Source organism: Mixophyes fleayi, chromosome 2, assembly GCF_038048845.1.
Source record: "Mixophyes fleayi isolate aMixFle1 chromosome 2, aMixFle1.hap1, whole genome shotgun sequence".
In the NCBI taxonomy this organism is placed as follows: Eukaryota; Metazoa; Chordata; class Amphibia; order Anura; family Limnodynastidae; genus Mixophyes; species Mixophyes fleayi.
Window position 1 is genome coordinate 314,873,362 of NC_134403.1, and position 72,089 is coordinate 314,945,450.

Genomic DNA, 72,089 nt, shown 5'->3' on the forward strand with positions numbered 1-72,089 from the left:
GGGAATCAAACTCATGAGGCAGAAGTGCTAACCACTAAGCCACTGTGCTGCCCATCACTCATGTTTAGCTCATACACTCTAAAGAAACCAGGAACAGTGCGATGGTGATTGAGGTTGGGTGATGGGTGCATGTTATTTGTGTGGATTAGCAACTGTTATACTATATATTGGATATTTGTTCCTACTTGTTCTCAATTTGTTACTCTGTAAATAATACAATGCAGTGTGTTTAACTATCAGAAGTTGCTCATTAAATAATTTTCTTTGATGATAATACCAAGAGACAAAGCTTTACATCTTTTTATTTGGCAGGCCATCACGTGCTTACATAGGGCTACATTCACTATACAGTGAGGAAACTCTAGATAAAGAGTGCGGATGTTCTCCTGGACAAACCATGTTGCTATGCAAGGGGTACAGATGCATGTATTTGCATGGAGGGAAAATATGACCTTATTTTGCATGTAGGACACAGATAAAGCTGCTTTAACACTGCGATTTTAAGTTGAACTAGGAAGGGCCCCCATTTCACCTTTAAATCTGTCCTCACATTGTAATTTAAATGAGCCCACCCCCACTCATGGCAGGGGAATATGTTTTTGTCAAGATGCCAAATGGCAGCTTCCAGCTGGATTTACTCCTAACTCTCTGTGAGACACAAAAGGTTTTGTATGAAGGTAATGAATATCTCCATTCATATCTGACAAAGTGACATTTCCGTCCCTTAAATATCATTTGTGCTAAATTAAAGATTTCTTCCCTGATAACCTTTTCTGTCCTAGTCTCCTACACATGGGGCTAGATTTACTAAACTGCGGGTTTGAAAAAGTGGTGATGTTGCCTATAGCAACCAATCAGATTCTAGTTGTCATTTTGTAGAATGTTCTAAATAAATGATAACTAGAATCTGATTGGTTGCTATAGGCAACATCTCCACTTTTTCAAAGCCGCAGTTTAGTTAATATAACCCATGGTCTAGGAGTAAAGAGCAAATTGGAGCATGCTGGGAATTGTAGTTTAAGAAATATAGGTGAGTCACACAATGCCTTACAGTCAGTTTATATAAAAGCAGAGGGGCAGGTAAGGGGTACAAGCAGGATCTAAATACCTATAAGAAAGTATTTGTAGAAATTAAATAACCTTGAGAACAGGATGTATGTAGGGACATTACACCAGTTTCAGTTTGGACCATGTTTTCTGTACTAGACTTATAATGCAAGAATATGTGGCCATCTTCGCTCCAGCTGCTGACTCCCAGCACGGCTGGTTTAATATCATGGGAGTTGTAGTTCATCAACCTCGCCAGGATAATAAAAAAAAAGTGCCTTTTCTTTTTTTTAATGTATCGGTTTAGGAATTGTGCAGGGAAGTTAAACAAATAATGAAAAAATAACCACTCAATATACAGTATACAACAGTGGCACTCAATGCATTACTGCCCCACCCCAATAATTAAAACACGAAAATGTTGGAAAAGTGCAGCACTCAAAATTTGCCACAACTATGAAGGACATCTATTTAGTGTTCCACTCCCATGGATCTCTTTAAAACCTAATAATGCAATCATTATTAGATCTGCCTCTCTCACCACTCCACATCTGCTGCACCACTTTGCAAATCCCTACACTGGCTCCCTGTGTCCTCCAGAATCACATCCAAATTACTCAGCCTTACCTACAAAGCCCTCAACAACACCCCTTCATACATCTCAAATCTCACATCAAAATACTCTCCCTCCCACCCTCTTAGATCTACCTCTGACCTGTGCCTTGTCTCGTCTCTGATAACCACCTCTCACTCCCGCCAACAAGACTTCTCCCGTGCTGCTCCCCACTATGGAATTCCCTACCATGCCCAATCAGACTTTACCACAACCTTCAAATCTTTAGATGCTCTTTGAAAACCCATCTCTTTTTTAGAGGTGACCTTATCCTCGTTAACACTATTCACACTAATGCACCCTCACAACTATCCCAATCTCCAATCTGAGTCACACTCGCTCCCCATGTTTCAGCTGTGCCCTCTTCCCCTTAGAATGTAAGCTCTCTAGTGAGCAGGGTCCTCCATACCCTTTGTTTTCATGTCTACATTCATTTTGTCTGCCTTGTCTGTTCTTGTTTTACATATGCCCTGTTTTATGTATGTCCTTGTCTTCCCTACTGTACGGCGCTGCAGAGCACTGTGATGCCTTACAAATCTACGATAATAATAATAATAATAATAATAATAATCATTCTGATAATAATAGCATGTTCTACAGAGCATCAACTAACAGACTTTGTATGCTGTAGGACTGTGATGGGTAACTTGATAAACTTTAATGGCCTTATGAGTGACCCTCTATTGTTCAAAAGAACTACACATTACACTTATCAGTAATAAGTTAAAACAATACATTTATTCAAAACACCCCATATAACCGATACAATGCCCACTCACCCAAAAGCATTTAGAACTCCATTGGCCCTTCAGAACCCGGTTTCCCCTAAAATGGCTCTAAGAGTTTCCTCTTTCTGTAAAATACCCGTCAGCCTCCCCACTCACTTACTTAATAAGAGCTGGGGCACAAGAAAAGGCTAGTGGGGCATAAAGTAATTTATGATAGCTGAAGCCAAAAGCAATGAAAAGGGCAGATGAGTCATAAAGCAGGAAGGAGCTGTGGGCCACAGGTGAAGGCTCCATCAGGCCGATGCGGGCAGGGCCGGTGCTAGCCTCCATGGCGCCCTAGGCATTTTTACAAAATCGGCGCCCCAGCCCCCCCCCCCCCCCGCAACAATCGGCGCCCTCCTCCCTCCTCCACCCTCACCCCGTCTTTCCTTACCTCACCACCGCCGCCTCTCTGCTCCGTCTCCTCCCCTCCACTCACTAGTGTCAGTGAGTGGAGGGGAGGAGACGGAGCAGAGAGGCGGCGGTGGTGAGCAATAGCCTCTTCCCCCCTCCCCCGTACATCTGAATGCTGTGCGGCGGCCGTGACAGGTATGGTCAGCGGTCGCCGCACAGTTTTAAAGTAATTTTCATTCTGGAGGGCGCCCTCCAGAGCCCAGCGCCCTAGGCAAGTGCCTAACCTTGCCTAATGGGAGCGCCGGGCCTGGATGCGGGCCTTCATGAGTGCTATGGGGTTAACACTGGGAAATTCCAGCAGGTGTACATACAATATAATGAAATAATTACTATCTTTGTAAACAATGTTTTTTGTTATTCAATTTTGCTGAGTTAAGCAAAACTAGATTTCACATCTATAGAAACTGCTCAGTAGTAACCACATGTTCATGACACATGTTAAAATAATGTCACAAGTTAAACCACAACCATACCTAATTTGCGTCATTTACAATTAAATATAGTCAGTGCATCTTCTCTATTCAATATATCCAATTATATCCTGACCCCAAACAAAGGGTAATAGCAATCAAATATTCTGCCATTTTCTGTGCGTGAGCCTCCATTAGTCCCTTTCATTTATGGCCTATTATGGGCCATGGGCTACTATTGGCTGTATGTATAAGTGATTGCTCATTACAGATAAACTCATGACTCATGTGTGAAAATCTCAGCAATGTTGTTTATCCTGATACACTCCTGCTAGTACACAAACATGTCGCTTTCAATGTCACGTAAGTCTTTTCCCTTGCCCATTAAACCAGCATTGTTTGCACATATAAGATAGAATTGATAAAAGTGGCATTATGTTTTTTTAACCGCTCTATGGACAATTTTGTCATTCTACACCTTTGTCAGAATCCACTATTTTATCGCACTGTTGTTGGAAGCAAGTTGTCAGTCACTGATAGACTTCGGTTCCAGCACCCTCCCCAATAACCTTTTTGATTTGGTAACTGGGAACCTGATCTTTAAAGCACAAAACTCGATCTGTGTTTTTCTAATGCAGAAGTAATACGCCCGCATTGGGGTTGTTGTGGAAGTCTGGTGATGTCGCAATGATATCATCTTGACTTCCTCTATAGGGGACTGACGTAATCAGGGAGGTAGTGATGTGATCTATGTAACAGGAGAAACTTTGCAACATTTTCCAGGGATAGTTTCAAGCCCTGAAGTGGGTATGTCCTTTCCAGTGTGCTAGGGGGAGTAGATACACTTGCACACATAACACAAGCATTACAGGCATGGGCAGCATTGTCCAAGGCTTGTCCCAGTGGGCCAATGCAACCAGCAAAAGGGGCAGTTGCCCAGGGTCCACCGGTATCTGGGGCCCACTCATGCCACAATTTGTGACAGATACAGACTCTGGCTAGGGACAGCATATGTAATATCAGTTGGAGGAAGTAATTCATGAATAATGAGCATTGCAGACAATCACGACAGTACCTGCCTTTGTTCAACTTCAAATGAATGATAGAAACCAATAGGAGCTTGTTAAATGTAAGTAAGCTCTGATTGGCTGCTGGAGTTCACTGAACTGAGAAAACAATCATGGAAATCACAATGTTTTTCTGCTTTCCCCTAGGTAAAATAAATAGAATTTTTTTCTAATTTGCAATCAAAAGAAAGGGAATAGTTAAATAAAACCCGTTTTCCTGTTTTGGTAGACTAAGAAATAAAAAATAGTTATTCCCATTTAAAATGGATTTCCCAAAAAGTGAAATGTGGTCTGGCCATGAAGAGGTGCAAACTCTTCAGTTATCAAGTGGTTATCAATGTTTCTTACAGAAGACTACATTTTATATTTAAAATCAGTCGCAAAGTGTTATTGAGGGAGAGGGAAAGCAAGTGCTCTGTGCAGAGTTCTGTGTATTTTGTATGTTTAATTGCCAAATACCAACAATAAGAGACAAAGCTTCCAAAACCATAGCTTTCCCCTTCTGCCTCTTAAAATAGATGCTATACCACCCTCTGCAGGTAAATGCTAGGAACAGCAACTCAAACTGTTGTGCTGATAATCAAAGTACATCTGTTGTTTCACCCATCATGTTTAATTAAGCTCTAGTTTTTAATTGCTGAACAGGAATTTCTTGAGTCATTGTTCTATATAATTCACCATTCCCACAGAAAGTTATCCGTCATTTTCCATGAAAAAGTTAATACAGAGATGCTTCCGTTTTTGTTTTTAGGATATATTCCTCTGAACTGGCTGATCCTGGTTAAGCTGTCATTTAATCATTATGTTCCATTAGATGATGTCTACCTCTCTTTGATCCTATTACAGTTATTTCCCCCAATATGGTGCACAGTAGATTCATTAACAAAATAATGAAAACAAATGTTTCAATATGGGCAACTAATATTTGTGCTTTTTTTCAACATTCAAATATTTGTTTTCACAAATATATATTAGAATTATTGACAAACATGAGGGAATAGAGGCAAGAAGAGAAAATCAGAGACGAACATGAGGCAAGAGGACAGATGAAATATGGGTGGAACAAAGGACCGTAGTCATGTGACAAGGATGCAGATATTGATTGGGGGAACTGGGGAGACATGGAGAGTCAAACATGACACACAGGGGTAGATATGAGTGAAGGGGATAAGGGGAGGCACACAATGCCAAGGGACAAGGTCTCCTCTTTTCAATGAAGGGTAACAAAGTCACCCCCATTCTGGTGGGAAAAAAAATCATCACTGGAGAAATGCCTGGCACAAAGTAGTCGAGCAAAGAGTTGCGCGGGTGTGGGAAGAGCTATGCCTTGGTGACAACATGTGAGGGCACAGATATATATTTATAGTGCCACCACAGCAATGCTAAAGGTAATGACAATGGAGGGTTGACAGTTGTAGAAGGTACAATCACTGCACTAGATAATAAACCTGATTCCACTGTAAAGAATGCCAGCAGCCAATTGGAGCTCATTAAAGGGGAAGTAGCCATAGTGCTTATATTATACGATAAGTTAATAAATTAACAGAATTGCTGATCTTGGTCTGTGGTGTTAATAGGTGACTGCATTAGCATCAATGAAAATGGCGCTCTAGGGATGTATGATCTGATGGACAATTGGGGGCTGCATTATATGATGGTTACTCAGGGTTGTCTGACATATACATGGCAATGGAGGAAGCTGCTTTACATATTTGGAACAATTGACAGAGCAGGGCCATAATATTTAATATGCAACCTATTCCAGAGTCGAGAACCTAGTGGTTATGGAGGTGGGCTGTAACTAGGGTGGAGTGACATGGAGCAAAACTGAGTGTGGTGATGACCAGTGGCGGATCCTGTGGATAGATCACCCCCCCATTCACTCTGCACTTAGAAAAAGAGTGCATTGCTCTGATATTTCTATCACTGCTGGGAAAATATAATCTACTGTAACCTGTCGCTGTGTGTGGTCCAGGGTATGCATAGGTGGTTAATGTACATCCTTACATGCGCACTTCTCTGCCATGGCTAGCTCTCGGGTGTGGGCATAAGTAATCAGAGGTCCACAGCACATATGGCTTTTACAGCAATGTCTGTGGACACAGGTGATGTTGTATTTTGGTACAGTGTCATATTTGTCACAGTTGGGCACCAGGCCATCTCTGTATTGCGAAATATAAACTCTTTATTTACAGTCCTTCATTTCAGCTCATTGTTTTTTATCGTCAATAGTTTTTATTAAAGTTTTTCAAATAAAGGGTTACAGAAAGCAAAAAAAGGAAAGGGAACAACAAAAGATAAAAAAGGGGAAGTACACAGTGGGGGAAGGACACAATAATACCCAAGATATAAAATAGAGAGGGTCAGTATAATAAATCATTTATGGCATAACAAGAATCAAATATATAGACCTAAGGTGAGGAGGGTCCTAGGAATGCCTGATAACAAAATAGTCCTGTACCATCAACCACAAACTCGTACTGGGATTTAGAGATTATCCTGTGTGAGGAAGGAAGTATAGACGCCTTCCAAGATTGGGCAATGGTGACTCAAGTGGCTATAAAAATATGTCCAATCACATATCTGTCATCAGAGGTGATTGGGTTGGGCGGAGAGGAGAGTTTGGTGAGTTACATCTGTAGCCAGGTAGATAACAATTATCCATAGAGATTGAGCCATCAGGCAGCTCCAATAGATGTGCAAGATGTCCCCAATCTCACCACAGTTACGCCAACAATTCTTGGAGTATGAAGGCCACATCCAATGGAGCTTTGACGATGTCAAGTATAGCATATGTAGAAATGTGATCAATATCTCGGTGTGGTTCAAACAATGAAACATATGGTGGGTGGATAGAAAAATGCTCTCCCATTGAGCTACAGCAAACTATTGACCTAGGTCCCTCTCACATTGTAGTTGAGATGGAGATTTTGGGGGTCATTCACTGCAGTCAGGAATTTGTGCCAAAAGTTAATAGCTGCTCTATTATAACCTTATGTTAGTTTGGCTAAAAGGAAGGGGGGCGGTTGGCCAATGTCTTTGTAAAAGTTGCAAGCCGATTGTTTTGGTCCCACATCTGGGTGAAAGACATTAGGTACTCCGCGGAATAAAGATGTTTGAGAGTTATTGCACCAAGAGGAGAGATTGAGATGAGATAAGTTTGGCCAGTGCTAACAGGAACCCACAAAATGGGAAGGAGGGATTGAGGGCCTTCTCCAAGTACTCTACTCATTCTTAAGTGGTTGTAGTAAAAATATATATACAGTTCACAAATACATCTCCTGTCTCCTTTTGTAGTTCTTTGATAATGGATACATTTACAACATTTCCTCAGCTCACATCCATTTTCTCTCAACAGTGTTTCACTCAACCCTCCTCTGCCTTCACTTGGTTTTGGCACTATGCTTGCTAGTGTTCTTTTAGCTCTTTTCACTCCTCTGTGGGGTTGACAAGCTATACTACCTCTCTGCCCCCAACCAGATGTCTCTTGGTCCAGTCACTGAGAAGCTGTGTCTCTCAGTCATACTGGTATAGTCTGCCGTATATTTCTAGCTTTCTTGTCTATCATACAGCCACAATCTGAGGTAATTTATCCATCAAATCTGTCCTATTGCACTCATATTCTCTCTGTCATGATATACTTTGGTCCTCATTGCAGCAGGACACAGACCCGCTGCCCAAATTGCACTCCATTCAAGCTCCTTGGCTGTTACTTTCTCACTAAACAGGTTCTGATCAGCTCATTCCAGCTTTATGTTGCTAAGCAACCATTTCTTGTGTGTCTCCTCTGGGTCGTAGTGCTGGGACCACACATTCAGTCCGCGGGAGGTGTGGACAACAATGCCAGAGGGGGCGTTACATTACGTTCCCAGCAGTTATAGAGATTTTGAGTGACTGGTGAGCTGGTCATGTGACTGGCTGAAATTGGATTCCCTGCGTTGCAGTAGTATCGGGTGCGATGAGTACAGGCACACTCCACCACAAGACACTTAACCTTCTGTCCGCTGCTCTGTTGTTATGAATGCCTCTGAGCAGCCAGGCGGTTAATTTGAAATGTGATTATGTCATACTTGCCAACTCTCCCTGAATGACAGGGAGACTCCCTTAAATGGGGTGATCTCCCTCACTCCCTGAAGAGTCTGGCATTCTCCCTGATGCTGAGCAAGTACAAGACGTGGTTGGCTTCGCCATATGTGGCATGATGATACAGTTCAGAAATTGTGCCCTATGTCCATTTATTGATGCCTATGGAGGTGGTCATTTTCATGGAGACCAAGATTTAATCAAAGACTGACAGGTAAGACAACATGACTTCAGAAATGGAGACAGAAATGTAAAAGACACTTCAGTCTGTAGAGATTCATTAGCTGCTTCTCTTTTATGCATAGTTGCCTACCCTCCCGGACTGTCCGGGAGACTCCTGCATTTCTGGGAGACCTCCTGGGCTCACAAGAGAGCATGGCAATCTCCACGTTCTTGCCCGCGCAATAGATAAGTGACGGGGGACGGGGACTTAATGACACAAATATCACGTCATCTTGGCCCTTGTGGAAATCGTTTAGGGCCGCTGGATCTCCCTGAAGCCAACGGTAAAAAAAAGTTGGAAAGTATGGATTATGTGATTGCATTACAACAGAATTCAGCAGCGGGGCTTGGCTCTAAAGGAGTGTTCTGATTGATTGACTGAACCTTTATAGTGCAGGCAACTTTAATTCCCACTGCTCACTATAGGTGCAGTGTACCTAATCCGTGTGGGTTTGTGTTTATGGCTGTTTTGATTCCAGCCTTCTGGTTGCCCTTATTTCTGCCTAGTCCAGCTCTATGTCTGTCAGGGGCTGGGAGTGTGTCACTTGGCTATGATCTCATAGCCAAGCACCACATTCCCACTCTGAGTAACAAGCAAGACTCGAGGGAGGAGAGCTAGCACTGTTTTGTCCTGAACTTTTATTGAGCAATGTTGCGATGTATGAAATAATGACACCTTGCGTACATGTTAATAACACCAGCTTGTGCCACAGTACCGCAAGAGAAGTAAAAAATAAATCCATCAATTAAAAAACAAAAAACAAAGATTGAAAACGAATACAGTTTTACTGTATGACAATCCCGAAGATGCAGGATTGGGGCAATTTCCTTCCTCACCCTGCGTTGACACCAGTCCTTGCTGTCACTGAAGTTTGCACCAGATGCAAAAATCACACGGAAAACAGAAAATGGATAAGGCACAAAGTCTTCTGAAGTAAATGTGAAGTCTTTATTACATACACATCAGACGTGGACACTTTTCTGTAGAGATTTATTAGCTGCTTTTCTTTAACGCATAGTTGCCTACTCTCCCGGAATGTCCGGGAGACTCCCGCATTTCTGGGAGATCTCCTGGGCTCCCAGGAGAGCAGGGCAATCTCCACATTCTTGCTCCTGCTATACATAAGTGAGAGAGAAGTGTGTCCTTGTGCAGACAAATACAAGCTTTTATACCTTTTAACATCTGTTACACAACACAATTATCTTTACTCTTATTTACAATTTCCTAATATGATAAAAAAGTTTCTATTTCACATTGGCTACCTTGAAATAAAGAAACAACACATATCAGCATTGTTTAGAGCATATGTGGTGGCATCGTAAATCTCATTTCACTTTTCTTAAATCTAAAGTTAAATGAGTTTGTCCTTCTGTCAACTAAAGTTGGGTACACACTACAGGTTTTTCACCCAATTATCGTGACAGTCACAGATAAACAACCTTTATGTTTGATATCGCATTAGTGTGTAAGGTCTAACAATCATGTTTTATTGTACCAAAGCACATCGTATTGTTTGATTTGATTTTATAACCGGATTAAAAATCTATATAAACAATGGAATTATATTGTGTCAAGTCTACAATGTGTACGTTAACATGGAAATAGTTCTTTTCATATCGAATCAATAATAAACGTTTTATATGCTCTATATGTCGTCTATGTGATCCTGTATGCAAGTGTATACATGAATTATTAACACATGTGAAAATACATACTGTCAATAAAGTCTCATTTATTCACTCTGGTGACGTGTCCATTCCTTCCATTCTGTATTATCTACCTGTACTTAATTTTCCTGCTATATATATATATATATATATATATTATTCTTGTACATCTTGTTGCCATTATCAACCACAACCACAAGTCCATAGGTCCTCCAGCATACAGTGGAGTTGGTTAATACTTGTATATTATACACCCAGGTTTTATATATAAATTTATATATTTTTGTGTTTGAGTTAGATTATTTTTAATTTTTAAGTATACATATTTTGTTTGTGTTGTTTTTAATGTTAAATTTCTATTTCAATAAAAAAAATATTTAAAAATCAGACTGTTTCTTTCACTAACGTTCATATATTGTCCCTGGAGAACTTGTATGATAGCCTCACAGGTCTCAGGTGCTGTACTTGAGATCAGCCAGTGTCCTTCCAGTGGAGAAAAAAAGGTAGTGTAGCAACCAGTCTCTGCTCTGCAAATATTGGTCTCCTTCTGGATGAGGAGGGTGACATGATTCATCTGCAGGAAATTCCTGGGAGTAAATGTATCAAGCGCCGAGTTTCCGGCGAGTTTGGAAAAAGTGGAGATGTTGCCTACAGCAACCAATCAGATTTTAGTTATCAATTATTTAGTACATTCTACCAAATAACACCTAGAATATGATTGGTTGCTATAAGCAACATCTTCACTTTTAAACCCGCCGTAAACTCGCAGCTTGATATATTTAGCCCCTGAAGTCATCAGTATTGTTGTCCCATATCTCCTGTAGTGTGTATATGTGAAAATGAGTCTCTCCTCTGGAAACACTTCTTGGTCCAACAATTCTGATTCTTTCTTCTTCTCCCCAAAGTTCATTGTTTACAGTATTCTTGCCAAGGCGAGAAACAGCAAAGCACAAGCTTTTCATTTATTTAAAGGGGTGATCATTATATTTTAATAAATCATAACAAGTGTACAGTTGTGAATGGAGTTGCTGAACATACACTATACACAAAGCTGAACAATGGAATTAAAGGCGATTATGGTATTTCCTGGTTCTGGATGTATGTTTGTGGGTGTTGTGTGCCCTGATGGTCAGTCCTTTATTTAAAATTAACTTAGCATATTGCTGCTAGGACAGCATATATATGTAAAGTGTACACAGAATCATGATCCTTTGAGCCGATGGTTACGACAGAAGATAATCAAAGATCGGACGATATAATGTGTAAAACTTGTAACTTTTAGTTGCTGGTAACAACGACATTGCATCAGGAGAAATTTTCTGTAGTGTGTACTAGCTTAACAATACATCTGTTCAGAACATGTCAACTTTTGACCTCTTCCAAGTGAATTCTGAAGAAAACAGAATTGGACACACTTATTTACCTCACTAAAATATAAGTACACTATATGGACAAAAGTATTCGGACGCTTGACCATTACACCAACAGGGACTGTAATGACATTGTATTCAAATACATATACTTTAATATGGAGTTGGTCCCCCTTTTGCAGTGATAACAGCTTCCAATCTTCTTGGAAGGTTTACCACAAGATGTTGGAGTGTTTCTGTGGGAATTTGTGCCCATTCATTCTGTAGAGCATTTTATTATTATTATTATTATTATCATTTATTTATATAGCGCCACCAATTCCGCAGCGCTGTACAGAGAACTCACTCACATCAGTCCCTGCCCCATTGGGGCTTACAGTCTAAATTCCCTAACACACACACACACACACAGACAGACAGAGAGAGACTAGGGTCAATTTTGATAGCAGCCAATTAACCTACCAGTATGTTTTTTGGAGTGTGGGAGGAAACCGGAGCACCCAGAGGAAACCCACGCAAAAACGGGGAGAACATACAAACTCCTCACAGATAAGGCCATGGTCGGGAATTGAACTCATGACCCCAGTGCTGTGAGGCAGAAGTGCTAACCACTAAACCACTGTGCTGCATTTATGAGGTCAGGCACTGATGTTGGACAAGAAGGCCTGGCTCGCAACCAAAGGTGTTCGATGGAGTTGAGGTCAGGGCTCTGTGCGGGCCAGTCAAATTCTTCCACACCAAACTATGTCTTTGTAGTCCTTGCTTTGTCCACTGGGGCAGGAGTCATGTTGGAATACAAAAGGGCCTTCCCCAAATTGTTGCCACAAAGTTAGAAGCATAGCAGTGTCCAAAATGACTTTGTATGCTGAAGCATTAAGATTGCCCTTCACTGAAGATAAGGGGCCTAGCCCAACCCCTGAAAAAAGCTGCATACCATTAACCCTTCTCCACCAAACTTCACAGTTGGCGTAATGCAGTCAGGCAGGTAACATTCTTGCGGTATCAGTCACACCTAGACTCACCCATCTGACTGCCAGAGAAGCATGATTCATCACTCCACAGAACACGTTTCCACTGCTCCACAGTCCAGTGTCGGTGTGCTGTACACCAGTGCTCCTCAACCAGTGTGCCATGGCACAGAGATGTTGCTAAGTATGTTGTGGCGCAATGCCTCTGTTACAATTCAGGATTACCTTAGTCAGTATTAGTGCCGGCCTTCCTAGGGCGCGGAGTCTAACGGCCCTCCCGGTCTTCTCCAAGAACCGCCGCAAGGCAGGATGGATTTTGCTGCCGGAGAACCGCAGGTCGCGGCCCCCAGTTTAGCCTACTGACGTAAGGAGAGAGCTCTATGAGATGGACAGACAGAGGCAAAATGGAACAACAAGGTGCTAGAGACAAAGCACACTAACCGTGATGTCCTGGAGAATGTAGCCAGAAACAACAGCCAGATCGGTACACAGGAGTAAGTCCAATTCGCAGTGCCAGGGATGAGACCAGAGAGTAGCCAGAAACAACAGCCGGGTCGGTACACAGGAGACAGTCCAATTCGCAGTGCCAGGGATGAGACCAGAGAGTAGCCAGGGAAAACAGCCAGATCGGTACACAGGAGTTCAGTAAAGCACAGGGGAAACACACAGGAGAAGGGAGCACAGGAGAGGAAGCCAGACGCTAGAAACAAGTTGCTCTTACACAGAGAGTGTGTCAGAGCAGCGCTGAAATAGAAGTTTGAATTCCCCGCCCATTAGTCACATGATCACTGCTGGGACCTACCAGGAAGTACGGCAGAACGGAGCTGGCGGGGTAAAAACTCTAACAGTACCCCCCCTTTAGGGATGGCCATCGGACAGCCTATAAGGTTTCGGTGAAGATTCCGCATAGACAGCCATACCTTGTCACCAAGAGAGAGTAAGGGAGATGGTCTCCTTCTCTTATCAAAAGCTTTTTCACTAGCGGCAGAGGTGTGAAGTAATCTGCGTCTAATTATATCCCACCTAGACGAGAAATCTAGCAAAAGGGAATCTACAGCAGGAACTCCGGATGTAGGTAAATCATTAAAAGGAGGAACTTTAGGATGAAATCCTTGGAGAGCAAAAAAGGGAGATACAGAGGTAGAATCATGAGAGTGATTATTGTGAGCAAACTCTGCCCAAGGTAACAAATCAACCCAGTCGTCATGTTTAGTCGAATGAAGCATCTGAGGAATTTTTTAAGCTCTTGATTAGTCCTCTCTGTGAGACCATTACTTTGGGGATGGTATGCAGAAGAAAAATTCAACTTAATTCCACAGACACGAGAAAAGGCTCTCCAAAATCTTGCGACGAACTGAGTTCCGCGATCTGAGACAATCTCATCCGGACAACCATGGAGGCGGAAGATCTCCTTTATGAACAGTTGCGCCAGGAAGGGAGCAGAAGGAAGACCCTTTAACGGCACAAAGTGAGCAGCCCGAGAAAAGCGGTCCGTGACTACCCATACCACGGAGAAACCTTTGGAAGGGGGTAGATCTGTAATAAAATCCATGGAGAGGCGACTCCATGGACGATCCGGGATAGGCAATGGCTGTAAAAATCCATAAGGAGCTTGTCGAGGGACCTTGTTCTGAGCACAAGTGGGACATACCGCAACAAAATCTCGAACGTCCGAGTGAATAGACAGCCACCAATAATTACGGGAAATGAATTCTAATGTTTTCTTGATACCAGCATGACCAGAGAATCGGGAGGCATGAGCCCACTTGAGAAGTTTGGAGCGTAGATGAGGAGAAACAAAGGTCTTCTCATGAGGAATCGCTAGATGAGCAGGAGTGGTGGCCAGAATACATTCTGGATCCAAGATAGGTCTAGGAACATCCTCTGCAGCATCCAAGGAGTCGATGGATCGAGAAAGAGCATCCGCCTTCTTATTCTTACAACCTGGTCTGAAGGTGATGATCATATCGAAGCGGGAGAAGAACAAGGACCATCTGGCCTGACGGGGATTTAGGCAAGATGCAGTTTGCAAATATATCAAGTTCTTGTGATCTGTAAAAATTGTAATTGGAAACCTGGCTCCTTCCAAATGATGTCTCCAAGCTTCTAAGGCTAATTTAATGGCAAGGAGTTCCCTATCCCCAATGCCATAATTCTTCTCGGCAGCAGACAGTTTTCGGGAAAAGAAGACACATGGAGAATACCTTCTGGATGAGTCTTTCTGTGATAAGATAGCCCCAACTCCAACAGAGGATGCATCGACCTTGAGGAAAAAAGGAAATGTAAGGTCCGGCAGATGAATAACAGGAGCCGAGGTGAAGGCTTTCTTTAGGGAAGAAAAGGCCCTCACAGCCTCAGGTGGCCAGGATTTCGCACTGGCGGATTTCTTGGCTAAGGCAGTAATGGGTGCAATCACTGAAGAGAAGCCTTTGATGAAGTGACGATAATAATTGGCGAACCCGATGAAATGCTGGATCGCTTTAAGTCCCATCGGCTGAGGCCATTCAGAAACCGCCTTTAACTTCTCAGGATCCATGCGTAACCCTGAACCAGAAATCACATGACCAAGAAAGGGAAGATGATCCTTCTCGAAGACACATTTAATCAAATTACAGAATAGATGATGTAAGCGCAGGCGTTCAAGCACCAAGGAAACATGATGATGATGCGAGATGATATCAGGGGAGAATATCATCCAGGTAAATGACCACGAATTGATATAGGAAATCCTGAAAAATTTTGTTGATTACATTTTGAAAAACTGCGGGGGCGTTGCAAAGTCCAAAGGGCATAACTAGATATTCAAAATGTCCATCGTGAGTATTAAAAGCAGTTTTCCATTCATCCCCCAGATTAAATTGTAGCTACCCCTAAGGTCTAGTTTGGAAAAGATAGAAGCTCCCTTAATTCTATCAAAGAGCTCCGAGATCAAAGGCAAGGGATACTTGTTTTTCACAGTAATGGCATTTAGCCCAGGATAATCTATACAGGGACGTAAACCACTGTCCTTCTTTTTAACGAAGAAGAAGCCGGCCCCTGCTGGAGAGGAGGATTTCCGAATAAAGCCCTGTTTTAGGTTTTCTTTAATATATTGGGACATGGAGTTGGAGTCAGGCAATGACAATGGAAAAATGTGTCCTCTAGGTGGTATATTGTCCGGCAACAGCTCAATAGTGCAATCCTAAGGTCTGTGAGGAGGTAACTTGGAAGCCTCTTTCTCATAGAATACATCTAAAAAAGAACGGTACTGAGAAGGCATGACAGAGGATGTGGGGAGAGAAGGAGGGCTAGTAGTAAGGGGCCTATTAATCTTGGGAACACAGCGAGAATGACAAGCCGAACCCCAAGCAAGTACCTCTGGCTTGTGCCAGTCTAAGGTGGGGGAATGAAGTCTGAGCCAAGGGAGACCGAGTATCAGAGGATTAATAACCTCAGGGATGACTAGCAGAGAAATATCCTCAGTATGCAGTGCTCCAATGCGAAGGTATAGCTTGGTGGTGCGCTTCTTAATAGATCCTCCTGTAATACGATTGCCATCGATAGCCGTGATGGCGATCGGGGGGTCCAAGGGAAGCGTAGGTAGAGATAACTTCTTAACCACATCAGCTCATATGAAATTCCCTGCTGCCCCAGAGTCGATGAGAGCTGAAAGAGAAAGCTGCTTGTCAATAAATAGTAGAAGAACCTGGACAGAGAAGCTAGAATCTACTGGAGAAGAAATAAATACACCTAACTTGGCCTCTCAACTGTGAGTTAGGCTTGGTCGTTTCCCAGTCGCTTAACACAATTGCTTAGCAGGTGTCCGGGTTCCCCGCAATAAAGTCACAGACGATTCTTAAATTGCCTCTTCCTCTCCTCCTGAGAGAGGCGCGCTCTACCTAATTGCATAGGCTTTTCCTCAGGTGCCACCGGACTCTGGAAACGGGGAGCCAGACGAAAAGCAGGACGACGAGAAGTCTCCTTCTCCTGGGAGCGTTCACGAAACCGAATGTCAATCTGGTAACACAGAGAGACTAATGCGTCCAGAGAAGTTGGGAGCTCTCGACCTGCTAGTTCATCCTTGATGCGGTCGGACAACCCTTGTCAAAAGATCGCCACAAGGGCCTCGTTATTCCAGTGAAGCTCAGCCGCCAGGGTACAAAATTGGAGAGCGTATTGGCCTAGGGTAAGGGAGCCTTGGAAGCAGCGTTGGAGACACGTCCTGGCTCGTCGAAAATACGTCTGAAGGTCTCCAGGAGGATGGTACAATTATGTAGTGTAGGGTCATTATGCTCCCATAGAGGAGATGCCCTGGCCAGAGCCTGACCGAATAGCAAGGAAATGATGTATGCCACTTTAGTTTTTTCCGTTGGGAAATACCCGGGCTGAAGTTCGAACTGTATGGCACACTGATTTAAAAACCCCCGGCATGCCTTGGGGTCCCCATCGAATTTGGGGGTTTAGGGATGCAGAGTTGAGAAATAGCAGAAATAGGAGCGGCATCGCTACTCTGGGAGGAAGTGGACTGCGGAGGAGAAGGTGGAAGAGCAGGTGCAGCCGCTTACGCCAAGACAGTATTTTGGAGTGTATCCAGACGAGCAGACATACTCTGAAGTAACTGTGCCTGGTTCTTTTCTTGCTCTTCCACCCGAACAGCTAAATGCTCCAGTAACTCCCGTGCGGAGGGATTCCCAGATCCGTCCATCTGATAGATGTGTGTGGTCAGAGCAAACTGTTACAATTCAGGATTACCTTAGTCATTATTAGTGCCGGCCTTCCTAGGGTGCGGAGTCTAACGGCCCTCCCGGTCTTCTCCAAGAACCGCCGCAAGGCAAGATGGTTTTTGCTGCCGGAGAACCGCAGGTCGCGGCCCCCAGGTTAGCCTACTGATGTAAGGAGAGAGCTCTATGAGATGGACAGACAGAGGCAAAACGGAACAACAATGTGCTAGAGACAAAGGCCACTAACCATGATGTCCTGGAGAATGTAGCCTGATACGGAAGCCGGGTCGGTACACGGGAGTCAATCTAATTCGCGGTGCCAGGGATGAGATTTAAGATTAGCCAGAAACAACAGCCGGATCGGTACACAGGAGTCAGTCCAATTCGCAGTGCCAGGGATGAGACTAGAGAGTAGCCAGAGACAACAGTCAGGTCGGTACACAGGAGTTCAGTAAAGCACAGGGGAAACACACAGGAAAAGGGAGCACAGGAGAGGAAGCCAGACGCTACAAACACGTTGCTCTGACACAGATAGTGTGTCAGAGCAGCGCTGAAATAGAAGTTTGAAATCCCCGCCCATTAGTCACATGATCGCCGCCGGGACCTACCCGGAAGTGCGGCGGAACAGAGCTGGCAGGCTAAGAACCCTAACAGCCTCCAACAGAAGAAAAAGCACAAGATTTATGGTGGTACATGCGTCATACTATGGTTAACTGATAGACCATGCCTTAAGAAAATAATTTCACCATTTGTTCCATGTTTTCTTTGTAAAATATTTTAGTGAAGTTCATTATTATTGTTATTATTATATAAGGGGGGTGACACTTATAAATGTATTGCGTATGTGCGATGTTCCTGCATGTGGTAATTCCTTCTTTTTTTTGTATATTTTTGCTATTAAAAGGTTGCGGAGGACTGCTTTACACCACTCCATCCAACGTCATGGTGATGTGAGGCTTGCATGCAGCTACTCAGCCATGGAAACCCATTCCATTAAGCTCCCGCCGCAGTTTTTGCGCTTACATTAATGCCAGTGGAAGTTCGGAACTCAACTATAGAATCAGCAGAGCGTTGGCGACTTTTACACACCATACACCTTAGCAATCGTTGACCCTGCTCTGTGATTTTATGTGGTCTTCAGCTTTGTGGCTGAGTTGCTGTTGCTCCTAAACACTTCCACTTTCTAATAATATCACTTACAGTTGACCGTGGAATATCCAGCAGGGATGAAATTGCACGAACCGTCTTATTGCAAAGATGGCATCCTATCACGGTACCAGGCTTGAAGTCACTGAGCTCTTCAGAACGACCCATTTTGTATCACAAATATTTGCAAATGGAGACTGCATGGTTATGTGTTTGATTTTATACACCTCTGTCAACGGGTCTGATTGAAACACCTCAATTCAATAATAAACAGGTGTGGCCCAATACTATTTTACATATAGTGTATATAGCATTGCTTAATTTATATATATAAAAATATTAACCATAAACAATCAATATTGTGTCAGTCAGGTTGGCTTCTGTATTATTATAGAAAAGAAGCCCTGTGCATGTGGGCATTGTGTTATGTTGCTTGTCAAGTACCTTTGGAGCACAGGTCCCCATGGAACATATTCAAGAGCTACAGAATTCAAGTATAATTGAAACCAAAATACTGCTCCAGTTACGCATGTCTCTGTACTGCCAGTACAGGCCGAAAATATATCATTATATGGACTAAGTGGTATGTTAGGTTGCTCCAGGTTGGTGGAGCAGAAAAGTGAGGGACCACCATCATTTTATTACAGAATGATTACCTGGTACGACAGAAGCATTTGCTTTAAAAAGGTTGTTAAACCTGCCCTTGGGTGACCCCATCAGCACACATTTGATGATCTTTCCCAGGTGAGAAATAAATATCAGATGTGTATTATCTTTAGAATGAGTGAGTCACTATTTAGTATACCTGTGCTTCGGATAAAAGGTCTGGAAAACATGCCCTTCTGAACCGGTACCTAAATAAAAGACTCACATTTCATTAAATACATATTGACAGAGCCGTAACTTAGAATTCTAATGCCCTGGGGCGAGAAAGACAAATGCCGCACCCCTAGCCCTCAATTTTAACCAAATTAGCCTAAAATATTCCTAAATTGCGCCCCCCTTCAGTGTTGCACCCTGGGCGGTCGCCCCTGTCGCACAGCCCTAGTTACGGCCCTGCATATTGATATATAATACAACTGCCATGACACCAGATCATCAAACTTTACACCTCCTCCTCCCACTCTTTGAGAGACCACAGAACGTCTGAAATATGACGCCCATGTTTTGTGTATATATGATGAATAGATTCATCAATGTGCATCAACAAATTCAATAATCTGTACAAATATTGTATTACATCTTTCAGGACACCCTGACTTGTATAGACCCCAGATCACTCTATCAGTCTAATTCAGCTGACACAGCATTCTTAGTCAGTGAAAGTTGGGCGTCTGTGCCTGTGGAACTACTGCTCCCAGCAGCAGAAGCTGGTATGTAATGGCTGTTACATTCTAAGTACTGGGCAGGACTGTGATGAGAGGAGAAAGCATTACCAACCTTGATAATTTGCAGAAGAAGGCGTTTAGGAATGTATTCCGTTTGCAACCATTACGATGTCTGTGCTGGTGGACTGTGTTTCTATATTCATTGAAATATAGATTCTGAATAATCCCTTAAACCAAGGAAACATTAATTCTTCTAGTTTTTATTTAGATGATATTGTGCCTTGAACAGTCACCTGTAATGCAGCAGGTGCATCAATGGATTGGCAACCTTACACTACATTCAATTGTATCCATAAGTGAAATCCAAAGACTTTAGATCACTGAACTCTCCTGTAAATTATTGTCACCTTATTTCAACAATGGGCCAGTGAGGAAATTGTTGGAATATCTGATGGGACAGTGCAATCTAGTGAGAACAGAACATTCCCTTCAGCTAATGAACTGATTAAATGTTTCTGTTTACACGTGACAGGGACTTCTAGCCTGAAACCAATGAACTTCCTGTCAATAGCAGATTACAATGTCTCTCCTAATATGACCCAGGCAATGATAACATGTGTGTCCTGGGAAAGTAAAAATGAGGAAACTTCCTCTTAGTTACATAGTTAAACAAATAAACCTCTGTACATCAGATAATGGGCAACCTGAAGCATTAACTAAATATGAAATAAGTACTGAATAATTCCTATTCCGCATGTGGCCATTGGTTTCTGTACATCACATATCAACCCCAAACCCCCACCACACATTTTCAACATATTTATCGAAATATCAGTTAGAGAAATATAGGAAGATTTGTGTATTGTTGATTAACTGACCTTTTTCAAAGGTCAAAAACACACTTTTTGCTGCCATTTAAGGATTGTGAGCCTGATGTGGATTACATGTATGTTGACATTTTTTGTATAGGGCCACCCAGTATACAGTGCGCTACAATATGCCAAAAAACACATTTTGGGAACAAGTGCAATGAATGCTCATGATACATTGAGAAATAAAGTAACCAGTGCTAAAGATTTTAATAACAGTTAACAAGTTTAGGATTTTAACGGCAGTGCTACCAGTTTTACTCTAAGTTCACTTGGGGGAGGGGAAACTGGAACCCCCTCCCCCCTAGTGTACACCTGGATACATATGTAACCATTGCAGGGTGAGTTGATTCTAAGGTGGGGGGGGGGGGGGGGAGAAGGAATATGACCCTGGTACAGTAAGAAGTTTATAAACATAGATGTAGAAATGAGAGTAGACTGCAGATGGGAGTATGAAAATCAGGCAAGCCAGCCAGCAGACTCCAGTAATCCAAGTGAGGTGTAATAAGGCCATGCAAAAAAGGCAATCTGCCGGATTCATCATTAAGCAAAGCAAATAAAAGGAGTAAATTTGCATTTTGGAAAAAGCATGTTGCATTAGAGGGGGAGGAGGTAATAAAAAATGTGGGGACAGATTTATAGTTGGGGTAGGGCATGTATTAGATCAACTTTAAATTTCAGTGTAAAACTAAGTATTTGTGTGCTACATGAAAAATTAGCCAGTATTTTCCTTACGTGTAAAATAATAAAGTAATTTGCACCCCTTGCATTGTAACATGGTTTGTCCAGGAGCAAAGTTACTCTTTTTTTTTTACTTTGCTCTCCTTAATGAATCAGGCCCAATGTGTGCAATCCTCAAGACTTTCGTTAGATCAATAATTTGTCATTTTAATTTCAGGTACTTGGTCACATTTAATTGCAAAAAAAAATGCTGTTTTAGATATAGGAGAGGGGATTGGCCCAACCATGTAGAAGCATGCAGAACATTTTGACTGGTTTTCTGCAGGGATCTTTGGTATAGACAGGTAAATTAGCGTATCATCTGGCCAAAATATATAATGATGTAGGGAATGAGTATGGAAGAAAAATAGACAGATACAAAGTCCAGTGTCTTCCCTACAGGTAGATAAAGAGGATATGTTAGACCAAGAGATCAGAAAAGGAGTCATTTGATTGGTAGGAAGATGAACATGCAGCCATATTATTGTTAATGGTATTAAGGAAGTGTGAACAATGAAAAGAACATTGAGAAATCAATAGCATCAAACATAACAGAACTTTCAAGCAGGATGAATATTGAGAAAATGACCTTCCAGGGGATTGAAAGGATCTTTAGTATGGTTGGTATGACCTGAGCTGGAATAGAATAACCAGAGAAAAATATATGGCTATAAAGGAGAAAGCTATTTTGTGGGCTGAAACAATAATTGAATGTATTTCTCATTAAACTTGGTTCACCACACAATATGGTTCTCACAACTTAGACTTTTAGAGAAACAGGTTAGCTAGCTGTAAAAACATTGTAATGTACTCACAGCTTTTAAAGCTATTGTTTCCCATAAATGTATTCCCCTAACATCATAAAACTCCTGCATGCAAGTTTTATATGCAACTTAATGAAAAAAAACGTAATGAAAGTATGTGTCATACCTAAGTGGTGCAATTATGAGATTGATAAGGTTTTATGAGAAAATGTGTTCTAGGTCAGAGTGACTGATACATACATATAAAGTACAACATCTGACACGCTATTTAATAACAAATGAATACAAATAACACATTGAATGTAATTCTTTAATAGTGTCTTCATGTAGACTAAATATTTTTGACAAAGCTGTATGGAATTTATCTTATAAAGCAATTAAAAAGTATTCTGTAACTGATCATTAGGCCCCATGTCCACTGGCATAAAAAAAACATGCTTTTCATACAGTTTTGGGTGGTTCCTATTGTAATGAGTAGTGGCCGTGCATCACTGTCTTTAGGATGCTGTCTGCTATATTTATTCATGTTCAATGGAAGTGAACACAAGAGAGTCAGAGAACTGCTCTGCACTGGTCCCACCTGACCACAAGTGGAAGCGCACTACCTATTACTTGGTAATCTATTAACAAAGTACAGCATAGATTTGGGTTTATTTTCTAACAGAGTGCAAAAGTGCAGCATCCAATCAGACATTTGCTTTCACTGGTGTAGCATGCACTAGACTGATCAAAGATAATTAAATGCAATGGGTAACGCACAATCTGCACCCACACTGCTAAATAAATTCTAGTTTAAAATGTTTCAAGTATAGAAAATTAATGTATATTATTTCAGAAGTCATCACATCCCATCCAACACAACAAGTATCCATACTGCCACATCTCCTCCTGTGTACAAAGCTTCAGTGAGAAGCTCTACTGAGGTCCTATTTCCTTCTGGACAGCAAAGGGTTCAAGTGATGCTTAGAGCCCAGGTTGGAGTACCTGCCCTTCTTCAGTTCTTACACAAGGAGGCAGTAGTGTGCAGCTGCTATGCTTCTGAACTTCCCTGATCGATTCCTGTAGCAGATACACCTTGAGCAATTACTACTGAGCCTTGAGCACAATAGGGGGTAGAAAAAGCTACTTATAGTTGATTCTTTATAATAAAAAATGGAACGCTCACCCACTGGCTGTGTAAATTGTTTACGTATGTGTTATAATCTTGATTACTGGCATCTGTTGTATTTGTTTTCTTCTTCTGAAAATATAGAGAAAGTTCTAAAAAAGAAAAACAAACTCCCCTAACTACTAGAACCACAAGTATGGAAGAAATTCACCCCTGAGTGTAAACTGCTGCTTATAAAGTTATAGATGCAGCTCCAGTCTCCATCTGCAGCTTTTTATTACATCAATTTATTATTGACAGAGTGTATTTAGGGAATACCAGATAAAAACACTATTTATCAGACAGAGAAACCAATGTTGTCTTTTCCTCTAGGAAAAGATGCAAAGTGGAGGTCTACAGTGTCATGGTGGGGAGATTGGGGGACACAATTCACTTCTTCAAAGTCCACCCAACATTGCGTGTTGATGTGAATCATGTAATAATGTGGGCTGTGGGTCTGTGATACGGGTTACTGCAGGCCTCCACAAATGTGTGATGATACTTTCCAGGAGAGTCACCATGTATGCTCTTAATTCAGCCATAAAAAAACAATCATTTTAATTTTTTTTTGCAGTTCACGGCACCCTTAGAGTCTCCATAATTTTTTTAAGGCACCCCTCCAAAATAATTACCGAGCAGTCCTATTTTAGAAGTAGTTGGGTCAAAAATTGTAATAAGTATTTAGGTCAGGACAGAAATGCTTATTTAGTTGTATGCAAAAATGCCCCCTCTGCATCCAGATACTCTGCCCTCTGTCACGCTGTCCCCCCTCCTCTGCCCTCTGTCACGCTGTCCCCCCTCTTCTGCCCTCTGTCACGCTGTCCCCCTCCACTGCCCCTCTCACGCTGTCCTCCTCCTCTGCCCTCTGTCATGCTGTCCCAGCTCATCTGCCACACTGTCCCCCTCCTCTGCCCTCTGTCACGCTGTCCCCATCCTCTGCCCTCTGTCACGCTGTCCCAGCTCCTCTGGCAAGCTGTCCCAGCTCCTCTGCCACGCTGTCCCAGCTCCTCTGCCACGCTGTCCCAGCTCATCTGCCACGCTGTCCCAGCTCATCTGCCCTCTGTCATGCTGTACCCCTCCTCTGCCCTCTGTCACGCTGTCCCAGCCCCTCTGCCCTCGGTCACGCTGTCCCAGCTCCTCTGCCACGCTGCCCCCCTCCTGTCACGCTGTCCCTCTCCTGTCACGCTGTCACTTTCCTCTGTCCCCCTCCTGTCACGTTGTCACTCTCCTGTCACTCTCTTCTGTCCCCCTCTTGTCACACTGTCACTCTCCTCTGTCCCCCTCCTGTCACGTTGTCACTCTCCTCTGTCCCTCTCCTGTCACTCTCCTCTGTCCCCCTCCTGTCACGTTGTCACTCTCCTGTCATGCTGTCACTCTCCTCTGTCCCTCTCCTGTCACTCTCCTCTGTCCCTCTCCTGCCCTCTCTCACTTTGCCCCCTCTGCCACGCACCAGCCATAAAAAAAACCAAAACAGAAACACTTACCAATCCGCGCGGCGCCGGGACCCAGCATCCTCCTCTCTCCCGCAGCAGCTGTCACTGATATGACAGGCTGCGTGAGAGAGGAGGATGCTGGGTCCTGGCGCCGCGCGGATTGGTAAGTGTTTCTGTTTGTTTTTTTTATGGCTGGCGCGTGGCACCCCTGGGAGCCGCGGCGCACAGTTTGGGAACCGCCGCAGTAGGGACATGTACATGTAAGTATAGCACGCCCCCTGGTGGCGTGACTTAATGAGACATGAACACATCTCCAGATACGTTTTAGTGGTGTATCTTGTGAGGGCACTCAAGGCCTAGTGTAAAGATACGTGGTGATGAGGCTAATGGTGATGATAATATCAGCAGCACTGTATTGCTGCTTCTGATTGGCTGCTTGTATTGACCCCAGCTGATAGTACTTCATTTATTAGCTTACGACTATAATATATCAAGCACTGACTGTCTATTTTGATGACTTATTTGACATTTCCGTGTAGACTACTGCAGGAACAAAGATTCCCATTAGGTTTATAAATTAGTAAAAGATGGATGTCATTAATGTTTTTATTTCATTATATTTCATAAGGACAGTGTGTCTCACATTTATTAATACAACCTTCAACACACTATTCCCACTTGTGTATATGACTCTTCATTACATTATATTGTGTATGAATAATCCAAAGGGTTCAGTTGGGGGATGCACATGAGATGATGATCTTTGGAAACATACAGACATGCTTTAAAACAAATTATAGGGCTTTATTCCAAACAATATGATTTAATTAAAATTTCACAGAGCCTTACCATTAAGTAGACTCCCATCAAATTATATAAAAATGTTTATTAATCAAACAATACAACAAATAAGTAATCCAGTAAAACATGCCACATCCTCAATGAACAGTGGAGGAAGATGCTGTTTTCCTATAAAGGTATATGATACCAGGGATATAATCAGATTCTTGTGTAACCTCATCTTCTGATGTGGCTTTCTCCCACTGCTCCACTTCCTGTACAGAGATTTGTTCCCAGAATCCTTTGTTCTGTAAGTCAGACATTGCTTTTTCTAACTCAGCCTTGTACTGTAGATTAGAAATGTTACCACGTGTGGTCAAACATATGAGGCCACCTAGGCATACATAGAAAATCAGGTTGTCAAGCGTGGATAACTTTACAGTCAATAAAAATATCAGTAATGATACACACATTAACCTAGACATTCTAAATTTACACTTCGATGACCACGTGTGTATATGTGTGTGTATATTTTCTACAGCTGCAGTACCACCTATATTTAACTAACCAGCTGACTTCCCAGCCATTAAGGGATAAAAACAGAACCGGCAAATCTATATGTATGCCACTTTTATGCCAAATTGTGGCTTCTGATTGCCTCTCCTGACCACACTTCCAGAGGAGGGCTGGCAAATTTTAGCCCGGGGGGCAAGACTCGACTCAGCAGCCTATTAGGAACATTTTAAAGAGAAAAAATGCAGGTGGCCCAGTGACCCAGCCCAAAATAGCCCACTATGGGACGGATTTACCCTGCACCCCAGGTCAGCCTGCCCCTGCACACTTCTTTCTGCAGCATCCCACAGCCCTACTTTATGTTTGGGTCTCTGAGAAGAATCGCAGAGCCCTAGGAATCATTTCCGCCCCCTTCACCCTGCAACGTCCCAGCTAGTTTGACATCCGGGCGCATGAGCTTTGTACATTAATTAACAGCCTGCTGAGACTGATTGTGAACACGGAGGTTGCTGTGCTCTGATTGGCCCATTTTAGTATACTATGTAGGGAGGGCTTAGCCTCCCTGCCGGTTATAGCATCCTGTGTGCCTCCCACTGATGACCAGCTCCAGTCCTGTGGATACTCTGCTTTTTACTTTTGATTCCTCTCTCTTTTATAAAAGTAGCCACTAGCCCAAACAGCATGGAGCAGCCACCGGGGCTCCTGATGGGGAAATCAACAGGTTTGTAAAATCTAGGCAGCCTAATTTGTTAAGTATATACAGGATATGGAGTCCCTGATCACTATTGATGGAGAAAGTATGTAATATTCCCCTTACACTAAAGTTATGATGACAACATTGCTAAAAACACCTTCAACGTTTGGACCTACTTCTGAGAGCAATATTCATCAATACACTGTCTATTTTGCAAAACCTTATTTTACAGCACCAAGTTTGCATGTTTTAACTCCCTAGTAAACGGAGGTGGTTACCCTATTGAAGACCAGAACAGTATTCCCAAATTTCAATTGCTCATTTGTTTTCAAATTTCTAGGATAAATAGGGTTGTTTTTGACATCAGTATCACAGAAGGCTATATGAATTGTTTTCCACATTTTCCTTTATTTTTTTTCAACAAAATGCAATGCTGATGCGTTAAGATTAAAATATGGTGGAGTTATCTCCTATTTCTAACAGTGTGACCTTTATATCATAGATCATTTGGCAGCTACTATTTAACCTTCTTTACACTGCATCTATTAATGCTGATGTACAGAGGAATCTCAAATATATTCTTTTTTATTTTTTAATCGAAGCCGAGGTACGCTGCTTCCAGTGTTGTGCAAAAAGCCAGTGCTGGGATTTGGGACTTTGGAAAGGGCCCTGTTCCTCCGGATCTCCTTGGTCCATGAGGCCCCATAGGGGGACAGGGGTCCTAAGACTCCCCTACACTGAGGCCAGGGTGAGCCCCTTGAGGTCCCCAACCAATGAGGTCATAGGGCCCCTTGGGGGGGGGGGTCTGGGGTCTTCAGAAATACCTCAGCCAAAAGGCTTGGGTGGGCCCCTTTCTTCCTGCAGAAAACTGATTCTTAAGCTCTCTGCAAGAGGAGTGAGCCCTTGATAACTAGGGGAGAGGGTCAATCATAAAGGTCTAAACCAAAAACATGCCAAACTTGTTTTTAAAGCATGGCACTGGCTTGTGCAAAGATAGTATTTCCAAGTACAGAAAATGTTTCACCTTTGTTAAGACTCATCAGTGCAGTATAGGATTTCTTGTTCAGGATGTGAACAGCTATAGCAACAGCCTCACTGCACCAATGATAAGAATGATGGAACGCTATACATTTCCCTTCTTAAGGGGAAAGGACTTCTGGGAATTTAAATTTACTTGGCATCACTTTGAGTTGGTACTTTAACCAGTCAAATATAACAGCATGAGTAGGCTTGTGTTAAGACAAACTTATTCTCCTGAAATGAAAATCATGTATTTTTTTACGTGTTTCTCAAGAGTTGAGCAATTTAAGTGAATGAAAAAGAAGTGCATATACACACTTCACACTTGTTGACAAGCATTTTAAAGACATAACAGTTTCACTCTGGAGTAACAGGCCTACAACTCAATATAAAAGCATTGGTTTGTCTCTCACCATGTTTGGTGACACGGAGCAGTTCAGGAACAACAGATACTGGGACTTGGCCATCACTCATAGCTCCTACTACAATAACTGCATCATATTTGTCTGGAAGACAAAAAGGGTGTCATTTAGGGGTAAAGTGCATCATCCAGTCACTAGAATATTGCACAAAACGTGATAGTGATGAGAGCCTATGCAGTCATTGCCTGGCAGGATTTACAGCTCATAGATTTTAATTGGACCAAGCAATCGTTTTTGGTCCATGAACAGTGGGAGGTAAGATATTTTGGGCTAAATGGCCTTAAAACAACCAACCTGATCTTAAATAATGTTGTATGTTGAGTAGAAGACGGTACATTCTATATTGGAAACTAACTCTCTGGTGAATAAAAGAGTTTGAATGAGTGAGGTGGGGATTCAGTAAATTAATGGGATTAACAGACAGTCATTTAATTATGTAGATTTATTCAAAACATTTGGAAGTAAGGTAATTTGCTATTCAGTCATTTTTTGTGTAGACTGGAGATGTGGGATGGGGTTAAAATAATGATATTCATAAACTAGAGAATTGCAAGTAATACGTGCAACTCAACATCTCAGGCTAGCCACAAACACATGGGGAGATCCAGTGCCGTAACTAGACATTTTAGTGCCCTGGGCGAGACAGGGCACCGGCGCCCCCATCTAAATGGGAGTGGCATTTGACAAGTGGGTGTGACCAACCTAATGTGGGGGTGTGGCTATCACTTTACTGAAAGAATTCTGTTACACATATTTGCAAATGCATGAGATAATATAAATGCCTAGTGGCGTGTGTTAGTCTGTGTGTGTGGAAAAAATAAAACCAAGCTGCAGCGCCACCTGCTGGGCGGAGTTATACACTGACCTACTAAATTCTTAGTGTGTGTGTGGGAAAAAAAACTCAGAAAGGGCTGAAATTTGGTATACTAAGATGTTTTTAATTTGTTAATTTAATTTGTTAATTGTTAAAAGTGTTTATAAAGACTTAAAAAAAAAAATATATATATTTCTTGAAGGAGAAGTGACAGTTGGGAGTGGTTGGAGGTTGCCGGGGGTGACAGTGGGGAGTGGTTGGTGGTTGCCGGGGGTGACAGAGCGAGAGGAGTGTGATACTCAGGACCGCTGAGAGAGATCCCTGTGTCTGGATAGACATCTGGATAGATGTGGCGATGAAAATGAAGGATGAGGTGATGGAGAAGAATGATGAGGTGGTGACATGTGGACAAAACCACGTTAAAAAAGGGCGCTTGCGTCGGGAAGTAATGCTCTTCCCCTGAGGAGGCCTGGGCTAGGGCCCAAATGCATGACAAGAACCTTTTTAACACCTTAAGTAGCTTGATTTGACTAGAATGCATGAGAATCATGCACGGGTTAACTTGTATGATAGATATATATACATATATATATATATATATATATATATATATCTATATCTCATATCATATATAAGTTATATATAACTTAAGGGATGAAGGTAGAGAGGCAGGTAGTGTGCGGCTGCTGCCCCCCCTTGGCCTTGCTCCCAAGCCGACGGCACCGCCCGCACATGCCTCGTTACGGCTCTGGGGAGATGCTGCACTTGGCCTAATTGACAATACAAATGGGCCTGTATCTTATTTGTCCAGAAAAACTTTGGCTACATTAAGGGCATCTGATTGTTCATGGGGTTCACCAAATTAGCACACCTCTGAGAATCCCATGTTACCCACTGCCAAATGACAGCACATATGAGCATTGTAAGTCAAGATTTTTACTTCTGATGGATAATGTCTGATAATGTATTGAACAATCATTTTAGGGGTTTAATCTGGCTACACATACTGTAATACTTGTGTGGCCAAAGCAAGTACAATGCCTGATGACAAACATAGAGATTGCAAGCCTGCGAGCAGGGCCACCCTACAACCCTTTCTGTAATACCCAGTCTCATTTTATTATCGTTTGTTATGTCGTATGTAAACTGCTACCAAATATGCTGGTGCTATATAAAAAAATGTTAATAATAATAATAATAATAATAATAATAATAATAATAATAAACAGCTTGTAACAATTTGACATTTTATTGACCTGTATATGAGATAATTTGTTAGTTTGAGCTGTGTGGCAGATCGGCCAGTGTATGGCACGCTTTACACACACCTAATTGTATTAAATTTGATAAGAAACCATCACAAAATCTGTGTGTGGATTACTTTATAAAGGAATTACAAGAAGAGGAATTCATGCAAAAACCCTGGCTGTGAAGTGGGAATAAGTTAAATCAGCAATGGATAGCTGTGAATGCTTTGCATAGTGAGAGGTTTTTGCAGTATTACTTTTTGAAATGCTTTGATCCGTCTTGATTTTCTTACATGTTTTTCCTGTTGCAATAATGGTTTTCATATTGTAAATCTCTATCTATTTTTAGAATGTTGTATCACATATGGAGTGTTTGCACTGTTTTTTTGTTCTTTATTGGGGATTGTTCTCTAGATTCAGGATGAGAGGACAACATGGAAAAAATGAAAACTTCCATTTTTTATTGCACTTCATTGGTTCCTATAGTACTGTATGTGGTGATTTAAACTTACCAAGATACAGTAAGTGGTGCTATATCTAATCTGAATATACATGTATTGGTCAGGTACCCTAAATTTCATCTACTTTACGGGATGTAATTAGACATGCCAGGACAACTAGACATAGGAAAAAAAGTCAACAGTAAGCTAGATTATGGACTACTGATGAAAATGAAAATGTACCTGGTTCTCAATATGCTTATTGTGCTGATTTGGTTGCAAGGAATGACAATAGAGGAACCTTGCAACATAACAAAGAGAAGCTGTGCATCTAACTATTTATCATCAAGGTAAGATCTCTTACCAGAGCCAGAAGGTAGTGGGTCTTGTCCCAGCATGCACTCCTTCAACTCTTGGTACAGTTGTTTATTCTTAGCAACTTCCAGCATCCCTGCACTGCCATCCCAGCCATGAAACAAGTTAAATCCACAGCGCTGCAACTGGAAACAAAAAGTAAAATAATGACAAACCTAAAAGCTTTAAAAATTTTAAAATGTTATTAAACCAATCCTGCTGTTTAAAACAGCTGCAATCCCATATGTCACAGATCACAAATGAAGTTCTGTCTATAACAGCCCACTTTATCCTCCATGATCTCACCGGTCTTTCATCTTTTGCTATGAAAACAGGGGAGATAAACAAATATAGCTGTAGACACAGGGGGTTAAACAGACCCAAGGGTCAAAATCAGTAAAAGTGTAATAATCAGACAGCAGGTAATAAAGAAAACAAAATTGAAGCCAGATACAGTTTGTACAAGTAATAAAATCAGATATAATGATGGCCAGGAAGGTAAGATCTAAGAAATGTTATCCCTGCACCTGCTTATCTGGCTGCGCCAGGCTTCTCCGGGAAGCCCTGTTGGGGGCCACAGGTCCTCCATTCTGTGTTGTCCTTCTTCCGATCTTCAGACAAGAGGGGGAGTTGAGTGGATCTGATGGAATCCTACATTGCTATATCAGTATAATGGCAGCTGCAAGGTTTCAGTAAACCCTGCACAGTCAGAGGGATTTTTGTATTTAAGATACTTAAGAGCATCAGCCCTTTATGAAGCAACATACATTAAACATGCTCCCAGCCAAGGAGTAAAAAGTAACATTTAATAGCACAATAACAACAAGTAAGACAAACTCATTTCCTTAGCTTTCACTGCGCCTCTAGCCAGACACTGTAAGAACAGAAGTCCGCAGAGTGATGCTTTTCACTGCCAGTCATGATTACAGGTTTCCACAGATGGGAGGAAAAGACTATTACATGGGCCATCGGCCATTATATTGCAGGATGGCATTGAGACAAGAAGTAGACACAAACAGCATTAATGTTAGGTTACATTCCATTTCATCAGGGCCCCATAACATGCCTGTGATCAGCCTCCGGATCCATGGTTCACCATTAATATTGCACTTACTTTAAATGACTTTACTATGCACTTCCCCTTAGTTAGTTTACTATCTTACTCTTGTATTGTCTACAAATTAATATTTTTGTAATACTTTATTTAATCAAAGCTTTTTAAATTCCTCTATAAATCAGTAACGTGCACAATGTACTAGTTCTTCCAAAAAAACACATGTAAAAGGTATACATAAGAATTGTTATTATTACACAAAAGCAGCATTGGACACATGCAAAGAAAGAAACACAATTAAATAATACACAATACTGTGCAAAAGTTTTAGGCAAGTGTGGAAAAAATGCTGCAAAGTAAGAATGCTTTCTAAAGTAGAAGTGTTAATAGTTTATTTTTTATCAATTATCAAAATGCAAAGTGAGTGTCTGCAGGCAACAGCGAATCATGGAGCAGGTTCCTTGTAAGTTTGGGGCTGCATTTCAGCAAATGGAGTTGGGGATTTGGTCAGGATTAATGCTTAGAAATACAGGCAGGTACCTAACCATCATACAATACCATCAGGGAGGTGTCTGATTGGCATCAAATTTATTCTGCAGTAGGACAATGACCACAAACATACAGCCAATGTCATTAAGTACTATCTTCAGTGTAAAGAAGAACAAGGAGTCCTGGAAGTGATGAGATCAGGGCTCTGTGGGGGCCATATCAACATCATCGAATCTGTCTAGGATTACATGAAGAGACAGAAGGATTTGAGCAAGCCTATATCCATAAAAGATTTGTAGTTAGTTCTTCAAGATGTTTGGAACAAGCTCCCTGCCGAGTTCCTTCAAAACCTGTGTGCAAGTGTACCTAGAAGAATTGATGCATTGATGTTTTGAAGGCAAAGGGTGCTCACACCAAATATTGATTTGATTTAGATTTATCTTCAATTCATTCACTTTGCATTTTGTTAATTGTTGAAAAATAAACTATTAACACTATTTTTGAAAGCATTCTTACTTTGCAGCATTTTTTCCACACCTGCATAAAACTTTTGCACAGTACTGTATATAAACACTGTCTCCACAATAAACAGTTACAAGTTTATACCTAATGACACAAAGGTTTTAGACATTTCCTTTCCAATGACAGAAAGAGGTCCGATCCTGCCTCAGGTCAGTAGCCTATCCCAGGAAACAATGTCATATTAGAAATCACTACAGTACTGAGCATTAAAACTCTTCATCCATCTAATAAACTTTACTCTCTCCTTAACATGAGCAATGACAGAGGGACAGGATCTGATCTACATATATCGCAAAGCAGAACTCCTCAAAATCCATCTGTTTTGGAAATGTCAGAGTGGAGAACCTGGATATACAAAAACTGTATAAACTAAGTCTCCTCCAGAGTGCCTGCAACAAACTGGAAACATCATCACAGAAGTTTGGATGATCTAATACAACAGTAGACTGGAGGGTAAGGACTGTAATTGAAACTTACATGAACATTGTTCCCATACAGTTAAGGTGAGCTTAACCACATTAAGAGTTTTTGGGGAGTCTCTGGGTGGGTCCAATATGCCACTAAAGCAGGTACAACAAGACACCCCCCTCCTGGTAAAGAGCAATCATTACTCTTTTATATATCCAAGCTTTTTAATGGGGCCTAATAAACTTAAGCAAATTTGTTTGGAAGGTCTTAAGATGGGTTCTAGGGATACTGACTTGCAAGGTTTAAAACAGCTTCGGCAGTTGTGGAAGTATATTAATTCCTACAGAATATATCTATTCTAATCAAGATAGTAGGGCAGGAGTTCCCCTTAAGGACGTCTGAGCAGATCTTTATAAAAAGAAGCACAAAATATTGTGAGTATAAAGTCAAGTACAGAGAGGTAAGCTGGATTCCCAAACACTGAGTAGCAACCAATAGTCTCGAAAATGACAAATTTGCTGTAAAACTGTCTACAACTTATTTTATTGTTAAAAATATAAAATTAAATTGGGGATATTACACAGTAATATTACATCATGTTTATTAGTTTGTATTACACAATAGGTTGGCATAGAATAATCATGGGGACCCACTGTCGTGCAGCGCATATTCCCATATTATTACAAAGACCAGTCTGTCATTATTACAGGCCAGAACATTTCTGATCACTTGGAGGTGACTGCAGGTGTAACACTGTATTATTACCTCTTCAGCTACAAGTCCAGTGCCACAAGCTACGTCCAGCACAAGCTTTGACTCCCGATTTAATGTACATACTGAGGCCAGTGAAGCTGCAGCCAAACGGGGGGCTTTGTATTCCAATGTTGAGACATCCTTCAACACAAAATAACATAAGTTACTGACATGCAGTGCCTTGAAAAAGCATTAAGACCCCAAAACACTTTTCCATTTTTGTCACATAATATAAATTTGTAATGCAAGCTCAAGTTTGCACAGATGCAGTACATTACTTCACAAGTCACCCAATTTAACTCCACAATAATTTGTTGCCTGTTTTTTTGTAAATATAAATACTCCTCTTTCTGTGAGGTTCTACAGCTGTGGTGCACCAGCATTTCATGCAGCGCACAGGAAACAGAACAGATATAGGGAGACTGGGGGCACAAATACTACTGCACTATTTCTGTCCTGGTATCCCAGGTCCATGCGTACATTTAGGGGGGGGGGGCTACTGGTTGCCCAGAAATCACCCTCAGAAGTACTTGGATTGTAGTTTCCTCCTAGACGGCTTGGAAGGGGAGGAGCCACATGTGTCAAATGAGCTACACGGCGTCCGGGCTGCACTGAGTTGAATGTCCAATCGGCACCTGCGTTTGGGGGCGGTTTTAGATATACTGGGGCCTTGGGCAGAAATCAAGGTGGTAAACTCTCATGAAGGGTGGAGAAGGATAAAAAAAATTCAAACAGTGGCAATTCTCACTCCCTTTAGTACAGCTACAGAGAGTGATTCACACTGTTAGTCTCAGTCTTGTTATTAGATAACATCTTACACTGCTTGTTATTTACAGTAAAACAATTTCACTTTAAAAAAAAGGCATATTATGGCAAGTTTTGACTTGCTTTATTCTGCAATCTGAAAGCCATCTTTAGAAATCCTGTATTTGCTCCTGGGGTCCCCATTGGAGATAGTGAGACCTGGTATTAGAGAGGTTAGTCTGGCTCTATCAGAATGAAAAGCTTCATGCAGCTTCATCGCCAGACTGTCCCTTTATAACTGGAGAGCTTAGTCTTGTGAGGGAGACTATGGAGAACAGGTAATAATTGTGTAGGGTTATGTCATACTCTTCCGGAATTTCCGTGAGGCTCAGATTTTCTGTGAGCCCTCCCGGGAGAGCAGGCATCCTCCCGGACGTGATGGAGACAGGGCTTAATGACGTAATCTTGCATTGTTGAACCCCGCCCCGTTATTAAATGCTGTGAATTTTAATATTTACTAGCGGATGGTGGGGCTAAGGTGACGCAATAGCATCACCATGCCCCCTCCTACCCCCTGTCACATTACCTCTCCTCCGGAAGAGAGGTCTGGAAAGTTGGCATATATAGGTTATGTGTTGCTATGGGAAAGATACTGGGGGAAACGGGCAAATGCAGGATTTGTAGAGGGGGGTTTCTACACCACACCACCAGTGGGCGTGACCATCATGCATGGGGGCGTGGCTATAATATTAGACAGTGCTTGGCTGCTCTCCAACTCTTCCTATGCCTATAATATATGGGCAATGCTGCATGCACTACTGTTAGGCATAGTTGCCTAGGACTCCCGAATTTTTGTGAGTTCTCCTGGGCTCCCGAGAGAGCAGGCAAAAACCCCGGATCCCGAAGTCGCCGCTGTTGAAGATAGCGGGGGGCGGGGCTAAACGCGGCATTGTGGCCCCGCCCCCTGCTGCGATTAGCTGAAATGGGCTAAGATTGACAGGGGGCAGAGCCTAATGGCGCAACACGCGAGGCCAGGCCCCCTCGACGGACCCCCTCCCGGACAGCTGCCTCTTAAAGTTGGTAAGTATGCTGTTAGGTGCATGCAGCTCTCCCTTTTCAAGCAGAGCCGTGTGAAGTGGGGGCAGGGTCCAGCCACCTCAATTATACAGTGCCCCAGGCTTGGAGGGGGGTTTCCAGATATTAGGAAACCCCCCCCTCTATTTGCCTATGGGAAAAGGGGTGAATGCATGGTGGAGAGGGAGATGTGTTACTAAAGAGGAGAGGGGGTGGGCCTTACAACAGAGGTGATGGGGTGGGTGTTTACTACAGAGCTGAGCGGGATGTATTACTGCTGTGACAAAAGGGGAGAATACAAACTACATAGGTGATGAGGATACGTTATTAAAGAGGGGAGGAATGTGTACTACAGAGGTGAGGGGGATGTGTACTACAAACGTAAAGGGGTGGATATCAGTGTGGTACTACAGAGGTTATATATTACTACTATGGCGAGAGAGGGGAATGTGTTACAACAGAGGTGATGAAAGATGAGGATATCAGTGTGGTACTACAGAGGTTATATATTACTACTATGGCGAGAGGGGGGAATGTGTTACAACAGAGGTGATGAAAGATGTGGATAGCAGTGTGGTACTACAGAGGTTATATATTATTAATATGGAGAGAAGGGGGGAATGTGTTACTACAGAAGTGGGGGAGGGGTAATGTGCCATTACAGATGTGAGTGGTGTGGGAAGGACAAAATAGGTTACGCAGGGCACTGCCACTAATGTTGAGAGGTATGGCATACCAGCAAAGAGGTTCCTCTTTTTCTGTAGTAAATTCTACATATTTTACATGTTAAAGCATGGTACGCATTATTGCGGCACCTTCAAATGAGGTTGTGCAACGCATGTCTTACAGCACGATAGAGACTTTCCATTAACCAGATGAAAAACAGAGACAAAAGGGCATCTTAAGACATATTGGCGCTATATAAATAAATGATGATGATACATATGATTATAGAGGCATAGATCTGGTGAAGGGCACAAGACTATTGCAAATGCATTAAACATCCCTCTGAGTTCAAAAATTGTCCCTATCTCCATGTCGAAGGTTAATACAGATCTATTCAAAAAGACTACAGGCTGTAATAGCTGCCAGAGGTGGTTCAAACAAGTATTGACCAAGGGAGATAATTACTTATTTAAATGATGTTATATTAGTTATGTTTTATTTGTTTATGGCTTTCTTTGTTGTATTGGAGGACTCCGGAAATGTGCGACTCATATATAGAAATTCCCATTCTAAAAAATACAGATCCCAAGTTGTGATATTCTCAAGTGTGGACAAAAAGATGGGGGCTGAATACTTTTTTAATGCCACTGTGTAGACACATTATTCTAATTAAAATGCAGGCATACTTCCCAACTGCAGGGTCATGTTTCAAACTGTGTCATCAGGCCTTGTCCACCAAACATGATGGATGATGACGTCATGACACACCAGCCACTCAAGGTGTACTGAGGAAGGGCTTGATAACTAAATTATCCTACCAACTTTTCACTGTGAACCAAATATTCAAGCCCTGTCTATCTAGTCTTTTCCTACCTTGCTTCCCAGAGAGCCAGAAAAGTAGCCAAGTTTTCATACAGTGCAATTACAGTTTGTAAAATACATCACATTCTAGAAATATACAATAACACACTGGTCTTAGTGAGAATATTGCAGTCCCTCTCCACAGACTAAAAATAAATACAAAATTATATAAGGATACGAAAAAATATAAATTCCCCTGCATTTTGAAAGCTGCGGTTTATTTTGACTGCATATTTGGGGACGTGGACAGCTCCATTTGGGTTTTGAGCCCTACAGTGTATTTTGATTCTATGGCCTATGTGATAATGTATATATGAGTCTCCATATAATTTCATGGGGGCCTGAAGGACCAAAACCTAAAACAGAAGCTGCACCATATAAAAGGTTTAGTAATAAACATAAAAGACTCTGGACTTCAGCACCAGGTTTCATAACTAAAGGGATGAGACTCCAGTACACAGGTAATATAACACATAGACTATTACCTCTTCATATTGGTTAGCCCATTCGTCGTAGAACTGTAGTTTTTCAGAGGGAGAGCAGTCTTTGTGAGCCGATGCAATGATATCCCTGACTTCTTGTAGCCTCTTGCTACAGGCCGCCATATTTTCTTACAGGTTACAACAAAACCTATTCTTGCACCCTCGTAGTCTTCTATCTAGACATGACATTTAATATCAGAAGAAGACAAGGTTTTACAGCTACATAAAAGTTAATTCCCATTGTATACATACACCAAAAAATATATTTTAACATATTAAATCGACTCAGGTTAATTCTGCAACAGAGAGGCCCAAATGTACACGTTTGCTGTTCCACTAATCTCTAACCACAGAGATTCAGGACTTCAACTACCACCATGGGGTAAATGTATTAAGCTCCGATTTTGAAAATCCAGCGATTTTCTCGCGGGTGTTCATCTCGCAGATGTATTAAAGTGAGATTTGGGGGTAAATGTATGAACCTCCGGATTCTTCAACTCCGGCGAGTTCAGCGTCTTCAGCGCTTAAATTTAAAGCGGCGCTGCCTTGTAAAGGGAGACTTCCCTTTACAAGGCAGCGCCGCTTTAAAGAATCCGGAGGTTCATACATTTACCCCTTGCTGTTAAATCGCCAGAGATGTGTTTCTGTCAAAATCACCATTTACAAAATTGATAGAGATCAAAGTCCCGGCTGTTTGACACTCCAGCTATACAAGACTCAAATGTATGAAGCTGCGATTAAGCAAACTCTCCTGAGTTTGCTTGGAAAATCGCCAGATACAACACGCTGCATCCTAGTAGCGCGATTAGTAAACACATCACTGTTACACTCTCTGCCTATATAGCCGCAGGTCCCTGCGACTGTGAAAAGTTTAAAAACAGATAAAAGTTTTTTTAAAAAATGTGTGGGGTCCCTCCCCGGCCACTATTAACCCTAGTGCTGCCAGCCTACTGCTAGTTGTGTGAAAATCAGGGAAAAATTTGAGTGAGGTCCCCCCGATTTTCATGCAACCTGCACTAGGCAAATCAGCCCAGGGTGAGTGGCACAATAGCAGGGGGACACGCGGCAGGGGTCCCCCTGCCATAATGACAACCAACCCCAGGCTGTTCAGCACTGGGCTGGATTCCATAGGGAGTGGGGTCCGCCAAAAAAAACGAGCAGGCTCCCCTCTAGGAATAAACCCCAAAATACTCACCAATTTGATGTTATCATCTGTTGTCAGCAGCTTCTAATCCAAAAATGACCGGGCAGGGTGACCCCACCCCTTCTTTTTTTAAAACTTTTACCTGTTTTTAAATTTTTCACATCCGTGGGGACCTGCAGATATATAGTCAGACAGTGTAACAGTGATGTGTTTACCAGTCTCGCAGCTAGGAAACACAGGAGAGTTAGCTAAACACGGAAGAGTTAGTTAGGATTGTTTGACATTGCAGCAAATCGCCAGAGATGACCAGCGATTTTTAAGATCAGAGTAAAAATCTCAGTTTAATACATCTGGCAACTTGGGGACTAAAATCGCGGGTTATCACCCGCGATTTGGCGCAATTTTATATAATATCAAAGACAAAAAAGTCCTGTTCATTTTAACAATGTAATTGTCTGCAATGATTTTTAGAAGCTAAGACTAACTGCAGAGCTAGCAGTCACTTTAAATCACTTTATGTGGGTCTACTATCTTCAACTTGCACACATACACCATGCATAACCCATATAATAATGTCAATAGTTCCATGATGGAGCTATCCATCAGTTTAAGAGATGTAAAGCTATAAGAAATAGGCGTACATTAGCATGTAAAGCCATACAAAACAGCATTAGGTAAATTCTTAATAAAATTATTAGGTAAAAAGTTCACTTACAACGATTTTTGGTTATTTGTGAACAGTGTTCTTGTCACTTCGCTGTTTGTCTCTCACTCTAATTACAGTGTTGCTAGAAAGTTTGTGAACTCTTTAGAATTTTCTGAATTTCTACATAAGTGACTATGGTGTATATTTAGTAAACTGCGGGTTTGAAAAAGTGGAGATGCTGCCTATAGCAACCAATCAGATTCTAATTATCATTTATTTCGTACATTAAACAAAATGACAGCTAGAATCCTGTAGTTTAGTAAATATACTCCCAGATTTTCATCTAAGCCATAAAAATAGATAGAGAACCCAATAACACACAAAAAGAATATACTTTTTCATTAATCAAAATGATTCAACATTACATTTCTTTGTTGGAAAAAGTATGTGAACCTCTAGGATTATCAGTTCCATTAAAGAGATAACTAGAGGAGTCAGGAGTGTAAATCCCTTGGATTTAAGAAACATAGACCTAAGTCTTAACAACTAAGCGCTGGTCTTCACCACACAAGTTTATCAACACACGCCATGCCTTGATCAAAGATGATTTCTGAGATCCTCAGAAAAATATTTGTTGATTCTTATCATGCCGGAAAAGTTTCTAAAACGATGTGTAAAGACTTTGGCCTTCATCAATCCACTATCAGAGAGAAAATTCAACACTATTATTACCCTTCCCAGGAGTGATCGTCCAATAGAAATCACTCCAAGAGCAAGACATATATCGCCAAGAACCCCTGGGTAACATCAAAGGATCTGCAGGCCTCTCTTGCACTGGCTAAAGTCAGTGTTCATCAGGCAAACACTTATAAAGAATAGTGTGCATGGGAGGATAGCAAGGAGGAAGCCACTAATCTCCAAGAAGAAAATGGCTGCCTGTTTAAAGTTTGCTAAAAAACCACCTGGATAAGCCAGAAGACTACTGGAAGAATGTTCTGTGGACGGATGAGTCTAAAATAGAACTTTTTGGCTTAATCGAGAAATCTTATGTTTAGAGAAAACTAAACCCTGCATTCCAATATAAGAACCTCATCCCAATCCTGAAACACAGTGTTGGAAGAATCATGAATTTTGGCTGTTTTGCTGCCATGGGATCAGGACGGCTTGCCATTATTGATAGAACTATGAATTCTGGATTGTACCAGCAAATTCTACAGGAGAATATCAGGGTTTATGTTCGTGAACTGGTTCAACAGTAGATAGGTCTTGCAGAAAGACAACTACCCTAAACACACAAGTCAGTCTACACAATAATGGTTGAAGCATTATACATTTTACGTTTTTGTAGTGGCCGAATCAAAGCCCAGACCTTAATTCAATTGAAATATTGTGGCAGAACCTGAAGCAAGGTGCTCAGACAAGAAAGCCCACCAACACTCATGAGTTGAAGCTTTGCTGTAAGGCAGAATGGGACAAAATTGCTCCAAGCCAATGAGTGGGACCGGTCAATCGTAAACGTTTGAAGTTACTGAAAGCATAGGCTCACATACTTTTTCTGACAAAGACATTTCCTTTTGTATTGTATTCTTCTATTTTTATGACTTAGATTAAGATCAGAACGCACTTAAGTCACATGTATATAGAAATGCAGAAAATTGAAATCACAAACTTTCTAGTACCACCGAATGCTGCTGGAAGACACCACTAGCAGCCAATCAAACATGTATTTTGTATGCCATAAGAATGTTTGTAAAGTTTTCTTTTTTACTAACGCCCCTCTCCGTTCCAGATGAAAACTAAAGTATTTGATTAGAAAGACCAATCTCTTTTTTGAGAGGACGGTTAGCCATACACCTACAAAACCTAAATTCTGTTTTCTATTTTTAGCTGAACACTTACTCATATAGTACACTAAAAAGCCACAGCTAATGCTAATAGTTCAGAGGTTTAACATAGAATACAAAATCACCTAATGTAATGAAGTGTATTACAGTTTCACAGTATTTGGGACATTTACCAAGCATTATAGTGTCAGTTATGTGTACACAGCCTAACCATGTAGTACTCTTTTTATTCAAATGTCTATTAGGAGGTACCTTAGATAACCTCTTGTAAGTGTGCCTAAATAAAACCAAGATCCTGCCTCCGCCTTCAATACCACTCTTTCTGTATTGACTATGTGTATATTAAGATAAGCTCATTAACTGCTCAGCTCACATCACATTCCCCCATTTACAATCTATGCCTTGGCCACATAACTAGGATTAATATCTATTTCTTTCCAGTGATGGATCTTTAAACTGGACATGGGTTTATAACATTCATATTTTCCTGAAAACATTATTATATTAAAACAATGTCTATGAATAACTCGCCTGTTCCAGCATAACGTTCTCATTATTTCAAATGGAATTTGGGCATTTTCACTACAACAAAAGATGTAAAATGCCTTCAAAATGACTGTTGGTGGCTGCAGTATAGTACTGGCTAGGATGCTACATTTGCATATTTGCCAAAGGTGCGGTCTTTTGAACAAAAAAAAAAAGAATATAAAAATATGACTTTCTGTAAAAATGTTCTCCCAAAATCTCTTTAGAAATGACTAAATAATCATTCAATCACTCACAGCTCATGTATAGTAAATGACAAAAATAAATTGACAGAGTAATCCGCTTATTAAATAATTTTATGGCTGCACTGTAATATTTAACACCACCAGCTGTTATGCCTGCAGGGTCCACATACTCCCTCTGGTGGAGAACAGGTGCAGCAGCCAACATTGCTATATACTGAAGACAGCATTACATTGTCAGGATTCTCTTTTCACAGAAATTAGGCTTTGCATGCACACTAAGTCATTAAGGAGAGCAAAGCATAAAAAAGGAGTAACTTTGAATCTGGACAAAACCATGTTGCATTTGAGGGGGAGGTAAATTTAAAATGTAGGCATAGATTTATAGTTGGGGTAGGGCATGTCCTAGATCAACTTTAAATTTCAGTGTAAAAATAAAGCTATGAAGTATTTGTGTGCTAGATGAAAAATAAGCCAGTATTTAACTTTTGTTCAAAATAATAAATTAATTTCCACCCCTTCCTTTGTAACATGGTTTGACCCGGAGAACATTTACTCCTTTTTCTTGCCTTACTTTCCTTAATGACTCAGGCCCTAACAGTACATTTCTAACTTACGTAATAGAGCCAGAACATGTGTACAAGGAGAGGAAGTAGGGAGGGCAGAATATATCTGTATTTTTGGTGTTAAAATAGAATAAATATTTGAAGTAAAGAATTAAGAATAATAAAAAGGTGCCAAGGTGTGTTAAAATGATTGTTATTTCTAACAGTTGTTGTTTTTACAGGCTTGTTCTCTCCTATGCCAAAATGTTATCACCAAAAATGATAACTATGCCATCCTTAATGCTATCTGAAAACAAAGGGCACGACGAAGAGACAGAGATTAGATAAGGGCGAGAGCAAAGCAGGGAACACACTTATGCAATTTTTGTAAATTTTTCTTTAATATGTTAATCTTAGTTTATATTTTAATAAAAGAAAATTGTTCTTTCACATATTATCCCTGGAGAACTTGTATGATGGCTTCACAGGTTTCAGGAATGATGAGACTAAGAGCTTGCGGTGAAATAGCTGTGCTGTACTTGAGATCAGCCAGTGTCCTTCCAATAGCCAAAAATCTCAGGGTAGTAACCAGTCTCTGCTCTACAGATATGGGTCTCCATAAATATGCTGGGGGCTGCAGTTGAAGGTTCGGAGGGCAGCATGTGACCCTAGATCCGCCTGCTGCCCAACACTGGTCTAGTATCACATATCTGGATGGTTTGTATCGCTTCTCAGCCTTTTGGCTAAGATCAAGTGTAGTTGTTGCAGATTTGAGAAGTAGCGACCTGGGGGTGCCATAAATCACGGGTCAGGAGACCTTAATACACATATAACGCGATTATGTTGGCACCCACGCACCTTTCATACATTCCATTGAGCGAACAACACTGTATCTTTAAACTCGATCCATACCGACCACAGCACGTAGAATGCTCTATTTTTATCCTCTGCCGAATAAATGACTTCATCCATAGCCATATAGAAGTCTATTCGTGTAAACCATTCTTTTATAGTGGGGACTAACGGTGATCTCCAGTGGACCGGTATCACAGCCTTTGCAGCGCTATTGAGAAATTTTACAGAGGACTTTTTATATTGGGAGACTGGCATACTAGTGTCATTGAGTAGCCAAAATCTCGGGCAGTTTGGTAAATCGATTCTCACAATCGTTTTGGAGATGAGAATGACCGCATCCCAGAAGGGTCTGATTGCCGGACAATCCCACCAAATATGTAATGGAGTGCCCGAAGTTCCTCGACACCTCCAGCAGAGATCAGAGACCCCAGGAACCATTTTTTCCAGACGACTGGGACACTGGTACCACCTAGTTAATATTTTATAATGTGTTTCAACCACTCTTACACTAACTGAACTAGCGTGAGTGCGCTGAAATATGTTCCCCCATTCTGATTCAGGTATGTCTATATTTAACTCCCGCTCCCAGTCCCTAGTAAATTTAGGTAGCGCTTTGAATGACTGTACAATCAAAATCTTGTATATAGATGATAGGGTGTGCCTAGGGCGTTGGGCTGCAGTACAAAGAGCCTCAAACTGTGTGCGAGTCCTGTCTGTCTCTTCACGGATTCCACTGGAACAAGCAAAGTGTCTCAGTTGGATATGTCTCCAAATTTCCACATTGAGTAGACCCCATTTTGCCTGTATCTCAGCAAAGGGTATGACTCCAGACGTGTCCACCAGCCGGCTGACACGGGTTATCCCTGCTTGGATTCAATGTTTAAAAGACTGTCTTGATAGACCGGGGGGGAAGTCTGGGTTGTCAAAAAGTGCGTCAAGGGTGAGTGCTTTGTGGAAATGTTTGGAACAGAGCGCAGCTTTGACCATCTGGCCAGGGTAGGACAGATAGTCGGGTGTTTAACAGTGGGAAGGGAAGACTGCCATGGAACAAGATCAATAGCTTTATCTAGTACATAATCTTTAATCCAAACCCACTGCCTGTCCCCTCCTCCTCGTGTCCAGTCAAGGACCCTATTCAGCATAACAGCATCATAATATGTTGAAAAATGTGGCAACTGTAGACCACCATCACACTTGCGTTTATATAGTATGTCATGCTTGAAACGAGGTCTCCTACCCCTCCAAACAAAATGTCTAATGGCCTTATGTAACTCATTGAACCATGAAGTGGGGACATGGATTGGGAGTGTGTGTGGGAGGTATAGAACTCTCGGGAGTAAATTAATTTTGACAACATTAACTCTACCTATCAGGGAAAAGTCCTTCTGAAGCCAGTCCCTTAAATTGGAGCGTATAGTAATATAGGCAATAGGTAGAAAGTTATCTGTATAGATCTTTGAATTATCTTTGTTTATGATCACCCCCAAATACTTAAGATGCGTGGGGTGCCAGACAAAGGGGAAAGCCGACTTCATATTGAGGGCCAGTGACTTTGAGTAATTCATTTTAAAATGAGATAATTCTCCAAACACACGGAATTCCGACACAAGGTTTGGAATGGAGACAGTCGGGTTCATGAGGATGGCAAGAAGATCATCCGCGAAAAGAGCCAATTTAAATTCTCTCACATCCGAACCCCAGAAATATCCAGATTTGCTCTAATAGACCGCGCGAGTGCCTCCATACATAAGATGAAAATCATGGGAGAGAGGGGGCAGGGTTGCCTCGTTCCGTTAACTATATTAATGGGTTCTGATAAATCCCCATTAACCCTAACACTGGCCGTTTGATGTGTGTATAATGTTTGAATTCTTGCCAACCCCACCGGCCCCAAGCCCAAATGGCTAAGTGTAATATGACATTTTTATTGCTATTTATATGGTACCACAAAATTCTACAGCGCTGTTTGGGGAAGTAAAGCATAGTTCCGAATTTCTTAATGATCCAGCCTACTCGATCCAGTTCCCAGCTCCTCCGCTCTGTCTCACCTAGTGCTGCTTGCACCTTGTTCACTTCTTTAACCTTTTCCTCACTAGTATCTTATCCTTCAAATATGCTATTATCGTGCATATTCTCAAGACACCCTCCCTTAACCATTACTTTTGACCCTTTGCTTCCAAAATTCTTGTTTTCAACTTTCTCTCCTCCCTCTCTCTTGCCGACCCTCTTTAATATACCTCTCAAAATTTAGAATCATGAAATCAGGACAAAACCACGCCCACAAATGGACACAGTGTAAAACCCCACCCAGTTTTTTGTTAAGCCCTGTCCCTTCTGCAGTTGGCGAATTGGGATGTCCGACTAAAAATTGGGACAGTTGGGACTTATGTGTTTGGTGAGGGCAGTTTTAGTGGAATGAAGAGGGCGAAGCCACACTAAAGTGACCAATGACGCACTATTAGCGTTGTCAAATGGCCTCTACCATTCCCCACATTAATAGCTAATGGGACATGGCTGTGGGGGCATTGTGCATATTGATGATACAGATATGCTGCAAGTGGTTAAGGCTACTATGGGATAATATCTGCAAGTGGATAATGGCTGCAATATGGATAATGGTACAAGCTGCAATGGATTAATGGTTAATGCCTGCAATATGAATAATGCTTATTGGTTGCAATCTGGACAATATTAATGACTGAAAAGGGTTAATATGTAATGGCTGCAACGATTGCTAGGTATGAAATATGGAGGACAGCGTTTTTTTACAGTGTGTTGTAAATTGGAGGACAGCATGTTTTACAGCATGTTGTAATTGGAGGACAGCATGTTTTACAGGGTGTTGTAATATGGAGAACAGCGTGTTTTACAGGGTGTTGTAATGTTGTGGATAGTGTGTGTTACAGCATATGGTTATATACAGGAACAGCATGATATGTGGCTATATACAGGAATAACGCAATATGTGGCTACATAGAGGAACAGAATGAAATGTGGCTATGTACAGGAACAGCGTGATAAGTGGCTATGTACAGGAACAGCGTGATAAGTGGCTATGTACAGGAACAGCGTGATAAGTGGCTATGTACAGGAACAGCGTGATAAGTGGCTATGTACAGGAACAGTGTGATAAGTGGCTATGTACAGGAACAACTCAAGATGTGGCTATGTACAGGTACAGCACGATATGTGGCTATGTACAGGTACAGCATGATATGTGGCTATGTACAGGTACAGCACGATATGTGGCTATGTACAGGTACAGCATGATATGTGGCTATGTACAGGTACAGCATGATATGTGGCTATGTACAGGTACAGCACGATATGTGGCTATGTACAGGTACAGCACGATATGTGGCTATGTACAGGTACAGCACGATATGTGGCTATGTACAGGAACAGCAAGATATGTGGTTATGCTTGAAGTATTGAAGATAATTACACCGATCAGCCACAACATTAAAACCACCGACAAGTGAAGTGAATAAGATTGAATATCTTGTTACAATGGCACCTGGCAAGGGGCGGGATATAGTAGACAGTAAGTGAACAATCAGTTCTTTAAGTTGATGTATTGGAAAAAGAAGAATTGGGAAGCGTAAGGATCTGAGCGACTCTGGGCCAAATTGTGATTGCTAGACAACTGGGTCAGAGCATCCTCAACACAGCAAATCTTGTAGGGTGTTCCTGGTATGCAGTGGTTAGCACCTACCAAAACTGGTCCAAGGAAGGACAACCGATGAACTGACGACAGGGTCATGAGCGCCCAAAGCTCATTGGTGCGCATGGGGAGCAAAAGCTAGCCTGTCTGGGCCAATCCCACAGAAGAACTATTGTAACACAAATTGCTGAAAAAGTTAATGCTGATCCGCAGACAGGTCAGAGTACCCATGCTGACCCCTGTCCAGAACTGGACCATGGAGCTATAGAAGAAGATGGCCTGGACTGATGAATCACGTTTTCTTTTACATCATGTGTAGGGCCAGGTGTGTATTTACCAGTGGGAGCAGATGGTACCAGGATGCACTATGGGAAGAAGGCAAGACCGCTGAGGGCAATGTGCTGCTGGGAAACCTTGGGTCCTGGCTTTCATGTGGATGCTACTTTGACACACGCCACCAACCTATACATTGTTGCAGACCAAGTACACCACTTCATGGCAATCGTATTCCCTTTAAGCACTGGCCTCTTTCAGCAGAATAATGCGCCCTGCCACACTGTCAAAATTGTTGGGAATAGTTTGAGGAACATGACAGAGAGCTCAAGGTGTTGACTTGGCCTCCAAATTTCCCAGATCTCAATCCGATTGAGCATTTGTAAGTGCTGGAAAAATGAGTGCGAGCCATGGAGGCCCCACGTCGCAGCTTACAGAACTTAAAGGCTCTGCTGCTAACGTCCTGGTGCCAGATACCACAGGACACCTTCAGAGGTGTTTTGGATTCCATGCCTCGACGGGTCAGAGCTGTTTTGTCAGCACGAGGGAGACCTACACAATATTAGGCAGGTGGTTTTAATGTTGTGGCTGATAAGCGTGACATGAAAAGTGAAACATGAAAAGTGAGTGATTTTGGCAGAGGCATGCGGTTGCTTTATTATCCAATAGTCAAAACATGATATTTGTTATACATGTTTGGCCAAATTACATTTTTCAAGGCTGTACAATATCGATTTATATAATAAAAAACAGACAAGAAATGTGCGTCTTGGCGTAAACGGAGACGTCTAGGCCAGAATAGACACATAGATTGTGCCTGTTTTCATATATCATAAAACTATGGAGCAAGTGAAAAACAGACAAAGTATTTAGGCTAGAGAACCCTCTTGGACAACATACAGCATTGGCTCACAACATACATCTTTGCCAATCTTTCGACTATGTTTCTGGCATTCTAAAAAAATGTTTAAAAAATATGTCCCATTTTGTAGCCAAAAAAGCCTGTTTACGAGTTTCATACTGTAAAAAGCTAATCCAATTTTCATTACACATATTTTTTTTTAAAAAAAAAATGAACCAAGATCATCGGAAAAGATTTATACAACTGTTGAAAGACATGTCTAATTTAATATATCTGTAATGTGGACTGACAGCTGTTGATCTTTCTTAAAAAAACAAAAAAAACCCGATATATATGACAGCATCTTGCAAACAGAATTTATGCATATACTGGAGGGAGTCCCAAAGAGTGCAGGTAAGTTGTTATGACTGAAATAAAAGTGTGGACTCACCCAAGTACAGTGTGTTTCTGCACAATACCTTAGCAGCAAGTCGTCAGTCTTGTACACAATGTGCAAATGTGGACTACATCTCCCAGAATGCACTGTAATCTAGGACGTCCTGCACCGCACTGCATGCTGGGTCAGGCTGGTGAGCTGCTCAGATGGGATTCAGATAGTAAATTGTATTCATCATTGAGCAAGCAATTGTTTTTCAAAGTATATCATGCATCTTTTTGTGTTGGAAGAAGTGTGTAGTTAAGGAGAACAGGAAAACATTCCAATGTATCCTGCCAGAGATTTCACTCATTTGATATCTTGGCAAATTGCAAATCATATTCATGTTCAGCTGTTGATTTTCCCAAAACACTTGTTGGTGTTTTGGACTCAAATATATAATAGACTAAATGTAATTTATACAGTGGGATTGTTAAAGTGGGCTTGTAATGCTCATATACAAGCACACTGGTGTCTTTAAACATCACTAAATGATTAAACAATTGGTCATATGTGAGAAAAAAATATTTGTTGTAATCACTGTTTTTAATATGTTTCAACAGTGGGAGTGGGAGTGTTTTGTCAGATATGCATACTTGTAGGAACAGGTTATTATATGGACAAATTTCTCTATCCTATCTAACCATCTTTTGAGTGTGATGCAGACAGATCACTCATTACACAGTCTTTGCTCCAGCTTAGTACCCAATGGGCGCTGCTGAGGGGCCATATTGCTATAACCCTTTTATTTATGTGTTCTTTTTTGACAAACGGGGGTTTGGCAAATCAGTATGTTAACTAGGCCCCAACAAAGTCTTAATTAGGCTGTGATATAAAGTATAAACCTCTATAGATAAATTCCCAGATATTTCCACTGCCTCTGTAAATTAAAAATTATAGCATCCACCACCTCTATTGTAGTGGTTGATAATATTTTGAGGTGTTTGTATATGTGTGTAATAAGCTGTGTTTTATATTGACTTGCATCCCAAAAATGTGAAAATGAAAAAGTGGGACATTTATATTAGAGATGAGCGCACTCGGATTTCCTGAATCCGAGCCCACCCGAACGTTGCCGATCCGAGTCGGATCCGAGACAGATCCGGGTATTGGCGTCAAATGAAAACTTGAAACCGAGGCTCGGAGTCATAATCCCGCTGTCGGATCTCGCGATACTCGGAACCTATAAATTCCCTGCCAGTCGCCGCCATCTTCACTCGGGCATTGATCAGGGTAGAGGGAGGGTGTGTTAGGTGGTCCTCTGTCCTGGTAGATCTCGTGCTGTGCTGTTTAGTTCTGTGCTGTGCTGTTTAGTTCTGTGCTGTGCTGTGTTCTGCAGTATCAGTCCAGTGGTGCTGTGTGCTGTGCTCTGTCAATTTTGAGTTCAGTGGTGCTGCTGGGTCCTGTGCTGTGTCCTGTTCAGTCCAGTGGTCCTGTGTCCTGTGCTCTGTGCTTCTAAGGGCATAGTTCTTATTTCCCCAATATTCCCAAGTGTTTAAAAAATTAAAAAAAAGTTATAAAAAAAAATACAAAAAACTAATTAAAAACTTTTTTAATTACAACAAAATTTTCAAAACCAATCCTGCAGTATAAGCCCATTGGTACTGCAATATTACCAAGTTCACACATTCAGCAGTAAAAGTCGAGTGGTACTGCAATATTACAAAGTTCACACATTCAGCAGTATCAGTCCAGTGGTGTTGGGTGCTGTGCTCTGTCAATTTTGAGTTCAGTGTTGCTGCTGGGTCCTGTGCTGTGTCCTGTTCAGTCCAGTGATCCTGTATCCTGTGCTCTGTGCTTCTAAGGGCATAGTTCTTATTTCCCCATTATTCCCAAGTGTTTAAAAAATTAAAAAAAAGTTATAAAAAAAAATACCAAAAAATAATTTAAAATAAAATTAATTACAACAAAATTTGCAAAACCAATCCTGCAGTATAAGCCCATTCGTACTGCAATATTACCAAGTTCACTGATTCAGCAGTATAAGTCCAGTGGTACTGCTATTACAAAGTTCACTGATTCAGCAGTATAAGTCCAGTGGTACTGATATATTACAAAGTTCACTGATTCAGCAGTATAAGTCCAGTGGTACTGATATATTACAAAGTTCACTGATTCAGCAGTATAAGTCCAGTGGTACTGATATATTACAAAGTTCACTGATTCAGCAGTATAAGTATAGTGGTACTGATATATTACAAAGTTCACTGATTCAGCAGTATAAGTCCAGTGGTACTGCTATTACAGAGTTCACTGATTCAGCAGTATAAGTCCAGTGGTACTGATATATTACAAAGTTCACTGATTCAGCAGTATAAGTCCAGTGGTACTGATATATTACAAAGTTCACTGATTCAGCAGTATAAGTCCAGTGGTACTGCTATTACAAAGTTCACTGATTCAGCAGTATAAGTCCAGTGGTACTGATATATTACAAAGTTCACTGATTCAGCAGTATAAGTCCAGTGTTACTCTCCTGTGCCGCATATAATTTTTAAAGGCTTTGCCGAGTGTATGTGGCTTAGGGGTACGCTCTCTTGTGCTACATATAATGGAAAACCAAAATTTGGAGTATAAAGTAGGGAAAGATCAAGACCCACTTCCTCCTAATGCTCAAGCTGCTGCCACTAGTCATGACATAGACGATGAAATGCCATCAACGTCGTCTGGCAAGCCCGATGCCCAATCTCCTAGTACAGGGCATGTAAAATCCAAAAAGCCCAAGTTCTCAAAAAATAGCAAAAAGAGAAACTTAAAATCATCTGAGGAGAAATGAAAAGTTGGCAATATGCCATTTACGACACGTAGTGGCAAGGAACGGCTTAGGCCCTGGCCCGTGTTCATGACTAGTGGTCCAGCTTCACCCAAGGATCTAAGCCCTCCTCCTCCCCCCCCTACAAAAAATTTAAGAGAGTTATGCTGTCAGCAACAACAACAAAACAGCAAAGAACTCTGCCTTCTAAATAGATGACATCACAAATCCCCATGGCGAGTCCAAGGGTGTTGGTGGTTGTGAAGCCTGACCTTCCCATCACTGTACGGGAAGAGGTGACTCCATCCAGCATTTGCAGCACGCCCTCTGCATATGCTGGAAGGATCACAAACAGTCCAGTTACAGATTTGGCTAATGAAGGTGTGAATGTTGTACACCGGGAGGAGGATGTTGATGATTATGATGCAGACAGATACCAAATTGCCTTTCTCAATTTCTATTTATATTCTAGATTATATAACGGCTGAATAGTTTTCTATTTTACTCCTAGTGGAGAGGGGATCTGATGCAGACAGATACCAAGCAGCCTTTTTCCATTTCTTTGTATATTTGAATTTCTAGTTCTACAGTCTATGCAGGCTGCTTTTTTTATATTCAACTGTGTAGGGTGGGGGGGATAGATAGCCACCAAAGTAACATGGTCCATTTAATTTCACTTTCTAGCTCCACAGTCTGTGCAGCCTGCTTTTTTTTATCTTCAAAGTATTTACAAGTCTGCAATCTAAATTAACTAGAGGTAGTGACGTGCTAGAACTCCATTCAAGCCTACACAGCCACCTACGACATAGGAAAAGGAGTGGGGATGCGCCTGAGTCAAGCACACTGGAGAATGATTTCCGTGTTGTGCAAGGTTCTGCAGCCATTTGAACTTGCCACACGAGAAGTCAGTTCCGACACTGCCAGCTTGAGTCAGGTGATTCCCCTGATCAGGCTTTTGCAGAAGCAGCTGGAGAAAGTGAGGGAGGAGCTGGTAAACCATTGCGATTCCACCAAGCATGTAGCTCTTGTGGATGAAGCCCTTCATACGCTTTGCCAGGATCCGAGGGTGGTCAGTCTTTTAAAGTCAGAGGAATACATTCTGCCCACCGTTCTCGATCCTCGGTTTAAAGCGTATGTTGTGTCTCTGTTTCCGGCGGACACAAGTCTACAGCGGTGCAAAGACCTGCTGGTCAGGAGATTGTCCTCTGAAGAGGACCGTGACATGCCACCAGCTCCACCTTCATTTTCATCACTGTTTGTGCAGTTCCAAAAAAGAGGAACTGCCATTTCTATTGCTACCTTCTTTCTTTCTCTATTTAAAAAATAAATAAATATAACTGCCATTTCTAGTACTACCTTCTTTCTTTCTCTATTTATAAGAAACTAAAGAACTGCCATTTCTAGTACTACCTTCTTTCTTTCTCTATTTAAAACAAAAACAAAAACTGTCATTTCTATTACTACGTTAATTGTTTGTGCAGTCACAAAAAAGAGGAACTGCCCCCTTAACTGCTATGTTGGTTTTAGACGTCCATCCGGTGTCCGCCATCTGTTCCCTGGAATTCTGACCAGTTGTGGGTGTATTTATTATATTGTGGTCCCGGTATCAAATTGAGTACCGGGGCCACCCCACTACGCAGAATTTTTTTGGGGGGAATTCAGACCCGTGGAGGGTTTTTTATTAATTATATTGTGGTGACCGCTCCTCTACGCAGTCCAGAGACATTTATTGGTGCGAATCATACAAGTTCAGGGTTTTTAAATTATATTGTGGTGACCACTCCTCTACGCAGTCCAGAGACATTTATTGGTGCGAATCATACAAGTTCAGGGTTTTTAAATTATATTGTGGTGACCACTCCTCTACGCAGTCCAGGTACATTTTTTGGTGCTATTCATACCAGTTGATGGTTTTCTTATTATATTGTGGTGACCACTCCTCTACGCAGTCCAGATACATTTATTGGTGCGAATCATACAAGTTCAGGGTTTTTAAATTATATTGTGGTGACCACTCCTCTACGCAGTCCAGGTACATTTTTTGGTGCGATTCATACAAGTTCAGGGTTTTTAAATTATATTGTGGTGACCACTCCTCTACGCAGTCCAGATACATTTATTGGTGCGAATCATACAAGTTCAAGGGTTTTTAAATTATATTGTGGTGACCACTCCTCTACGCAGTCCAGATACATTTTTTGGTGCGATTAAGACCAGTTGATGGTTTTCTTATTATATTGTGGGGACCACTCCACTACGCAGTGCAGAAAGATACCTCGTTGCAATGTTTTGGACTAATAACAATATTGTGAGGTGTTCAGAATACACTGTAAATTAGTGGAAATGATTGTTATTGAATGTTATTGAGGTTAATAATAGCGTAGGAGTGAATATAAGCCCAAAAACTTGATTTTTGAACTTTTTATGCTTTCTTCAAAAAAAATGCGAATCCAAAACCTTAAATCCGAACCAAAACCTTTCGGCAGGTGTTTTGCGAAACAAATCCGAACCTAAAACATCGAGAAAATCCGAATCCAAAACAGGAGACACCAAAAGTCGCCGGTGCACATCCCTAATTTATATGGCTTGAAAATTGATCAAACCATACAATCCACTCGATACTTTCTTTTAGGACCCAAATAAGATAAAACATTTATAAAGAACTTATCCCTAATATTTGCCCATTAGGAGTCTGAATTATGGAAAATGAAGCATTATATATTGAGAAAAAAGGGGCTATTGAGATAACCGAAACACATGGGACCCTTTCCTTAAATTAAATCCAAGGATTGTAAAAGTGAATAAATAATTGCAAAGGTAAGCATTCCTGTAACAAATGAAAATTCACAGTGTTTTTATTAAACACAAAATGAAAGCATTACTTCATGGTGATGGGTACAGTATAAACAGGACAGTGATTTCTGTTTTCTGAAATTTCAAACATACTTGGACCCTCAAGTCGCGTTGAAACAAAGGTTTTGTCAGAATTTGCTCATGACCTATTCCAGACTGAAATCAGAATGATTGATGCTGGTGTCGGCACACCTCTGCTGATCATACAAGTCAAAGTATAAACCACAGATCAGAGCACAATTTCCCAGCAATTCAGACTGACCTAATGTTAATATACAATCAGTATAGAATGTGTCATGAGCAAAATTTGAATAAATGTTTGTCTGAAAGTTCCCTAACGGTTAAAAGATGTCTGAAATTTCGGAAAATTTACATATGCTCGTGTGAACAGCAGGTTGCATTTCGTCTGGAACGTGGCATGAGCAAATTCTGATTGAAACATTCATCTGGCCGAATCTCTAGAGTGTAAATCTCGTGACACATGTTTAAAAAATGTGGCTAGAAATGTCAAACAATTGAGTACCAAGGGGCTGGCTTCAATCATTTGTTCGATTCACCTGCACCAAAGTGATGCAATCCAATCTGATAACCATGATTACTTTCTCCCCTTCCTCCAAAATAAATTATATTGTAATAATAAGTAATTGGGAACTTTACACATTTATCCCCTAAACTTTGAAAAGGTTTGAACCATGCCTTCTGTTACCTCTTACTTAGTACTTACTTAGAAATCTAATGGAGTCATGGTTCACAGGGCTTTGTAAATTGTCTCAAAATCCCAGACCAAAATCCAACTCTGTGTCATACTCTGGAGGTGGGTGTGACCACGTGCTCACACCCACAAGCATAAAAAGCTACAAGCATGAAGATTGAAAGATTTATTTTAGTCCTCCCACTCTCACCCATCTCGGTGTCCATTTTTAAGTGGTGAACTAGAAACATTTACACCACAGAAATGGAGGAGTCTTGGGAAAACTATTTCAGTATACTGTTCCTTGCGCTGATTACGGTGATTTACAGTGCTTTAATTACCTTGTGACTAATACAGATCTGGCGCAGATAGACTAACTATATACTACTAACTATATTTTTTTCATTTTCATGTTGCAATTGTCAAATATAAATATTAAAGCATCAATCACATTAAAAAAAAGTTTTTTTTTTACATAGATCACAGTGGCGCGCTACAAGAAAAAGTTTGATATTTTTTCTTGGTTTGTTTCTTAAGGCTGCTTTTAATGATTTTACAAATCCTGCAACCACAACTACATGGCACCTGATTTTGTGAACAGAGAGGCTTTGGTACACGCCTTAGAGTTCTGTCTGCACTGTAAAATCTTCCCTCTCCTTCGCCCTCCAATGCCATGACACACTGAGAGCTGTGATTGTGTGTGCGTGTGTGACTTGCAGCTATACTAGTCTCCCCTCCAGAGGCATTTTGAAAGGAGATAATGAAGACAGATAAGAAAAATGAATATCAGATGCATGCCTAAAGGATAGCTAGCTTGCTATAGCAAGAAAAAAATAAGTGAAAAACGTATTAATTGCAGCTTTATGAGATGAATATATAATAATTTTCCTTTTGCAGAAACTAGAAAATACATACAAAAAGTTTGTTTAACTGAGCCTTAAATATTGGAGATTCATCATTTTTCTAAACTACGACAATAAATATTAACGTAAAAGGATAACTTCACCGAAAATTAAATATGTACATTGAAGAAGCATTAATGGAAGATGTATTAAGCATGATACAGTACATAAGCCATAATAGTTGACGCAGTGTTCGAAGTGGCGGTATGGAAAATGTAATGGGAATGTAAGTAAATGGAATTTGATAGTTTTACAATGAAGGCAGTACTAGAAGTAGCGGTATGGCCTACCACCATATACACCCCCACTTTGACTACTAAGTTGACATTTATAACAAACAAATGTTATTTTTTGATTGAAAAGGTATATTTATTTTGTATAACGGTATAAAAAAACATACACTACATTACATTCAAATGTACACCACAGTGCAGTTGTATGCACAATACACCGTCCAACATAATGAGGCATACTTTTTAGTACAATACAAGACATACGGTACAAGATATTACATCCTACACAGTACTGCACTAACCATGCATCACTTAATAGAAACACCAGTTTCAAACAAGCAATGGTTGTGAAGGGAAGGTAGGTGAGAGGGGTAGATGGGGGGGAGAGGGGTAGATGGGGGGGGGGAGGGGGGGAAGTCACAGGCCCCAAGCTTTATTGAGGACAGACACATATAAGAGGTGGATGCATAAATTAAGGTAAGACATTGATCATCATCATCAACATTTATTTATATAGTGGCAGCAAATTCCATAGAGCTTTACAATTGGGAACAAACACAGTAATGAATAACCTGGGTAAAACAGACAAAGAGGTGAAAAGGCCCTGCTCGGAAAGCTTACAATCTATAGGACAATGGATACATGAGGTTAAGTCTACAAATTGCATTTTGGTCCAGCCAGATTGTAAAGGTAAAAAAAAAAAGCAAAAAACCCCAAAAGGGATTAGTATTCTACATGATCCAGTCACATAGCAATGTTTGTCAGAGGGTTGTTGTCTTGTGTGAATTGTGTATCGGGTGGTAACCTAGTGAGGTTAAGAAGTTGATTGAGGAATATTATAAGCTTACCTGAAGAGGTGAATTTTTCAGAGAACGCTTGAAGGTTTGTAGACCAGAAGAAAGTCTTATTGTGCTAGGGAGGGAATTCCATAGAGTGATGCAGCTCGAAAGAAGTCCTGTAAACGGGAATGGAGGGGATGTAATGAGAGTGGATGAGAAACGCACATCTTATGCAGACTGGAGCTGGCGATTTGGGAGATATTTTGAGACAAGTGAGGAGATGTATATTGGTGCTGCTTTGTTGATGGCCATGTAGGTTAGTAAAAGTATTTTATATTGGATCTGGTAAAAAAAAACAGGCAACCAGTGTAGAGACAAAGTAATTCAGCAGAGAAATAATGATTTGCAAGGAAAATCAATCTGGTTGCTGCATGCAAAATAGATTGTGAGGGGTGAGTCTGTTTAGGGGAAGACCATTAAGGAGGGAATTGAATTAGTCAATTTCAGGAGATGATGACAGCATGAATTAAGCTTTTGTGTAAGATACAGTATGTGCGCATTCTGGAAATGTTTTTTAGATGTATGTAGCATGATTTAGATATAAAGTCGATGTGGGGAACAAAGGATAATTCTGCGTAAAGGATCACACCTAGGCAGCGAGCTTGAGGGGTGGGGTTCATGGTCATGTTGTCAACAGAAATAAAACTGTCAGGTATGGTTCTGATGGTTGGTGGAAATATTATTAACTTTGTTTTAGAAAGGTTGAATTTGAGTTGATGAGAGGACATCCAAAATGTCAGAAAGACAGTCAGTAACACAGGACAATATGGATGTCGAGAGATCAGGAGAGGATAGATACATTTTGGTATCATCTGCATAGAGATGATACTGAAATCCAAAGGGGCCTATTAGTTTTCCAAGAGAAGTGGTATAGATAGAGAACAGCAGAGGATCGAGCACTGAGCCTTGTGGTACTCCAACTTATAAAGGAATCGGAGCAAAGGAAATTAACACTGAAAGAGCAATTGAAAGGTAGGATGAGAAACCAGGATAGGGCAGTGTCTTGAAGACCTAGACATTCGAGCAAAAATTTAAACAGTGATGAGGGGAATGGGATGAAGAGGGTAAGAGGGGGAGTCACAAGCCCAAAACTTTATTGAAAAACATACACATGGGGGAGATGGGAAAGAGGGAGACAAAATCAATCATATTTCTCCTCAGGACTGTCAATGGTCTTATAGTCTCTTGGCAGGTTGTGGATCAGCCTGCGACAGTCCTGGAGGGTTATCTTCTCCCTTTTCAAAACGAGGAAATTCCTGGCAAGCCAAATAGCGTCCTCAAAACCGTTCATAAGACACAATACCTCCTGGATTGCCCCAATAGTGTGGGACCCAGAAAATAATCCATAAAATACAGAATGGTATGAAAGACAAATCCTGGGTACATTGACCAAAAGTTCGGGTTCCAAGTCATGCAACAGTGCTTGTGCATTGGGACAGTCCTAAAAATATGCTGTGATGTTTCCCTTCTGGTTATGCAAAAGAAGCAGTGAACATATCTGCATAGGTTGCGGGAGTGCATGAATGTTCAGAGAGGCAAACCTCCCTGAATAGCCATCCATGCAATGTCAATTAGTCAGCCTCTTAGATGCCACATTCTCCCACACATGTTTTGCAGTTGTTGCAGGGAGGCCTGGAACATACCCCATAACGTCTTTAACTCTAATGAGCTTGTGCATAGTTTTGGGCAAGTCTGGTTTAAGTCCCTCTAGATTGTGCTTCCTTACAAATTGTCTAACATCCAGGTACAACCACTGTGTAGTCCAGTTTTAAGGAAAGGAGCTGTCCCACTTGTCCCAGCTAAGAACCCTCCAAAGAGGCAGCATGAAAAAGTGAGACATGGACTTTCCAGGAGAGCAAATGTTCTTTTCAATCAAAGTCTTGTAGATACAGTTACAAAAAAAGAAGACTCACAGCATGGTGGGGATATCAGTTATCCCTTTCCTGCCTTTGAGGGGCTCTTTGTACATAACCAAGTGCTATACGTGCAAGAGGCATGATACTAGGAGGAACAGGTGGAAAAGTTTGAAGCAGACAGGAGAAGAGATGACTTTGCATATGAGTGCTAACAATCTGATGGGGAGGGAAAAGGCTAAGACAAGAGTGTCACGAACGCCCAGCCTGTCCCAGATACAGCAATCTGAACAGCTGGCCGTGACTGGCGTCACCTTAGTCACTTGCCAATGAATACACCTTTTCTGCCACCACAATGGATTTATTATGGTGTCCTTACATTCACCAGAACCACTTATTAATGTTTCACACTTAAATCTCATACACATGTAGCATGAGCTTCCCTGGTCTTCGTAAATTCACAAAGAATCACTGAGAATACACTAGATTAAATTGATTTAATCTGGAAAATGTTTCCAAGACTTATTTATAAAAATTCATAACAAGACATACAATATGTTACATGATTGAAATTCAGAAAATAAAATGGCTTACTAGTTAAGACCTTGTGTGTGAGAGAACACAATTGAGGAAAATGTGACATTTCAGTCTTGATAGACTCCTCATAAAAAGGCACACTCTGGTGTCTAAAGCAGAAGATTTTAAACCTTTTTTCCACATAGCCCTCACCACCCACCTGGAGTTTAGCTGTCAATAAAGATAGATTGATCTCCCAAATGTCACAGGGCTTTCGAAGTAAGCTAGGGATGTCCTGAGTTCGGAATATTAACAGAGTCTTGAGTTCTCATCTCTGCTCCTTCTGCTTGGCTAGATGGTTTACAACTTTGGGCTTTAAACTCCTCCAAGACCCTTATCTATCCTGGGCCAGGCTAGTTTCAAAAGATTAATGACACTTGCATAAGTTCAAACTCATGTCATGTAGCAAAGCACATGTTGAGATTACTTTACAAGGTTACATTTTTTGACATTCACATGGTCATATATTAATTCATCAGAAAATAACAATCACTCATTAGATATACAACATAATGTCACAAAGAGGGAGGGGTGACAGAGAGTGAGAATATGGGCAGATTCAGGCTGGGCCAGCGAAAGTGGAGTTAGATGGATGACTGACAGACTTTGGTAGATTTTGATGAACAGGTGGGTTTTTGTGGGACGGTTAAAATTTAGAGGCTGCTCAGATTGGGTGTGAAAGTGTAGGCATGTTGGGAGGTATCTTCCATTCACAGCTGCTCTGCATATCACTAGGTAGCCCTCTGGGGGAGTGGCAACATCTCCCATTTGTGATATGGCCTCAAACCCTGGCTCTGTGCTGGGTACTGAAATGTTGGCAGGGTTGCATACCAGTGTGTTTTGTTGCTAAGTGCTGGAAGCAGTACTGTGTGTATGAGTCTAGCGGCGGGCGAAATTCCCAACCCCACAATGTCTGATAGTGGCAAGAGTGAGGATCAAAATGCCAAACCACTGGAGCCTTGAGGGAGGGACCCGTCTTCCTGGTGTAAAGCTAGACCTAATGTAAGGGAACATTTGTACTTTCTCTTACCCATGCCACATAGACCAAATTACGTACAGAAGAATACACCTGCATTGAGAAATGTAAATATAATATAATGATGTTTTGGCGTGGCAGAGAGAACACATAACTAGGTAAAATAAAGGTTTGGGGAGGGGAGCTAATATGCAAGTTAAGATGCAATGTGAAGGTAAAAGATTCAGAGTTGAGGAATTCTAGAGTTCAGCATAAGACAATCTCCTGTCAGTCAGAAAGCACATCATAAAAGTAATCCATACTGGAAGGTTTCACATAACACCAGAAAAATAGCACTAGCAAATAATGTGATCCAGAAATCAGTTACGTCAAAGAGGATGAATGAGGAAAACAGACTGAAGTCAGTGTTTTTACCCATGGATGCAACAATATGACGAGTGTCTGAAATGTGCACTGGTAAAGCAAAGTAAGTAGTTTTTATGTCGAAAATGAAACACTTTGTGCCTACAGGTGCTTATTCACTGAATAAAAAAGTTTAGCTAGACTTTCAATAATGATAGTGACATTATATGCAAAGCAAAGATGGATCCGACAGGCATTCTATTAGTTTGAAAAAACGTAATGTCCTCAGATGCTACAGATTTCTGAAGGGAAATGTAAAAGTGATTTCTAAAATTCCTTTCCATTTTAAGGTATGAAAACATATATAACTATACTAGCCTGTGACTACATTCTTTTGCAGCTGGAGCAGCCCTGAAGACATTGGACTTTTTGCTGATGTAACAATATCTCTTTCCCAATATTTAATGACATTGGACTTTAAAATCTAATGGTATTGGCATAATGAAGCAGTCACATGATGTGTATGGGGCTGGCCAGACAGTCCTCTCTGCTGGAGCCTTTATGGCTCCCCTCAGACCTAGAGAATGTGAGTTCCATGGGAGGGACCCCACCATACAGATTGTAATGGTGCAAACTGTGGCAGCTGTCTCAGGCAGCAGACTTTTAGGACAGCCAAGAGTAGGACAATATTTTTAGAGAAAAAGATGCTAATTTATTTATGCAAAATTTATTTTGTGGTCTCTAACTTGTTATGTAACTTGGTAGAATAAGGAATAACGGGTGAAATAATGTTTTTATTTTGCATCATAAAATGTTCTTGCACGTAAGATTATGGGTGTTTGTGATGAGAGTGCAATTTTAGTTGTTGGAACAGAATGACTAGGCACAACCCTGCTTTTAAAGACACCTGTTTTATTTTATTATTTAACTACAAGTCTACTTCAAAGTTAGTGAGACAATATGCCTCATTGATAGCATGTGGACTGGAGTCTCAATTATCTGTTGCAGAATTTCCACAAACTTTGTTCAAGACGAGATACACCTTCCTCCTATTATATGCTCATACAGGGAGGAGGAAGTAACACATGATATTCATTCCCTGATATTTAGCTGTACATTACACCCGGATATACATTATGAATAAAATAACAAGCCAAGAAAAATTGTGTACAGTCCAGAACAAATATCCTTGAAAAACATGGACAAACACTAATAAAAATATTTCTGGGAAAAAAAGCTGAATTAGACATGGACGTTTAATAAATTTAGAAGTTGGAAACGAAAACAGTTTTCGCATCGTGGCCATTTGGTTTTGGTCAGTTAAAAGTCAGCACGCAATAACTTTCTTGTACAATTTTTTTTAACATCTCTCACCATCTGAAGGAAAATTGTTTAAAGACCACATGCTGAAATTAACATTTATTTGCTATCATGGCTTTCCGTTGATTAAAGGTAATATTGTGTTGCTGTGGATACAACTTTTTTTTATAGAGTTTTTCTTACTTAAATCAAACCTAATAGTGATTGCGGCTTTTGCTATTAAGACAATGTTGTAAAAGTTTTCTTGTGCTTATGATCTGGTTTGGTCTTTTTTATGCATATGCATCCAGGTAAACATCAGTCCTATTGTGCATGGTCAGCTTAAGGCCATTGTTAGTGATTGTCATGCTTCCTGCTGTCAGTTACAGAAATGTTTGGTATCTATTTTTAGTTAGCTATGAAATAGACCATAAGTAAATAAGCTGAAAACAGTTGATAATCACTATTCATCATCATCCCCATTTATTTATATAGCGCCACTAATTTTGCAGCGCTGTACAGAGAACTCACTCATATCAGTCCCTGCCCCATTGGAGCTTACAGTCTAAATTCCCTAACATACACACAGACTAGGGTCAGTTTGATAAGAGCCAATTAACCTATTAGTATGTTTTTGGAGTGTGGGATGAAAACGGAGCACCCGGAGGAAATCCACACAGAGAGAACATACAAACTCCACACAGTTATGGCCATGGTCGGGAGAGAACAAAAACACAAAACTAGCTACGCTGCACCTTCCATAATGTTTATTCTTCTAGCCACCATTCTTTCTTTTTTTTGTGAGAAATTAGTGTCCTTTAAGTAGGCAGAACCAGAATGTACCAGCATAACCATGGGACCTCATCAACTAAGGGCCAATCAATCACACCCTGGGTTCAAGTGGGGGACAACCAATCACAACCCGAGTGCACATATCTACCTTAGCGGGGCCCTGCATCCCGGGCACTACAGAAACCGTAACCCTTCTAGGCTAAGCGGAATGCAACCACAGGCCGACCCACAGGGGCGGTACCTGTACTGAGACTATAGCCGATTCAGTCGAAGAGAGGCGGGTTAAGCGTGTCCACTACCGTAATGTGTGCCTCAACCATTGGCCGTCTACTGCACTGCGTTTTCCGGCAACTCGCCATCCAGGAACTCCACCAGCCTTTACAGCATACCCTAACTGAGCATCCTCAGGATAATCAACCAGCACTTCCTAGGTGGCATTAAGCCCAGCCAACCATGGACGGTGGGTGGGCAACGTCCATATTCCAGAGACTGTTTTACTCTCTGTCCATCTAGCTTATAGACCCTTTCTACTCCTCCCCTATGCCATCAGATGGGCGTCTCTTTAGTTAACCCCAGAGAATAAATCCAATTTAAACAGCCTAAGCAATTACATTTCCTTCAAGCTTATTTCATCCCTCAGTTCTTATTCTTTATGGAATGTGGGATATCTACAGTGATATGCTGCATTATGCACAGACCCTTACAATAGAGACTTAAGATATTTTACCTTGAGTAGAAAGGAGGTTATGCTTATTTGACAATGCTTCTCATGTTTCAGAAACCTGCATAGCACTTTAAATACATAAATAGACGACAAATGTACATGATCATGGAAGTAATGTAAATCACTACTTATTAGTTCTTTCAGTAGGAAGTTTTTTTGCAATTTCTTGGCACAATTAGTGAAACCACCTCATTACTTTGAGCATGTAAACTGTACATGCATAGATATAAAGGTAGCTGTTCCAATGTTCTTTTACTTTTTGAAAAGGTAAATGAAGGTTAAACAAGCAGTACTGAACACTGGGAGAATGATAAAGGAAAAACTTAAATAATGCTGGGGGGGGGGGGGCAATTCTTTGTGCCAATTTTACATTTTTGTAAATGACATGCATGTGAGACATACTAAAAATAATTACTATCTTTCCGTAGTATGCCTAATACACACAAATCAGCAAAAAGATTACTTATGTAGCTTTATTGTTTTTTTTTATATTTATTTGGTTGTGGAATACAATGTTCATGAACGGGGAGGTAGGATGTGGGACTAGGGGTGTTGCCAAAGATGGGAAGCATTTGAACATTATGTTGTTATTGGATATGTTATATACTGGGACCTTACTCAGATATAATTGGCCCTACATATCTTCATGAAATTTGTACTCAGGTATATATATATATATATATATATATATATATATATATATATATATATATATATATATATATATTAGTATTATGCATTGTACTGGATTGGGGGGGGGGGTGGAGGTATCATTTCTAAGATTGTTCCACATTACATGCTAGCCAGTCATAAGCCATGTATGTTTTCTTACAGGAGAAGTCGCTATTACTCCCTTTACAGAGTTCCAAAACAGCAGACTATATAATCACTCACCACATACAATTAAGGCTGTTTTCTTTTTGGAGTCCCAAAATATGCTCCACATAATGTGTAACTTTTGCAATCCACAAAGCTAATTGTGATTTGATCCACATCTGCAGATGATACTGGAATATCCTTATCTTCTCACATTCAGCAATACATTACTACACCAAGTACCTTGTTTTTCTTTAAAGACTCCAAGGGGTAAATGTATCAAGCTGAGAGTTTTCCGGCGGGTTTGAAAAGTGGAGATGTTGCCTATGGCAACCAATCAAATTATTGCTGTCATTTTGTAGAATGTACTAAATAAATGATAGCTAGAATCTGATTGGTTTTTAAACCCGCCGGAAAACTCTCAGCTTGATACATTTACCACCAAATGTCAATTCAAATTCCATATGTATTGATGAACAGAACACATAATATTTTATGTTGAAACTGGTTCATATTCATAAAAATGTTAAAATTTATATTAACAGTACACACATCACTAGTAAATTAACATTAGCTTAACTCACACACCTTGGGCCTCTTCATGCAGTTAAATATCTGCTACCTTAATGTGCACCAATTTGTAGGGTGAACCAATATTCATGAAGTCTATGAAATCACTAGGAACCGGTGACATTACTTAGGGGAGCAGGTTTCAAAAGGATAATACATTTCAGGATACATCAGAGAAGAGTAGCAAATAAAAAAAATAATTATCTACTTATCAAAGGGAAAAAAGCCCTATCTCCATTGAAAACAGGATGTAACCTTTGCTGGGGGTGTCAATTGAAGCCTATTTATTAATTACAGTGGCGTTACAAATGGCTTTAGTGTCCTACTATCGATGGCTGTTTCAGACTCTAGACATGAAGCAAAGTTTTATTTTTTATCTAAATAGAACTTGTGACTCGATAAAATGGCAACTGAATTTAGAAGAGCGCTAATTGGCAAATGCTCAATTTAGAGGTCAGATTTATGGAATGTATTACCAACATACGTTATTTTCATGTCCCAACTGTTTTATGACCTTCGATATTGAGTTATTGGTTGCTCCAGAATGATCCAAGATAGTTAGTAATTTGGCATAACCATTACATTTTGCAGTTTCTCAGATTCAGAAACTTAATTTATATACACTAGTTCAGTACAAAAAAGCCACTAGTACTCAGAAGAGTTACTTAATGACGCTCAATATAAAAGTACAATTAAAGTATCCCATTTTATTCCAATGTTTAAAATACTAATTAGGATACCTCAGTGTTTGGTGGAGGTGTTTGGGGACCCATGGATTGGTAATTGGAATGGTATCGCAGCAAAAGCTATCAGGGATGGAGCCAAGAGTTCAGGCATATCTATCACCTGTCAATATATGCTTCCTAATAGAAAGTGCACTATGCATAATAAATAAGGTTTCCTCTCATGAGAAGATATCAGAGTATTCCGCACTTATAGACCAATTGATGGAGGTTGAATACGATTCTGTTCAATAAAAATAATGACAAATCATGGGCTACACAGCATATCCTAAATCAACCTTTCAGGCAAAATGGGTCTTCGGTATAAACATATGACATCACTGTACAGACGCAAAGAGCACACTCTCTGATATTCTTTACATAATTGGCCTTAATAGGGGAAATGTATTATTCAAAGTTCTGTTAAAGCAAATGAATTACAATTAATATACACATCACTAATACTACAAATTGGTGATCTAACACTAGTGGCATGCTACAGTCACGTCACCAACTTTCTGGCATTCTAATCAAATGGTTACCAGACACGTTGGAGCCAGAGTCTGTCATTGACAGCCTGGTTTCTTCTTATAGTAATACTTAAAAGAAATCTATACATGAAAACTGAATAAAATATTATTTTAACCTGTATTTTGCAACATAGCTACATATACTGTATGTGTAAATGTTTATACACAGTCATAGAAGTAGGATATTTAAAATTGCTGATGTGAAATGACTCACAAAGCAATTTTTATCAACCTTGGCACTTATGAGACTTAACTGTTCCCATTAAGTGTTGTATACATATTTATAATTACAGAAGTGTAGAGAAGACGTGTTCTGTACACACAATAAAGTATGCCCATGTGTTTTATGGCCTAGTTGAAGAAAAATAAACTTTTACTTACAACTTTGATAACTGGAGCATTTCATGACAATGAAACATTTTAAATCTCTGTTAGCGATTTACATTATAAGAGCATTACATAGACAGAAGAGGACTGGTACTAATTAAAGTCATTTCTGTCAATGTTGCAGTGCTTAGTATAATTTGTGGATTCCATATGCTACAAGGCATGTGTTAGATTGCTCCATGATATGCCTGACACTAAGTACGCAGAGTTCTAAGGACTTTAAATTGCACAGAATGTTCATTTGTGATCTCATTCATTTCACCCACAAGCAATAGAAATTAACATAGCCATATACTTGTGGATATATTTTTTGGTGTTTGAAAATGTGGACTGAATAATAATGTATCCCCCAACAGTCTATTTTTTTTAACAGGACAGTACTGGTCTGCTCTATCAATTTGGAGCAAAGCAGATCAGTCTGGACAGATTGGTGGCGTTGCCCAAGTGGATCATAATTTGTCTTGATGTAATCAGGACTGTTAGGAGATGTGCAATGATTGACCAAGCTCGACTTTTACACATTTGTCAGTGATGCTAATCTATTGCACGCCAGAGATGAGCAACCAGTTGTTGCTAAACAGCATCTCTCATGAGGCTTCGCAAACCATTTGAGATCAATGGAGATGTAGTCATAGAAACAAACAATTTGATAGCAGAAAAAATTACTGGTCCAGCTAGTCTGCCCATTTCAGTGCCTATTGTATCACTGTGTTATTATTATTTTTTCTTATGATTTTTATTTATCTTTTATGGGTGGAAGAGGTGGATTCTCATGATTTGTTTTAACTATCTGATAATATGACTTCTGAACACCTCTGCTGGTTAATACATTGATCTGTCACACTTGGGGCTAGATTTACTAAGCTGCGGGTTTGAAAAAGTGGGGATGTTGCCTATAGCAACCAATCAGATTCTAGCTTTCATTTTGTAGAAGGTACTAAATAAATGAAAGCTAGAATCCGATTGGTTGCTATAGGCAACATCCCCACTTTTTCAAACCCGCAGCTTAGTAAATCTAGCCCTTGGTGTAAAGTAAAAAACCCCTAATGTTACATTTCTGTCTCCCTCCCTACCTCCAGTTTCTGACTATATCCTCTTGCTCTTGAATTCCTCATTATGCCACCTTCAGGGATCCAATTAGTACAGTTAACATATTTGAATGTCACCTCTATCCTTTCACTCAACTAAACTGTACATATTAAGCTCATTAGCTCTTTCTTGATCAGCTTTGTTTTGTCACTCATCTACTGTGTTAGTATCCCATATGGGCCGATTCAATTCAGTCATGTTAGGCTAGGATTAACACGGTTTTAGTACTATTACCATTAATACAGTAATTTTAACCCAGATTTTTGCTGATGGCCCAGAGAGTTGTGAGCAAAAATCAGCGTTAAAATTACCGTACTAACGGTAATAGAGCGCAGGCCACGTTATTACCAGAATAACGCGGCCGAATTGAATTGGCCCCATAGAATCAATTCTATTTATCATTATTATTATTTTTTATTTATAGGGCATCACAAAATGTCCGCAGCGCCGTACAGGGTACTGTTCTACCTTGAACTGTACAAAGAGTTCAAGGTAGAACAGTATGGTACAATAGACAAGTAACGCTATAACCAGGATATGGCTGGGAAATTTTAGCCCGGGAGGAAAGACTTGACTCAGCAGCCTATTTTTGAAGGAAAAAAATGTAGGTGGCCCAGTGACCCAGCCCAAGGTAGCCTGTTATGGGCCCAGCACGGGGGTCAGATGCCCCCCAGCACAGCCTGCCCCTGACTATAACTCAGGTAGCTCAAAGCACAGCTAAAAAGAAAGGGTAAGGGATATTCAGCACAAGCTGGAAACCTGTTTCCAAGAGTGTGGGTGCAGGTTAAGAGCCACTGAAAAGTGCAGAGAAAAGCAAGAGTGGAGTCAGTAGGCATAAAGCCTAAGAAGGAGGTTGGCAGAGTAACTGGTGAGCAAAGTTAAGGGTGGTGGAAACAGTAGGCTAGAGGGCCCTGCACAAGTGAGCTTAGAATGTAAAGGGAAGGGAGGACATACCGAAGACACAAGGGGTGAAATGGGGACAGTGTCACACGGAGTGAGAGAGGAGGGGAGAAGAAGGGATGAGAGGGAAAGGTAACTGACAAGTTGAGTAGTAAAGCGGATGACTTATAGACTTTTAAGTATAGGTGGGTTTTTAATGCCAACAAACATACAATCCCCAGGAGCAAAAGAAAAATGTATACAATATGAAAATATATTAAATTAAATAGTAGTCAAGATATAGACATTTATTAAAACTTGCTCAAAAGGCTATAGCATCCAGATCCGGACCTGTAAATATATAATTAAATACAAAAGACGGAAAATATAACATAAAAAAATTACCATAAGTCTTTAAAATTGATGGTTCAAAAACAACCTGCAAAAAAAGAGAATATTCAAAGAAAATACATAACTTAGTATATAGTCCAAAAAAGATCTTCAGAAATAAAAAACAAATAGGTCCACAATAAAGGCGAACACTGCTATCTATTAAAAATGCTTTTATATATGTAAAAGTCCAAGCATATCTTCAGAGGTTAAAAACGAACAAATCCACAATGTGAGTGAGCTCAATGAGCAATGTTTGTTGTTTCTATTTGGAGAAGAGGACCCGCCTCCATATCATTATTCCCTTTGTGGCTGCATTACACACATCTATTGGGGAAGCGCAGAGATTCCACTTTTTGTTTTGTATTGGGTTTTTAATGGCAGTTGGAAGCTGCACAGATTTGGGCATGTTTTGATGGAATGAGAGATATTGTTCCAATGAAGTGTGGGAGAAGTCTTGAATATATAAGTGAGATAAGGTTATCAGGGGAGGAGAGGCGACGATCGTTGGCCAATCATATTGTGTGGAATGGAGTGTGAATAGAGATGAGGCATTGAGTATAGATCAAAGAGGAGTGAGATGAAGGTGGGGGAGGCCAGTAAAGAGAAGGTTACAGTAGTCCAAACAAGAGATGATCAGAGAGTGGATGACAGATTTGGTGGCATCCTGGGACAGGAAGGGCTGAATGCAAGTAATGTTGCATAACTGGAAGCGGCAGCATTTGGCAAGAAATTCAATGTGGGGTGCAAAGGAGAGAGAGGACATGAGAATGACACCCAGGCAGCGGAGTTGGGGAACAGTTGAAATAGTTGTATTGTCAAAACTGATATAGAGGGGGAGGCGGTTCCAGATGGAGGGAAGACACTGAGTTCTGTTTTGGCAATGTTCACTTTATAAAATCTAGAAGACTTTCAGGAGAAGATGGCAGAGAGGCAGACAGACACCCGAGAGAGGAGGGAAGGAGAGAGATCAGGAGAAGAGAGGTAGAGTTGAGTGTATTCAGCATAGAGGTGGTACTGGAGGCCAAAGGTACTGAGTTCATCCAGGGAGGACTTGTATAGCGAAAAGAGTAAAAGAGTATTGGGCCAAAAAAAGAGCCCTGTGGGACCCCAACAGGAAGAGGGGAGGAGGAACCAGAGGTGGAAACAGAGAAGAAGCGGTTGGCAAGGTAGGAGATGAACCAAGAAAGGAAGGTTCCACAGAGACAAATGTAGTGGGGGGTGTGGAGCAGGAAGTAGTGGTCCACGGTGTCGAAGGCCGCTGGGAGGTCCTGGAGGATAAGAAGGGAGAAATGGCCCCTGGCTTTGTCTGAGAGGAGCTCGTTGCTGACTTTGGCCAGGACAGTTTCAGTGGCATGGAGTGGGTGTAATCCTGATTGGAGAGGATCAAGGAGGTAGTGTTCAGAAAGGTAAGTGGTGAGTTGGTTGCAGACAAGCATTTTGGAGGAAAATGGGGTAGTAGTTAGAGAGTGAAGTGGGATCAAGATTTTTTTTAGAATGGGTGAGAGTCTAATGAACTGATGTATTTTTGGAGAGTAGTGCCTCCAGCATTTTGCACTATAAAAGTGTTGTGGTGTCACCAGTGATTTATAAAGTGTCAATATCTTCTTGCTGCTAATAGTGCTTCTTATGTAACACAGAATTCTATTGGCTTTTCCCACTACTTTACTATACTATTGATTTTTGTGCGTAACATGGATTTGTTTTATTACACTAAATTTAATATTCCACACTTCAGTCATTTCTTCTATATTCTCTAAATCACTATGTTTTTGATTTACCTATCTGGAGTTTCACGTATGGAAGCTTTGTGTCATCTGGCATATTTTTCATCACAGACCACAACTAATATCATTAGTGAAGACATTAAACAAAACCAGACCCAGAAATGATCCTGAGGGACTCCACTGGTTACATTCCTTTCCTCTTAGTTTACTACAACACAAATAAAACAGCTTTTGTTTAAATGTGTGTAGTGCAGTGATATTCGAAAACACACAATAGGAGGTGCCGAGTGTAACTAAAATGAAGTCTTGTTCAGTAATCCATCAACTGCAAACAGTGACGGAAACCATTTTTTCATCCTTCAGCGATGTCACTGGTTCCCAGTGGATTGATAGGTTGCAGGTTGCCTCCACGGTATGTAGGAGATGGATCCACTTTAAAGTGCATCTGCCTCCTACACACAAGTTCACTCTTTCATCCATTTTGTGGGCTGAACCTGTATTTATGAGAATTTTGTTTATCTATTCGGTAAGATCCACTGACATCACAGTTGCACATAGTATCTCTTTTCAGGGTTGACGTCCCAGTTATGTATTAGCAGTTTGGTTTACTAATCTCTCAGCCCAGAACCCTAGTATATATTCACATTTGACACCTGTCCCACTAGACAGAGGTAGATATTACACAAACTGTCAGCAGTTCATTGACAGAGTGTGAAGATGATGCCAAATGGTCACTGCAGTTTGAGTAGCCAGGAAAATTGCCAGAATTATGGGTGTAGTTTTAAAATATTACTAATTTACCCTACAAAGTCTTATTTTCAGTAAGTGAAAACGAAATTTTTGGGCCGCATGCTGCTAACTGTGCTTTGGTCATGGTTGAACCAAAGGGTCAGGTTCACAAGTGTAGTATTTTCATCAAGTAAACTACTTAATAAGAATAATGAGTTTATAAAGAACTGTATCACAAACTAAACGATCAGCAGACTGAACAGCCTCTAGAAAGTACAGGGTATATACTATAGGTGCTGGTAGGCACTTTCGTTAAGAGGTCAGATATAAGCATCTGTAGACTCTGGTATTTGTCATTGTAGCAGAAGG

At 40.9% G+C, this 72,089-nt stretch overlaps 1 protein-coding gene across 3 annotated transcripts; it reads right to left on the bottom strand.

The window, feature by feature from the left end:
• Positions 1-25,602: 25,602 nt before the first annotated feature.
• On the bottom strand, positions 25,603-49,160 carry METTL27 (methyltransferase like 27). 3 transcript variants are annotated; one of them, XM_075196619.1, is made up of 6 exons: positions 49,065-49,160; positions 38,077-38,249; positions 34,259-34,387; positions 31,031-31,166; positions 28,157-28,249; positions 25,603-25,910 (listed from the first exon to the last, which is right to left on the bottom strand). In XM_075196619.1, exons 2-6 carry the CDS (start codon positions 38,194-38,196, stop codon positions 25,675-25,677), a joined length of 714 nt encoding a protein of 237 aa, XP_075052720.1. In that variant the 5' UTR covers positions 38,197-38,249; positions 49,065-49,160; the 3' UTR covers positions 25,603-25,674. The 3 variants fall into 3 exon arrangements, with proteins under 3 accessions (XP_075052720.1, XP_075052721.1, XP_075052722.1); XM_075196620.1 differs by having other exon boundaries at positions 38,077-38,245; positions 49,065-49,140; XM_075196621.1 differs by lacking the exon at positions 28,157-28,249.
• Positions 49,161-72,089: the final 22,929 nt, after the last annotated feature.

Bases quoted from the DNA above. Each gene is read 5' to 3' on its own strand.
- METTL27 (XM_075196619.1), bottom strand. From the start codon at position 38,196: ATGGCGGCCTGTAGCAAGAGGCTACAAGAAGTCAGGGATATCATTGCA. The intron at 34,388-38,076 runs GTAATAGTCTAT...TTTGTGTTGAAG, and splicing joins GGGCTAACCAATATGAAGAG to GATGTCTCAACATTGGAATA. The intron at 31,167-34,258 runs GTAATAATACAG...TTTTGTTTCCAG, and splicing joins CTGGACTTGTAGCTGAAGAG to TTGCAGCGCTGTGGATTTAA.